The following is a 72,089-nucleotide window of genomic DNA, read 5'->3' as shown; positions in this document are numbered from 1 at the left end:
TGCTTTTTCTTAGCCAAAACAATATAATATTCTATCTTTCTATGGATTATGCGTGATATATATCTCAACTTGAATATCTTTTTAAGCGTTGCAGTCGTTGTTCCTACAACCTTTGTTCTCTTTCTTTATAGACAAGTCTTCAACTATCGTAGTATGTGTTTTTTGAATTTATAATTTGCTTTTAATTATTTTTCTTTCTAACACCTCACAGAAATGTCATAACAAGACTTGGAGAGTTCCAAAGAAGAAAAAATCTATTTATTACCCATCAGGTCAATTAGGATTCTCAAGTGGTTCTACACAAAGAAGTAGCCTTAGAAAATTCGGGACGACGTCTCATGTTAAAATGAATGTTACAAATCTACAACAACAACAATATGACCCAAAAACCCAAAGAGGTCAAGATATTCCATTTCTACCAAACAACAATGTTTTTGCTAGAGGAGAGAGTTCAACTTTGCAAAAAGTCTATCAACCACAACTTAATGTTTATCCCAAATACCTCAACCCATTCGTTACCCCATTTTTACCATCAGTCAAAACTAACAATGTTGCTGGGCAACAACGACAACAACAACAAGGGCCTTTTTTCTGAATTGTTGGGATCACAAGGATCAAATATTGGGAGCGCTTATTATAGACCTGGGATAGAGTTTAACAATGAGATCCATCATTATCAAAATGACTATGCCTTGGATGTAGAAACATATTCAATAATGCCAGATACAAATATTGGAAATGCGACAATTAATGAATTGGGAGTAGCAAATGTTAATTTTTAGAAATATAATGGTGAACCAGACATGTCTCAACCCAACAATATTGTCACTACATCACATGTGAGTGATACCCAAGGAAGTGATCCAAATGAGATGATAAATTGTAATGATTATTTTGTTCTCAGTAATATGGATTTTCTCTTTCAGAATTTTGAACTTCCAAACTTTAACCCATCCAATGAACATGACAGTGAGTTTGATCAAGTCTACTCTGTTGATATGGTTAGTGCTTCTATCTAAACTTTATTTATGTTGCAATGCTACTATTTATTTATCTACGTTTGTCATGATGAGAGTTTTTTATTAATAAATTATTTTTTGACGAATGACTTTTTCTGTTCAGATAGAATATTAATCTTGATATAAAATTTAGTATTATATTTATTCTGTGTTTGATTATTTATATTGGCATTCAATATAAGTTTTCCAATCAAAATATTTGTGTAATATATTTATATATTTATATGATGGGGATTATACTCTTTAATATCCTTGTTTTGAATCAAACGATCCCTTAACAAATTGGATAGTGTTTTGATGATTTTTTTTTAGAAACTGACTTTCGTCCAAAAGTGAAAATTGAGAGCATTGTGAAAGAAACTGACTTTCATCTAAAAGTGAAGAAAGTCATTTTTTAACTTATTTGATGAACAAAATTCTTTGTAAAAAAATGTTTTTACAACTGACTTATGTTTTAAGAATTTATCTTACCCAACACACTGTAATCTCTTATTGTTTTTACCTTGGACCTACATATGCAGGTGGCATCAAGTGTCCATTTTCCAGATATAACAAATTTTCCTGATGATTCTTCAATATGATCCAATGAAGACTCTTTGTAGAGACAAAGTTGTTTCCTCAAGTGGAAGTTGCATCTTTTTCTTTTTTCCTGAGACTATGTAGTATCATTTTAATTTTTTATAGTACTTTGGATGGCAAAATTTAGTTAAATTTAAATAACTAAAAGTTTTGGGCTATATTCAAAATATATTAATCCAAATAAATATTATTGAATATTGAACTAATCCAGTCAATTGTGCCACAAATGATGAGCTCACATTTCTAAAGGCACAGTTTGATGTCATTTGTCAAGCCATGCGACATGGCACGTCAAGCCATGCGACAGAGGCAATAGGATCTTTACCTATGTGAAGGAAATTAGACCTCTACTTAACCTCTTTCGATTCAACAATCCTTTGTGAAGGAAGATGGTTATATATAAAAGAGACATTCTTCAGTTACATCGTGTGATGTGATCCAGTCAAATATTAATTTATGTAATAATCTATGTTATTCTTCATCATCCACAACAATTATTTAAGCAACGTGAACCATTATATTGCTGGAAATTAGCATTTTATGTCAACCATTGTCATAAAATTATCTCTTTCATAAAACTCGTGAAAAAACAGAACTAAGTACAAACTTCTCTCATAATCTGGAGTCACTAATACAATCCTCTAATCATTTAGAATACAACTATAAGTCTCAAATATATCAAAGGAAGGAAGTTGACATTATACGAGGGATAGAAGAGATCCTTTAAGGTTGAGGATATTCAAGGTAGCTACCTTAGCATCTCGAGAAGAATACTCTAAACACAGCTACTGTGTAACCCACTCACCACCTGCAACACAAGATGCAAAAATAAACAAGCGTTAGTACATATCCATGTGTACTCAACAACATCACTTAGTGACCCAAATCCAAAGTGATGGAGAGGATCGATCCTAAGTTGCCTTGTTCTGATACTCAACAAAAATACTACCCACTTCATGTCACACTGACACAGACAATCAACTAATGTCAACAACAACAAATATAAATCAAGTCCAAGTAGCTCAAATCACTGTCAATTCAAAATAAGAGTAGTAGATTACTTTCTGAATCACAAAATTCAACTCTCATAACACCATAACACCCAAGATGCAATAAAAATATAATGCAATATACCAATCAAGATCTATATATACCCACTTCCATATATAGTATATCTTTATTGGAACCATAGGGGACTATTGAGGTCCATATACTATTCAAAAAATGACCTTAAATTATCTAAAAGTGACCTCGAACTGTCCAAAATGAGTTGAGACTCTTCCAAAAAGGACCCAATACACCCTGCCAAAAATAACCTCCGCACCACATTCATAATCAGCCTAGAAAAATAAACAATACATGATAATAGTCATGTCATGGTTCGATTTCTCAATTCATGAGGATACCTACTATAATCCAACCGTAGATAAGCTAATCCATAACCCAAACACGTAATGGATTCAAGTGTAGAAACTATATAACAATAAACAACTGCAGAAAATAATAGGATAATGAGTGGAAGCAAGCAAAATATATACATAAATCAAAAGATCCCTCCCAAAAACTTGGAAGTCACAAGTACAAAGCAAAGAAAAAATGAATACAAGTCCCAAAAGTGAATCACAAAAAATAGGCTTGTCTCAAAAAGAAAAAGACTAGTCACTATATATAGAAGGAGTCAGGTAAATCCAGGACTCCATCAGCTTACCCTCGCCTTCGGAACTGGACAACAACAGGCTTAAATCAGCGCTGGTAGATAGTGCTCGGACCTATATCATCAAAATATATGCAAAGTGTAGTATGAGTATGAAAACAATAGGTACTCAATAGGCATCATAGTCCAACTAATCTTGAAAAGTAAAAGCAATATTAAAAGTGGGAATAACACAAAAAGAAGGTCAAGGAGCAGAATTCTAAATAGAAATCCACAGGAATGTATAAAAGGACCAAACTTAAAGTAACTTTTACGACTTAGATTCGTGTGTGATGTCACTCGCCTATTCCACTAAGATGATTCATCCCAATTGTCTAAACAATTCAAAGTAATCAAAAATAAAAGTGGAAATGTAAAGTCTAACATGATATACAAAAGGATAAGTGAAAAGTAGATTCTAAACTACCCAAGACTTGTTGGCACATATACAAGCCGTTATTTCAACAGAAATAAAGACGATATAAGTATAAATGTCTCAGTTCCCAAATAAAACAAAACATAAAGTAATGGACGTCAAGAGTCTGTCGAAGAGATCAAGCTTCTACCTCTCAAGCATCTAGAAGCTTGGACCGATCAAAGAGTACCATGAGCAAGAGGTGCTAGGCTCAGATCCTACATAAATATAGAAGCAAGTAGTGAGCACCAATAATACGGTACTTAGTAAACTGAAAACTAAACCCTAAGTAAAGCAATGCGGAACACGGGTACTCCTGGTAACCCAACCACAATTCTCCACAACTATACCTGCACTCAGACAACCCAAACTATACAGTTTATATCACAATTGCACTAGAATAGTAGACAGTCAACAATAGAAGGCACAAATACATTCTCATCACTATACTCAAGAAAACACATATAATCATATATCATAATCAATCACAGGAATAAATGAATCCAAATGCAATGTCAAATATCGTGATGCATGTCTATTCTATGATACACATCCACTAATAACCTTAGATAAAAACTCATGGAGTCCTCACATAGAACATTTATCCACCAAAAATGACCTCGACCAATATCTGCTAGAAGAGACCTCATCCATAATATCCGCCAGAAGAGATCTCGACCGCCGGAAGAAACCTTGGCAAATTACCTCGATCGGTAGAAACCTCGGTTCCAATTTCCAGTACCTCACTCATATCATTTTTCATCTATCATAGATACAATATATGCATAAGTAATGAGTGAAGCAGGATAAATATTCACATAATATGTCATATAGTCTACAATCACACAATAGATCAATACCTCGCAAATCAAAACACTTAGACAATTACATTTATCTGAATTCCAGTATCACACTTCAACTCATGTTATTTAATTCAATCTAATGACCCAATATACCCTAATCCATTCACATGGGAAAATACAAGGTTCAACATACTTAACAAATGTTAGAATTCCACATGCCTCAGCCAAAAAGTCATGAACAATCTGAAATCACCACCTTTCCTCTCCAATGATACTCCAAATCACCACAATCTAATAAAATATAGGCTCGCAATCACATTCCAAATCTATTGACACTAAAATCAAGAAATTTGGGGTGACAAGGGTAAAAGGGTCAAAAATCTCATATCGGAAATTGAACTTGGAATCAGATTATTTTTAGGTTAAACTATTCACCAAGTAATGGTGAAATCCATTTTTAAAATGGAGTTAAAATGAGTTTAAAATCCCCATTTCTCCTTCAAAAGTTCAGGTTCAAGAAAACCCCAAAATCTTCAATTTAAAATCCACAATTTGAAGTTAAAATACGAAATTATTCAATGAACATTAAGGGGAAGTGTTAGAAATACATTGTCCAATAGTTTCCCACAAAAAGTCCCTTTGAAATTCCCCTCCACTGAGCTTAGAATGTCAAAAATGGAGGAAATTGGCCCTAATCCCGTCTTTAGGAAAAGACATTGTTCAGGGCTTTTTACCCCTTTGCGACCGTGACCCACTTACGTCGCGATCATAAAGTTCAAGCCCTCTCCTTCATCACAATCGCATCTCTAGACCTCAAAATCGTGAAGGTCAAAAGACAGGTGCCTCACTATCACGACAGGACTCCTTTAACACGATGAGTAATTAGAGGAACCAGGTGACAAAAACAAGTTTCACAAGGCTATGTCTCCATTCTATCGGAATCCCATGAACACAAACCAGATATGCAATCCCACTAATTTCAACATTCTGGACTCAATGGAATCATCAAAATTTGAATTCGAGACCTCTTTGACCCGAAATCTTATAAGTCGCAACTAAACTAGTTTCGACACTTGAAATATTAAAAATACCCTCGGGACTTCTAAAAATTATAAAAAGACATTTATAGAGTTAGAATCACCTCCCAAAACCATTGGAACCATCAGAAATGAAATCTGAGCACCCGACCCCCAAATGTTGACCAAAGAAAAACTTGGATCAAACTTTCATTCAATTTCCAAATTCAGACCTAAAATCCACGTTTCAACTTCAAATCTGATTCCGATAACCCTTCGAGCACAATTTCCACATTCTGGAGCTGATGGAATTGATGGAATATTATTCCGAGACTCGAAACTCCGAATGACTTGAAATTCAATTTTTGACAACTTAAGCCTTTAAAACCCGTCTTTCAAGCAAAACCTCAAATTTTCACATGATTTTCAAAAACTAACTTTCAAACCCAAACAAAGGTGACTCGAGGAAACTAATAGTAGGGGTAAAATGGAAATTTTATCTAATATGCCAAAAATGACCTTCAAGGTCATTACATCATCCACTACTAAAAACTATGTTCGTCCTCTAACATAAAGCAAGGGACATACCTGTAGGCTAAAAAAAATGGGTTTAATGGGCCCGCATGTCTAACTCTAATATTCAAGTAGCCCCCTCCATGGACCGATGCCACCACTAGACCTTCATCGAAGCTATCTTCTTAGTCCTCATCTTTCTGACCTGCCTGTCCAAAATAGCCACAGGTTTCTCCTCATATGTCAAATCTGGGCTTAACTCTACAGAGTCATGGGGAATCGTATGAGACTCATTCGCAATGTAGCACCGTAGTATAAAGACATAAAATACTGGATGAACAAAAGAGAGTCTAGGTGGTAAAGAACGTCTGTAGGCCACTTCACCCACTTAATCTAAGATCTCAAAAGGGCCAATAAATCTAGGGCTTAGTTTGCCCTTCTTCCCGAACCTCATGGCGCCCTTCAAGGGAGAGACCCTCAACCATACCTGGTCACCAACCAATGAACACCAAAGGTCTAATACACCTATTAGCATATCTCTTCTAGCGACTCTGGACTATCAATAACCTACCCTGAATCAGCCTAACCCATTTCATGGCATCTCAAAGAGAATCGGTGTCTAGGCTATGCACAACCACAAAATCAAACCATCCAATAAGTGATCTACATCTCCATCCATATAACTCCTCAAAAGGAGCCTTCTGAATGCTGGAATGGTAATTATTATTGTAAGAAAACTCTGCTAGAGGCAAGTGATGATCCCACCGAGCATCAAAATCAATCACACATGCCTATAGCATATACTTAAGCACCTGAATAGTCCTCTCAGATTGTCCATCCATCTGAGGGTGGAATGCGGTCCTCAGATCCAATCAGGTACCCAATCTACGCTGCACAACCACGAGAAGTGATATGTGAAAAATGAGTCCCGATCCGATATAATGGAAACAGAGACCCCATGAAGTCTAACAATCTAATTGATATAGAGCTAGGACAATATATCCACCATGAAACTAACCTTAACGAGAATGAAATTAGCTAATTTGGTCAATCGATCGACCACAACCCAAATGGAATCAAAACCTTCCACTATAGTAGGTAAACCCACCACGAAATCCATCATAATTCTCTCCCACTTTAGAGTAGGAATGGGCATCCTCTGAAACTCACCCTCGGGTCTCTAGTGCTTACACTTAATGTGCTAGCATGTCAAACACTTAGGCATAAATTTGACAATGTCCTTCTTCATACCACACCATCAATAGTGCTGACTCAAGTCATGGTATATATTTGCTTCTCCCGGATGGATAAAATATCGAGTGCAATATGCCTTCTCAAGTATCAATCCGACCAACTCACCCACCTTAGCCACATAAATGTGACTCCTAATCCTTAAAACACCCTCAGAATCAAGTACTAGTTCCTTAGCTTCACCTCTCGTCACCTTATCCTGAATGAGGCACAACTTCTTATCCTTAAACTGCCTCTTCCGGATATAATCCATCAAAGAAGAGCGAGCCTCTATGAAAACAAGCACTCAGACCTCATCAGAAAGCTGTAATCTCACCAACCCACTGGCCAATCACTGAACATCTCTATCCTAGGTCTCTCCTCAGCTCGTATAGCTGCAAGACTTCCCATATTAAAAGTCTTACTCTTCAATGCATTGGTCACCATATTGGCCTTCTTGAGGTTATACAGAATAGTCAAACCATAATCTTTTAGAAGCTCAACCCACCTCCTTTGCCTCAAATTCAAGTCCTGCTGGCTGAATATGTATTGTCGAATCTGGTGATCGATGAATATTTCATAATGAACCCTATACAAAATGCCGCCATAACTTCATAACAAAAGATAACCACTGCCACCTCTAAATCATATGTGGGATATTTATTTTCATAAATCTTTAATTTCCACGAAGCATAGAAAATTGCCTTTCCCTTTTTCATCAACACTCCACCTAAGCCTACTTCTGATGCATCACAATATATGGTAAAGTCAACACCTTCCTTAGGCAAAGTCAATACAAGTGTAGTAGTCAATAATACCTTGAGCTTTTTAAAGCTCTTCTCACACTCATCTGACTAATGAAATACCATATTTTTTTAAGTGAGCCTCGTCAATGGAGCTTCTATCATGGAGAAGCCCTGAATAAAATGGCGATAATACCTTGCCAAACCTACAAATTTATAAATCTCTATAGGTGAGGTGGGTCTAATCCATCCTCAGACCTCCTTGATCTTAGACAGATCTACTCTAATTCCCTCTTTGAACACTATATACCCTAGAAAAGCCACCGAACTCAACCAAAACTCACACTTGGAGAACTTGGAATAGAGTTTCTCCTCCCTAAGCCTTTAGAGGACAATCCTCAAGTGTTGCACATGATCTGCCTCAGTCTTGGAGTAAATCAAGATATCATCAATGAGGATAATCACAAATGAGTCCAGATACAGACGAAACACTCTATTTATGAACTCCATAATTGTTATTAAGGCGTTAGTCAGCCCGAAAGACATAACAAGAAACTCATAGTGGCTAAATTTTGCCCAAAAGGCTGTCTTCGAAATGTCTACAAGCTGAATCCTCAACTGATGGTACCCGAATCTCAAATCAATCTTAGAGAATAAGGTCGCTCCTTGGATCTAATCAAACAAATCATCGATAAGGGGAAGAGGGTACTTGTTATTGACAATCACCTTGTTCAACTATTTATAGTCACTACACATCCTCATAGACCCGTCTTTCTTCTTCACAAATAACACCGGGGCACCCCAAGGCAAAATACTAGGGTGAATAAACCTTTTACTCAACAGATCCTGAAGTTGGTCCCTTAGCTCCTTCAACTCAATTGGAGCAATACGATAAGGAGGAATAGATATGTTCTTCAAGCTAGGCTCGAGTTCAATGGGAAAGTCAATATCCCTGTTAGGTGGAACCCCCGAAATATCAGTAGGAAATACATTCATAAACGCTTGAACTACAGGAATAGACTCCATAGAAAAAGGCTCAACATTAGTATCATGAATAAAGGCCAAATACATCAAACAACCCCTATCGATCAATTTAGGCCCGAATACAAGAAATAACCCTACTAGGATAGGAACCACTCGAACCCTTCCACTCTATCCATGGTCTACTATGCATAAGTAATGTCACTGTCTTGGCATAGGGCAGCCCGGTACACTTAAGCTCCTGCTATGTGCAGGGTCCGGGGAAGGTCCCGACCACAAGGGTCTATTGGCTCGATACAGAGATAACTAACATATACCCAAAATGATATCAAATTTTGCCATATCAAGGATAATTATTTCCACCCATGTCTTATAACCCACTAAGGACACACGACAGGATCGATACACTCGATCTACTACTAAGGGCTCTTCTAATGCGTAGAAACATGCACAGGCAGAAATACACGATCACATAGCAAGTCAAACCCAGAATAAAATAACATATATACCTATGATGACTGCATTAGAGGCCTCAACCTTAGATCTACCTGGAAAAGCATAACAATGAGCTCTCCGTCTGCTACTTGTCTAGGAAACTTCTCTACCATCTTAGTGTGCTAAGCATCACCCGCTCCCCTACCTTCGGTACGACCTTATCTATTGGACTGAGCTCTACCATTACCCCAGGTAGGTGGGGCTGAACCTTTGGTTGGTAGTGTCGAACCTTTGACTGGCGCTGCTATATAAGTATGGTATGAACCTAAATAAGTCTAAATGGGGCACTATTAATCCATATGGTTTGGGGATCGACACCCAAAACACAATCTCAAAATAGATGGATAATTTGGAGAAATTGGAGGGATATTATAACCACCTCGACCAGCAGGCCTATGTTATGAACCGAATGAACCCTGACCCAAAATGTATGAACCACGATAACCCTATCCTCTTTCAAATGCTTGCATAGAGTCATGACTCATCCCTCTGCGTTTAAAGGAACCACCTTCTCTATAGGAACCTCTACCTCTAGATGAGGCACTCAAAAATTATCTCAAAGCATGGGCCCTCTTGGGGTCCCTAAACTCCTCCTTCTTCATCAACTCTGCCTACTTGGCGGCACTAACCACTGACTAAAATGAGTCTCTATCTTGAGATACCCAGAATACCAACTGCCTTATAGAATAAGTCAAACCTTGCACAAAGTGGAGAACCCTCTCAGTATCATCGATGATGATAGCGGTGGCATGTATGGCTAGATGATAAAAGCAAACTTTACACTTAGAAACAGACATCTCATCCTGCCTCAAGCTCTCAAATCTGAGGCGACTTTTCTATCTCACACTCCAAGGAATCAAATGATCATAAAAAGCACTGGTGAATGACTCCTAAGTCACTAAAGGAGATCTAACTAGTGACAATCCAGAATATTTCATCTACCACTCTCTATCCTGACCATAAAGCTGAAGAGTAATATACCGAACACCATGGGACTCAGCCAACCCAACTGTCTCAAGAAACTCTCTACAACTGGTCAAGAACTCATATACCTCCTTAGTTTTCTCACCCTAGAAGTGAGGTGGGTATATCTTCCTGAACTTCTCATAATGATGCTGCTCATCCTCAGTCGATGTAGCTACTAGAGCATCCTGAACCTCGACTACTGGAATTAGAGGAACCTCATCTATAGGGACTACTAGCGATTGTCCCTCCTATCTCTGAGCCTCAAGAGCCTGCTACTGATCTGGGACGTGGACCCTCACTTGTGTCTGTGATGTACTGGGTGTACCCGCTACACTGCCAGTCTAGGCCATAGTCTCAGGCACACCCATACCCGCAATAAACTTTCTTGTAGTAATGGTGCTACCGCATATTCAGGAGGAACTTTGTCTCTTCTAGTCTTTGTCGTGAGCTCAAGGGATATGCCCCTCTCATGATCTGTTATGACCCGTATTTTTAACATTAGAACATTTTGGGAATAACGGTAACAAGTCTAGGGAAAGACTATATTTGATTTTATTGGATAAAAAATAAATTATGACTAAATTAGGATGTGGAAATATTGGAAAAGTTAAAGGGTAAAATTGGAATTTCACATGTGGAAATAGCATAAAAGATTAAGGACAAAATTGGAATTTCACATGTGGAAATACTATAAAAGGCTAAGGGAAAAATGAGAATTTCAACTTGGAAATATTAGGAAAGGTGAGGGGAAAAATGGTAATTTCATAGGGGAGCCTTTAAATAATCTAACTCCTAGAGATTTCTAGACAATTTGAGAGAGTTGCAATCAAGAAAACTAAGGCAAAAACATAGAGGGAGTTCGGCCAAGAGGAGAAAAATTTCTCCTTGAAATTTTTTCCAAAAAAAAAAATTTTCTCCTAGTATTCTTATTAATTCAAAGGTTCTCTATAACAAGGTGGAGTTTTTTTGGAAGTTTGGAGGTTTGTTTCATTGATTTGGAAGTGAAGAAGTAGAAGGAAAAGGTAAGAATTAATTCAATTTCATTATGTTATGAAGTTTGTTTATGTTGTAGTAAGTAGAGATGTGTAGAATTCATGGAAATATGGAAGTTATATGGTTGGATTTTGACATATGAATAAGTTATGTGTATGTAAGATTGTTGGCAAGAAGACTTGAATTTTTGTGTAGTATTTTTATGTAGTATTTTTGGGTAGTAGTTGAGTAGTAGTTATGATAGTTATTTGATGTTGAAAATGAAAGTTGGATGAGATTAATTGAAGTTGGAAATAAGAGTTAGGTGATGAGAGGAAAAAATTAAGGTTGCATAGCTTGTTAGTTGTTGTTGCAATTTTTGGAATATAAGGAAACTTAAATGGGGTAAGTTGGTATTAAACTAGTTTGTAGGAATTATGTAATTTGAGTATGATATTATAAGAATATGGAGGTAAATTATTAAATGTATGGAGTGTTGTTGTTGGTTGTGAAGTTGAAGAAAGAAAATAAATTTTTATATTTTTGTTGTATTTATGGAATTTTTGAGTGAAGTATGGAGTTGATAAAAATTGGATAGCTTACTTGGAATATTTTTCACTTATGTTGGAATGAGTTGAAATTAATTATGGATATGAGATATTCATATTTATTTGGAAATGCAAAGTTTGGTTGAAAGTTGTTGCACTAATTGGAAAATTACACCAATTTATGTTATGGTGTGTTTAAATTGATTATTGATGGAATTGGTGTTGTTGTTGGCTTGGTTGTTGATATTGTGGCCGAGTTGTAATCTCGGGGTTGTCATATATATAGGGGAGATGCTGCCGAAATTTTTGTAGACAAGTATTGGAAAATTGAATTCTTAAAGTCTTATGAAATAGTAATTGGTAAATGTGACCAATTGTAGATTTTGGATTGAACTTGGACAACCGTAAAAGGCCAAAAAGGTATGTAAAGCTTTACATTTTCTTCTCTTGGCATGTCCTAGATGTAATAGGAGTAAATACGAACCTCGGGGATCACTCTACTCTTCGGAATCGACGTTCGAAAATTTCCCTTTTCTATTCAATAGAATTGAATTAGGTAATTATGAATAGGTTTGGAAAAATTGTCTAAACTTCTAGATTTTGCACAAATGAATTCCGAATACCTTGAAACTCTTCTAAATAATGTTATGAAGTCTAACGCACGTGATTTGTATACGCCACCTCATTTGACCGAGGTGGGCCCCACTATTCCGAATTTTTCTTCGTAATTCCGTTTGAATTACGGTAGGTAGAATTTGAAAGAAACTCTCTGCTATGCTTCCTAATATTATATGAATAATTATTCCATGAATTCCCATAATATATTTTGAAGGTACGGAGATGATTCGGAAAATACTATTTTTACGTAGACTATTGTGATATTGGAAGTACTTGTACTATTATTATTATTCAAATTTCCTTTTATGATTTGTTATCGAAACTATGCTATCGAGTCTGTATAAATGTTTTGTAATTTAAATTGCATTTAGTTTCTCACTACTCCACTCGTGGATGCCTCAATGCTTCTTTCACTTAGCCTGGGCCAGAATATGTTTTCGTGCGTATTTCTCTGCATTGTTCGCCGTGTCCCGACGTGAGGGGGTAGGTATGACATGTACATGGGGTGGTAAATATTATGCCACGGAGTTATGCTGTGCCATGTACATATATGTTTGTGATATGATATGATATGATTTGATATGGCCATCTGATATGATATGATTTGTTACGGAGATATTCCCTACTCTGGTGTTATGCTGTGCCGTGGTGCCGATGATGGGAGGGCAACCACACTTTGTTCACCAAGTCCCTAATGGGGCCGAATATGGCATATGTCTATGCATATATGGTTTGAGATTTTGATAAGCATTTTGAAATTCTAAACGTTGATTTCATGTTTTGCATATACTATTCAGATTATGATTTTATATAGTTCAGTTCATGCTTTACATATTCGGTACATTTTCCGTACTGACCCCCTTTTTTCGGGGGCTGCGTTACATGTCCACAGGTACTGAAGTTTGATTTGCCGATCCGCCGGTTTAGGACATCTGTTGTATTATTGACAGTGCTCCCTTGTTCGGAGCTTGTATTTTGGTACTGACTCTATCTCTGTATATTTGGATATGTTGGTCAGGGGTACGACGGGGCCCTGTCCCGTCTTATGACTATGCTACCATCTGTAGAGGTCTATAGACAGAGTTATGTTATGTTGTGGGTTTTGTATATATGGTTTGGATTTTGTGTGTTTTGTGACGGTCTATTAACCCTCGTGCCTATATCTACTTTTATGATATATTTAGCAATTTCTACTAATTACTATATTTGTTTATTCAAAAAAAAAAAAACTAATTTTTGATTAGGGTACGTTTGGGTGCCCAACTCGGGCACCAGTCGCGTCCTACGGGGTTGGGTCGTGACAAAAGTGGTATCAGAGCGGTTGGGTCCTCGGAATGTTTATAGACCGTGTCTAGTAGAGTCTTGTTTATCTGTGTGTTGTGCACCACATCTATAAGCAGGAGGCTACAGGGCATTTACGATATTACTTTTTCTTCTTGTCTTAGATCGTGCGATAGAGCTATATTATTAGGATGATTATTTCCTAACGAAATGATTGTCATTATTTTCAGTAATGCCTCCGAGGAAAACGACGGCTACCCAAAAGGGCAAATCAGTAGCACCCGGTGAGATTGGTCAGGCGCACAGAGTTACCATGGCCCGATCGATGCTTGAGAGGGAGACTGTGCCCCCGACAGCCAGCTCTGCTACACCGCCAGAAATTAGGGCGGCCCCAGGGGAAGATCAGAGGGCAGATTCACCTGTTTGTGGAGCCCCAGCACTCGAGCCTCTAGCTCCACAGTCAGGAGCAGAAGGCAGGGCTATACAGGATGTGGTGCAGTTGTTGACCAGGTTGGTGGCTAGACAAGAACACAGACGCGATTTAAGTGGAGATCCGGTACACAAGTCTGATAGTTCGAGGGCTCGTGAGTTTCTGACTTGTAACCCTCCAGAGTTTTTCGGGACAAAGCCCGAAGAGGACCCCCATGAGTTTGTTAGAGAGATGCAGTGCACTTTACGTCTGATTAAAGCTTCTGCAACCGAGTTGGTTGAGTTGGCTTCATATAGATTGAATGAGGTAGCGGCTAACTGGTTTGAATCCTAGGAGTTGTCCAGGGGTAAACTAGCTTCGCCAACGGTATGGGACGAGTTTACAGAGGCATTTATCAGCCATTTCCTGCCTCCTGAGATATGTAGAGCTAGAGTGGACAGATTTTTATAGTTAAGACAGCGAGGCCGCAGTGTTCGTGAGTATAGTTTGGAGTTCAACTCATTGGCTCGACATGCACCTGCTCTAGTAGCTGACATGACAGACAGAATGCACAAATATGTGATGGGCCTAGATCGTTACCTGGTGGATAGTTGTTTGGTGATGGCTGCTCAGCCAGGGATGGACATCGCCCGTATTCAGGCATATGCTCAGGGCATGGAGGACAGACATAGAGGACGCCAGCCCGACCGAGATTTTGGCAGAAGTCAGCCTAAGAGGGCCAGGTCAGCTGGATATTTTAGAGAGTTCCGAAGCAGGCCATTCCAGCAGCAAGGTAGCAGACAGCCCACTCAGCCAGCACGGAGTATGCCTTTACTATCCTCAGGCCGTAGATCAGGTGGCACAAGATATTCTGGAGCTGGTTTGAGCTCTAGGGCTTCCGGTTCGCAGTTAGACAGAGGTTCTAGTCAGATGCGGCCACCCAGGCCCCCGTGTTCTTATTGTGGTAGGTACCATCTGAGAGAGTGTTATCATGCTACAGGAGCTTGTTTTGTTTGTGGTTGTCAAGGCCATACGATGAAGGATTGCCCGAATAAGGGTGATTCAGGTGGAGCAGCTCGGACTACAGGATCATTTGCTGGGTCATCATCTTCTTTGGTAGCTATGCGCTCCACGTGGCAGGGTGTGTCTACACCAGCAGGCCATGGTAGAGGCCGGGGTGGAATTTCTGGTTCTAGCGGCCCTTTGAACCGCACCTATGCCTTGGCCACCCGACAGGATCAAGAGGCGTCTCCAGATATGATCACAGGTATATTATTGATCTTTTCCCAGATTGTATATGCATTAATAGATCCAGGCTCTACATTATCATATATTTCCCCGATGATTGCTGATAAGATTGGTGTAAATCCCAAACTGATAGAACCGTTTGAGGTAGCTACTCTTGTAGGAGATTTTATTATAGCAAGGCGAGTATATAAAAGTTGCTCAGTAATTATATGTGATCGTTGCACTAAAGAAGACCTAATAGAACTGGAGATGACTGAAATTGATGTGATTATGGGAATGGATTGGCTATCTTCCTGTTATGCTAATGTTGACTGTCAACGGAAGGTAGTTTATTTTCAATTTCCAGGAGAACTAGTGATAGAATGGGTAGGTAATACAACATCTCCGAGAGGGAAGTTTATTTCCTACCTTAAGGCGAGGAAAATGATCAGAAAAGGCTGTATTTATCACCTGGTTCGCGTACAGAATTTCCAGGCTGAAGTGCCAACTATTCAATCAGTTCCAGTTGTTAATAAATTTGCAGATGTATTCCCAGATGATATTCCAAGCCTTCCTCCCGAACGGGAGATAGACTTTACCATAGATGTGCTGCCAGATATCCATCCGATATCTATTCCCTCATATAGAATGGCACCTGCAAAATTAAAGGAACTGAAGGAGCAATTGAAAGACTTGCTAGAAAAAGGCTTCATCAGACCCAGTACTTCACCTTGGGGAGCTCTGGTATTATTTGTGAAGAAGAAAGATGGGTCACTATGGATGTGTATTGATTACAAACAGTTGAATAAGGTAACTATAAAGAATAAATACCCCCTCCCCAGGATTGATGATTTGTTTGATTAGTTGCAGGGTGCCAAGTGGTTTTCAAAAATAGACTTGCGATCGGGTTATCATCAGGTACGGGTAAGAGAAGTTGATATTCCAAAGACAGCATTCTGAACTCGATATGGCCATTACGAGTTCAGAGTGATGTCTTTTGGGTTGACAAATGCTCCAGCGGTATTTATGGACCTTATGAATCGGGTATTCAGACCATTCCTGGATATGTTTCTGATTGTTTTTATTGATGATATTCTAATTTATTCCCGATCAAAATAAGAGCATGCAGATCATCTGAGAGCAGTACTTACAGTACTCCGACACCAAAAATTATATGCTAAATTTTCTAAATGTGAATTTTGGTTGACTTCTGTAGCATTTTTGGGACATATTGTCAGCGTTGAAGGTATTTGGGTAGATACACAGAAGATTGAGGCTGTAAAGAACTAGACTAGGCCAACGACACCTACCAAGGTACGTAGTTTCTTGGGATTAGCAGGTTATTACAGGAGATTTGTAGAGAAATTTGCTTCTATGTCAGCACCATTGACAAGATTAACTCAGAAGGGAGCCAAATTCCAGTGGACTGAGGCCTGTGAACGAAGCTTTTAGTTATTGAAAGAGAAGTTAACTACAGCTCCTGTTCTAACTCTTCTAGAAGGACCGGATGGGTATGTTATTTATTGTGATGCTTCAACTGTGGGAATAGGTTGTGTATTGATGCAGCACGGAAAGGTTATAGCTTACGCTTCCCGACAGCTTAAAAAGCATGAAAGAAATTATCCTACTCATGATCTAGAACTAGCAGCAGTGATTCATGCTCTGAAGATATAGAGGCACTATTTATATGGAGTTCATGTTGATATCTATACAAATCACAAGAGTCTCCAGTATATTTTTAAACAGAAAGACTTGAATTTACGGTAGAGGAGATGGCTGGAGTTCTTAAAAGACTATGATGTTGATATTCTATATCATCCAGGAAAGGCCAACGTCGTAGCAGATGCACTCAGTTGTAAGTCCTTGGGTAGCTTGACAGATGTTCCAGCAGAAAAGAAGGAAATAGTTCGTGAAATTGGTCAATTGGCCAGTCTTGGAGTTCGCTTGGCTAAATCTGGAGATAATGGGGTTTCGGTTCGAGAGTTTGCTGAATCTTCCATTATAGAAGAAATAAAGCGACATCAATATGAAGATCATGTTTTGGCACGGTATCGAGATACAAGTATTGATAAAGAAAAGACATCTTTTGGTATTACATATGATGGAGTATTATTATACATTGGTAGGTTATGTGTACGTAATGTTGCTGGGCTACGGCGATAGGTTATGGGTGAGGCACATTATGCTCGATATTCTATTCATCCGGGGATGACAAAAATGTACCATGACCTTAGATGTTTATTCTGGTGGGATGGTATGAAAAGAGATGTTGCTGAGTTCGTGGCCCAATGTACAAACAGTCAGCAAGTCAAGATTCAACACTAGAAACCAGGTGGCTTATTACAGGAGATGGAAATTCCAACGTGGAAGTGGGAGATGATTAATATGGATTTTATTACAGGTTTACCTCGCACTCCACGGAAGTATGATTCGATATGGGTTGTTGTTGATAGGTTGACTAAGTCAGCCCATTTCCTTCCGGTTCGGATCACATATTCAGCTGAGGATTATGCCAGGTTATATATTAAGGAGATAGTAAAGCTCCACGGAGTTCCTGTGTCTATTATCACTGACAGAGGTGCCCAGTTTACAGCAAATTTCTGGAGATCTTTTCAGGTGGGATTAGGGACCCAGGTGAGCCTTATTACAACATTCCATCCTCAGTCTGACGAGTAAGCCGAGCGCACTATTCAGACGCTGGAAGATATGTTGCAGGCCTGTGTTATTGATTTCAGGGGTAGCTGGGATGACCATCTACCACTTGTTGAATTTTTTTATAATAATAGTTATCACTCTAGTATTCAAATGGCACCATATGAGGCACTGTATGGCAGAAAATACAGGTCACCTATATGCTGGTTCGATGTGGGTGAAACTAAGGTTATTGGCCCAGATCTAATTCAGCAGGCATTTGATAAGGTGAAGCTTATTCAGGAACGATTATTGGCAGCTCAAAGTTGACATAAAGCATATGCTGACAACCGGCGTCGACCTTTAGAGTTCCAAGTGGATGAATGGGTATTCTTGAAGGTGTCACCTATGAAGGGCGTCATGAGATTCGGCAGAAAAGGGAAACTTAGTTCGAGATACATCGGGCCTTATCACATTATCCGTAAAGTAGGCAAGGTTACCTACGAACTGGACCTACCAACCGATTTAGAATTAGTACATCTGGTGTTTTATGTGTCTATGCTTCGTAAATTCATTGGCGATCCTTCCAGAGTATTTCCCGTATAGGACATTCAGGTGACCGAAGAGCTGTCTTCTGAGGAACACCCGGTGGCTATTTTAGATCATCAGGTAAGGAGATTACGCACCAAAGATGTGGCATCTGTATTATGACGCAATAATCACCGAGAAGAAATGACGTGGGAGGCTGAGGAAGAAATAAAGAAGAAGTATCCTCAGTTATTTTCTACACCCACAGGTAACATAAGTTCATTATTTACCTATATTGGTTAGTTAGTAAAGTATGTGAAATAGTTGTATTCACAAACCTCATGGGATCAGTTTAATATTCGGGGACAAATGTTCAAAAGGGGGGAAGAATGTTATGACCCGTATTTTTAACATTAGAACATTTTGGGAATAACGGTAACAAGTCTAGGGAAGGACTATATTTGATTTTATTGGATACAAAAAAAATTATGACTAAATTAGGATGTGGAAATATTGGAAAAGTTAAAGGGTAAAATTGGAATTTCACATGTGGAAATACCATAAAAGATTAAGGACAAAATTGGAATTTCACATGTGGAAATACTATAAAAGGCTAAGGGCAAAATGAGAATTTCAACTTGGAAATATTAGGAAAGGTGAGGGGAAAAATGGTAATTTCATAGGGGAGCCTTTAAATAATCTAACTCCTAGAGATTTCTAGACAATTTGAGAGAGTTGGAAGCAAGAAAACTAATGCAAAAACATAGAGGGAGTTCGGCCAAGAGGAGAAAAATTTCTCCTTGAAATTTTATCCAAAAAAAAATATTTTCTCCTAGTATTCTTACTAATTCAAAGGTTCTCTATAACATGGTGGAGTATTTTTGGAAGTTTGGAGGTTTGTTTCATTGATTTGGAAGTGAAGAAGTAGAAGGAAAAGGTAAGAATTAATTCAATTTCATTATGTTATGAAGTTTGTTTATGTTGTAGTAAGTAGAGATGTGTAGAATTCATGGAAATATGGAAGTTATATGGTTGGATTTTGACATATGAATAAGTTATGTGTATGTAAGATTGTTGGCAAGAAGACTTGAATTTTTGTGTAGTATTTTTATGTAGTATTTTTGGGTAGTAGTTGAGTAGTAGTTATGATAGTTATTTAATGTTGAAAATGAATGTTGGATGAGATTAATTGAAGTTGGAAATAAAAGTTAGGTGATGAGAGGAAAAAATTAAGGTTGCATAGCTTGTTAGTTGTTGTTGCAATTTTTGGAATATAAGAAAACTTAAATGGGGTAAGTTGGTATTAAACTAGTTTGTAGGAATTATGTAATTTGAGTATGATATTATAAGAATATGGAGGTAAATTATTAAATGTATGGAGTGTTGTTGTTGGTTGTGAAGTTGAAGAAAGAAAATAATTTTTTATATTTTTGTTGTATTTATGGAATTTTTGAGTGAAGTATGAAGTTGATAAAAATTGGATAGCTTACTTGGCATATTTTTCACTTATGTTGGAATGAGTTGAAATTAATTATGGATATGAGATATTCATATTTATTTGGAAATGCAAAGTTTGGTTGAAAGTTGTTGCACTAATTGGAAAATTACACCAATTTATGTTATGGTGTGTTTAAATTGATTATTGATGGAATTGGTGTTGTTGTTGGCATGGTTGTTGATATTGTGGCCGAGTTGTAATCTCGGGGTTGTCATATATATAGGGGAGATGCTGCCGAAATCTTTGTAGACAAGTATTGGAAAATTGAATTCTTAAAGTCTTATGAAATAGTAATTGGTAAATGTCACCAATTGTAGATTTTGGAGGAAACGGGAATTGAACTTGGACAACCGTAAAAGGCCAAAAAGGTATGTAAAGCTTTACATTTTCTTCTCTTGGCATGTCCTAGATGTAATAGGAGTGAAGACGAACCTCGGGGATCAATCTACTCTTCGGAATCGACGTTCGATGATGGGAGGGCAACCACACTTTGTTCACCAAGTCCCTAATGGGGCCGGATATGGCATATGTCTATGCATATATGGTTTGAGATTTTGATAAGCATTTTGAAATTCTAAACGTTGATTTCATGTTTTGCATATACTATTCAGATTATGATTTTATATAGTTTAGTGCATGCTTTACATATTCGGTACATTTTCCATACTGACCCCCTTTTTTCGGGGGCTGCGTTACATGCCAGCAGGTACCGAAGTTTGATTTGCTGATCCACCGGTTTAGGACATCTGTTGTATTATTGACAGTGCTCCCTTGTTCGGAGCTTGTATTTTTGTACTGACTCTATCTCTGTATATTTGGATATGTTGGTCAGGGGTACGACGGGGCCCTGTCCCGTCTTATGACTATGCTACCATCTGTAGAGGTCTGTAGACAGAGTTATGTTGTGGGTTTTGTATATATGGTTTGGATTTTGTGTGTTTTGTGATGGTCTATTAACCCTCGTGCCTATATCTACTTTTATGATATATTTAGCAATTTCTACTAATCACTACATTTGTTTATTAAAAAAAAAAACTAATTTGGGATTAGGGTACGTTTGGGTGCCCAACTCAGGCACCAGTCGCGGCCTACGGGGTTGGGTCATGACATGATCCCTGACTGGAGCCGCTCCTCATCCCCTACTCCTACCTCGGCCTCTGCCCTTCCTCTACCTCTACCTCGAGTAAGGGTCTGAGTAACAACCTCGGGAGCTAGCTCCCCTCATACAGTAGAAGCTTATGCTTGAGTCGTAGGCATCTGCCAAAAAAACACGTGATAACTCATCAATTATACAAGAACCCACGCACAACGGGATTGAAGGAAATAAAAGAGAATTTCCTAACATTCTTCGTATCCCCTCAAAAATGGTAATGGACGTCTCCGCACCGATCCTCAAGACTCTATTAGACTGTCTTGTATACATGTGAGACCTATGAACTTGGGGATCTAATACCAATTGGTCATGATACAAATTCAGGTTTGGTGGCACTCGCCTATCCCACCATGATGAGTCGGCCTAAATGTCTAAACAATTTAAAGTAGACAAAAATAAAAGCAAAAATATAAAGTCTAACATTATATAAATAAGCATCAGCGAAAAGTAGATTCTAAGCCACCTAAGACTTGTTGTCACATGTACAAGCTGCAATTTCAACAGAAATGAAGAGGATACAAGTATAAATGTTTCAATTCCCAAGTAAAACAAAATATAAAGTAATGGACATACAGAGTCTGTCGAAGAGATCAAGCTACGACCTCTCAAGCGTCCAAAAGGTCAGACTGATCAAACAGTACTATGAGTAGGAGGTACCGAGCTCAGATCGTACATAAATGTAGAACCAAGTAGTGAGCATCAATAAAACAGTACTTAGAAAAATGGAAACTAAACCCTAAGTAAACCAATGTGGAACACGAGTACTCCTGACATCCTAACCACAATTCTCCACAACTACATACCTGCACTCAGAAAGCCCAAGATATACAGTTTATATCACAATTGAACTAGAATACTAGACAATCTATAATAGAAGACACAAATACATTTTCGCCACTATACTCAGGCAAACACATATATTCTCATATCATAATCAATCACATAAATAAATGAATGCAAATGCGATGTCAAATATCGTGATGCATGTATGTCCTAAGATTCACATCTGCTAATTACCTTAGACCGGAACCCAAGGAAGCCTCACATGGACCATGTAATGACCTCGGCCAATATCCGCCAAAAAAGACCTCAACTATAGCATCCTCCGAAAGAGACCTCGGCCGCCGAAAGTAACCTCGGCAAATTACCTCGACGGAGAGAAACGTTGGTCCCAATATCCAGTACCTCACTCATATCATTTCTCAGCTATCACATATATAATATATGCATAAGTAATGAGTGAAATAGGATAAATATTCTCATAATATTTCATATATCTATAATTTAATTCAATCTAATAACCCAATATACCCTAATCAAATCACACAGAAAAATACAAGGTTCAATATACCTAACAAAGGTTAGAATTCCACCTTCCATAGCCAAAAAGTCACGAACAATCCAAAATCACTGCCTTTGCTCTACAATGATACTCCAAATCACCACAACAATCAAATATAGAATCATAATCACATTTCCTATCTATTGACACTAAATTCAAGAAGTTTGGTGAAAAGGGTAAAAGGATCAAAAATCTCATATCACAAATTTAAACTCGAAATCAGATTATTTTTAGGTGAATAAATTCTATAAGTCATAAGGAGTCTAATGGTGAAATCCATTTCAAAAAATGGAGTTAAAATGATTTCAAAATACCCATTTCTCCTTCAGAAGTTTATGTTCAAGAAAACCCAAAATCTTCAATCTAAAATCAACAATTTGAAGTTAAAATATGAAATTATTCAATGAAAACTAAGGAAAAGTGTTAGAAATACATTAACTAATAGTTTTCCACGAAACTTTCCCTTGAAATTTTCCTCCACTGAGCATAGAAGTTCAAAATTGGAGAAAATTGGCCCTAATCCCGTCTTTTGGAAAAGACACTGTTCAGGGCTTTTTAACCCTTCAAGACCGCAACCAACTTATGTCATGATCGCAAAGGTCAGGCCCTCGCTTAATTGCGATCGCGTCCCTAGACCTCATAATCACGAAGGTCAAAAGACAGGTGCTTCTCGAGAGTGACAGGACTCCTCTGCAAACACGAAGAGTAATTATAGGCACTAGCTAATAGCAACAATTTTAATAAGTCTATATCTCTGAATGAACTGTCCAAATTCGATCGGTATCGGGGAAATTATTAGGAGGGGTAAAACAGAAATTATATTAAAAATGCCAAAAATGACCTTCAAGGTCATTATAGTAACTACATGCTTACTACACCTAATTGGACCCTCACAAATGCATAAGGTACACATATGTGATGGTTTAAATAAAAGTCTAAGACAATCCTTATAAGTTAAATGGGTGCACTTAATAGATATAACTATTGAGAACAACATATAGTGAATCCAGATCCAAACAATGCGTATCACAGACCTCAAACCATGAATAGGTGTAACGAACTATCCTATTTGTTAGGAATAGGCTAATGGGGAAGGATTTTGGGCTAGAAAACTCCCGGTAGTAACTTCAAAAAAACTTAACCTAGGCTAGATATGGACGAATTTCGAGTCAGGTGAAGTTTAGGGTGATTATGTAAATAATAGAAGATAAAATCCCTATTTTGATTAGATAGACTGATATTCAAGACAATACTGAGCGTTTAGGACCTTGCAGAATCGCATTCAGGCAAGTAAAACTCTCAAAATTGAATATAGTGTGAAGGGTATATTTTAATATACCTTGGAAATAGGGTATGTTGTGAAATAGAGGCTTGAAGATCAAACACTGAGCTCTCTATTTCTGTGAAACCCACCAGAGCAAGATTTCTCTCGCCAGAGAGGGATGGTCCTATCAAAGTAGAGAAGATGTGACTTAAGTCGGGAAAAAACCCAGAACGGTCTGTATTTTGTAAAAAAACAATTCCTAAGACTTTAGGAGGTGATCTAGGGAAATTTTATCAAATGTCCATTATTTCCAAGGTTAAGGTAAGAATTTTATGGTTGGTAATCATTGGGGGGGATTGAAATAACAACTAATGGTGGAAAATAGTCCTAGGGTGGGGTTAGATCATGAATTTGGCTGAGGATGAGAATTATGTTATTTTCATGATATTTAAGCCATTTTGTTGATCCTTTATATGTATTTACTATTTCTATACCAAGAATGAGAAGACCGAACCCAAAAAGGGAAGGCTCTTGCATCGTAAAGTTGTTAAAGCTTGAATTTGAGGTAGGTGATGATTTTTTTCATGTATGTGTTTCATATACTAGTTAAACTTCTTCATGATATGCATAAGTGTATATAAGTAAGGACACATGCTATGTTATGTGTGAAATGAATACTTGTTGGCCTGTTTTTGTCATGAACTTATTCTTTGTGATATAATGCTTTAAATACTAAATGTATTTGTAATTATGTTATGTTTGGATTGGGTGTCACATTCCAATTTATAATTAGATTAGGTGTCACATTTCAACATATAAATGGATCGGATGTTACATTTTAACACATAATTGGATCGAGTGTTATATTCTGACACAAAGTTGATTATTTGTAGGTCCCTTGAGAGGGACCTTGTGAGAAGTTATAGCATGTGAAAAATATTGAGTTGTCATATTACTGAATATGGTTTAACTTGAGATTAGTTGACTTATTCTGTATATGTGTATGCCTATTATGTTGAATTTACTTGTCTATAATCCACTTACGGTATAACCACGTGATCCTACCAGTACACTATTATTTTATGTACTGATACTACTATTGCTCTGCCTTTTGTTGAGTACAGGACATATTCAGCTAGCTATAAAGAAACCTCGTTTAGAAAAGTAGAAGCTTGTTCAAAGTCCAAGGATAAGTTATTCTGTCATGCTACCATGGACTTTCTCATTGTGTAAGTCCTTCGTTTGGAACTCAGATGTCCAGAATCTTGTTTAATATTATGACTTCTTTTGGTAGTGTTTCCCTTTTCTTATATTGTTATTTGGGTAGAGTTTTGGTGCGAACAACTTTCATTTCCTATGTTGTTTTTGCATTTTGTTTGATATTTAAATTGTTTTGCTGAGTTTATGGGAACTCAGTCTTATTCTGGTTTTATTCTTGCTTCCGCAAGCCTTTAACTATTTTATTTCATCAGTTGATAATTTGGGCTATTAAAATGGTTGTCCCATTTGAGGGTTAGTGTAGGTGCCAGTCACATGGGTTGGGGTCGTGACATATTGGTATAAGATCCTAGGTTCGTTGATCTCTTCATATCAAAATGAGTATAGCATAGTCTTATGGAATGGTACAGAGATATCTGTACTTTTTTTGAGAGGCTATATGATTTTAGGAAAACTTCCATTATCTTTTGTCTTTCATGCTATAACTTGATTTCAATTGGTATATGGTGATCCATATTGGTATTTAACCAATTTTACCCTCTTATCTACAGATGGTCAATACTCGTTATAATGGTGTAAGGCCTGTAGCTCCAGTGGAGCCCGAGGAAGAGCAAGTCGTTCAAGGGCATAGCAGAGGAAGAGGCAGATGAGGGAGATGATGCAGGGGTAGAAGGAGAGCAGCATCCGCTAGGGTGGAAGTTCCTAATGAGGAGGTGCTAGTACGTGAGGCCCCTCATGCTCCATAGAACAAGTTAGAGAAAGAGGTAGGCGTGATAAATAACAGGAGGACACCCAGGCTGGGGATGTTGGTGTTCCCCCTTTCAACCCTATAGTAGCCTAGTAGATCATGGCATTCTTGAGTGGGTTGGCTGACACTGGAGCTATTCCCACTATGCCCATAACCCCAGCTCCTGTTAGTCATCCTATTGCTACTGCAGCTCAGCTAGTAGATGAGGTGCTAGGCACTTATCTCTTCTTCAAACCATTCATGGGTCAAGTAATGACCAGTACTGAGCATGACATGCTCACCAAGTTCGTCAAACTCAAACCTCCAGTCTTACATGGTACTAAAAGTAAAGATACTTATGAGTTTATTCTTGATTGCTATAAGAGGTTGCACAAGTTAGGTATAATGTATCAACATAGAGTGGATTTTATGACATTTCAGCTATAGGGTTAGGCAAAATAGTAGTAGAGGGCTTATGTAGAATGTCATTCGTCAGTGTTTCCCCCATTCACTTGGGTTCAGTTTCATGCCCTGTTTTTGGAAAAGTATGTGCCTCATACTGTTAGGGACAGAAACAAGGATGCATTTACAACTCTTGAGCAGGAAGGGTTATCAGTGGCTGCTTATGAGGAAAAATTTCATATATTGTCCAGGTACGCTACTCAGCTGGTCAGTACAGAGAAGGAGAGTATAAGGTTATTTATGAAGGGGTTGAACCCCGAGTTACAGGTACTTTCTTTCCATATGTATTAATCTGGCAGGAGTTTCAATGAAGTCGCAAACTTTGTTAAGAAGGTTGAAGGTGTAAGAAAACATGGGCAAGCTAAATCTTTAGCTAAGAAGCCCAAGAGTATAGGTAACTTCCAGGCATCCTATTTTAGAGGGTCAGGTAGGTTGATGATTGCAGCCCGGCCAATTTAGTCAATGCTGCCTTCTTTTACTGGTAGTTTTTCAAGTACTCCAAAATAGCATCCGGCTCATGAGGGTCAACGAGCATCATTCCCAGATAGCCGCCCATCTTTTGATCCCGGCTATTTTAATTGTGAAGAGCTAAGCCATATAGGGAGGGAGTGTCATCACCCCTGCTGGACAGTTTTGGCACCTAGTAGGCTAGAGTAATGGTCCCAACGAATAGAGGGAGTAATGATAGAGGGCATCCATAAATTGGGCAAAGATGAAATTCTAGAGGCTTTGGAGGCCGAGGTAATGGTGATACAGGTCGAGGAGTACTATTTGTTTTGATCCAGGTTCAACTTATTCCTATGTGTCTGTAAAATATGCCTTGGGTTTTTATTCACTGTGCCATATATTAGATTCCCTTGTTCATATATCTACCCTTATTGGAGTGTTAGTCATAGTCACCCATGTGTATCGTGCTTGTTCTATTTTGTTTATAGGATACCATACTTGGATTGACATAGTGATCTTAGAAATGACAGATTGTGATGTGATCTTAGGCATGATTTAGTTGTCCCCCTACTTTGTTATACTTAATTACAATGCAAAATTTATGGCTCAAGAGATCTCTAGGAGGGAAACATTAGAGTGGAAAGGGGTGTACAAGCCTAAGCCAGCTAAAGTCATACCTTTTCTCTAGGCTAGAAAGATGGTGGGGTAGGGTTGTTTGGCCTATTTGGCCTATATTCGGAATGTAGAGGTAGAGTCACCTTCTATTGAGTCTATTCAAGAAGTATGTGAATTTTCAGAAGTATTCCCTTTAGACTTGCTTGGTATGCCTCCTAACCTAGGTATAGATTTCTACATTGATTTAAAGTTAAATACCTGTCCAATTTCAATTCTTTCCTACCGTATGGCTCCACTAGAGTTAAGAGATCTTAAGTGTTTATAGATGATATATTGGTATATTCCAAGAGTGAATGGGAACATGAAGATTATCTTTGAATTGTTTTAGTTGATTGGGGAAGAGAAAAGTTATATGCAACATTATCTAAGTGTGAATTCTGGCTGCCTTCAATTACCTTTTTAGGCCATGTTTAGTCAAAAGAAGGGGTAGTGGTGTACTCACAAAAGATTGAAGTAGTTAAGAACTGCGCTAGGCCTAGTTTTATGACCGAAGTTAGAAGCTCTATGGGGCTGGCAAGTTATTATTGCTGGTTTTTGAAAAACTTTGCTTTTATTGCTACTCACTTGACAAGAATTACTAAAAAGAAGGTTCCATTCGAGTAGACTGACAAACGTGAATAGATCTTCCAAAAGCTCAAGACTCTTCTGACCACAATACCAATTTTGAACCTTCCGATTGAAGGTAAAGACTTCATTATTTATTGTGATGCTTCACATTCCAGTTTGGGTGTTGTGTTGAAGTAAGATAAGAATGTGGTAGCATATTCTTTGTGGCAAATGAAGATGCATGAGAGGAACTACCTAACTCATTGATTGGAGTTGATAGTGTAGTGTTTGCACTAAAAATCTAGAGACATTATTTGTATAGCCTCAAGTGTGAGGTGTTACTGAGCACCGCAGATTACAACATGTTTTCACCTAGAAGGACTTGAATTTGAGACAACAAAGGTGGATAGAGTTGCTTAAAGACTATGATGTCACCATCTAGTACCATCCAAGTAAGGCTAATTCGGTAGTAAACTCATTAAGCTAGAAATTGGTGGGGCAGTCTAGCCTGTTTAGGAGCCCTTAAGTAGCCCTAAGCTAGATAAATTCAGGCCTTAGAGGCTAGGTTCATGAGGATAGGCATCTCACAGAAAGATGGGATATTGGTCGGAGTTGATCTAAGGCCCACTTTTATAGAAGAGATCAACACCAAGTAGTTTAAAGATGTTAACTTAAATGAAATTAGAGGAAAAGTGTTGATAAGCAAGGCTCTTGATTCAACACTTGATGCCGGTGGGGTGCTTCACTTTAGGGGAAGGATTTGTGTTCCTTGGGTAGATGGACTAATTTAGAAGATCTTATCTGAATCTCATAGTTCACGATACTCTATTCACCCAAGAGTGACTAATAAGTTTATGACATAAAATGGTTCTATTGGTGGTCTGGTATGAAGAAAGACATAGTTGAATATGTACCCATGTGTCAGAACTTCTAACAGGTGAAATATGAGCACCAAAGACCTGCAGAGTTGCTTCAAATAATGCCCATTCCTCAATGAAAGTGGGGAGAATAGCCATGGATTTCGTGGTGGAACTTTACAAGACTTTGGGGAAGTATGAATCCAATTTGGTGGTGGTTGACAGGTTAACAAAGTCAGCACACTTTATCCTAGTTAGAGTGGACTACAATGCACAACAGCTGGCCAGTATTTATGTGAAGGAGATAGTAAAGATACACATGGTGCCCCTTTCTATCATTTTAGACTGTGGTATGCAGTTCACTTCCAAATTTTGGTATAAGTTGCATGAAGAGTTGGTTACTCAACTCACTTTCAACACAACTTTCCATACATAAATAGATGGGCAGTCAAAAAGGACTTTCCAAGTGCTAAAAGATATGTTGAGGGCATGTGTGATAGACTTTGTGGGACACTGGGACAAGTTGTTTCCCTTGTGTGAGTTCTCCTACAAGAATAGCTACCACTCAATTATTGCATGGCACCATTCAAAGCCCTGTATGGGAGGGGATGTATATCTCCCATGGGGTGGTTTAAATCTAGGAAAGTGGAGCCATTGGGGCTAGACTTAGTGAAGGAAGCTCAAGATAAGGTAAGAAGTATCCAAGCTAAGATTCTAGTAGCCCAAAGTTGTTAGAAAGATTCTACTGACCGAAAACTAAGGGATATTACATTCGAGTCTAGTGAGCAAGTACTTCTAAAAGTGTCACCCATTAAAGAGGTAATGAGGTTTGGCAAGAAGGGCAAACTCACCCTCACTATATAGGCCCCTTTGAAATCCTTGAATGTGTAAGGCCAGTGGCGTACAAATTGGAATTACCACCTAGCTTATCTAGGGTACACTCGGTGTTCCATGTATCCATGCTAAAAAAGTACCAGTGGGAGTCATCCTATAAGGAGGAATGGAGATAGGTTGTTTATCAATAAAGACATCAATAACAAAGTCTATCTCTGTATTAGGAGGGATTCCAGATAGATCTTCAGGAAAGACTTCAGGAAACCCACTCACAACGGGAACTGACTTAGGAGATGGAGCCTGATCATTAATATTTTTGACTAAGACTATTTGATATATGCATCCCTTAGTGATTAACTTTCTGGCCTTACCCCTAGGCACTACAGAACTCTGTTTCCACTCCAAGATAGGCTCATTTAGAAATTGAAACTTGAAAATTCTGGTACTAAAATCAACTGAGGCATAACAAGCATAAAGCCAGTCCATGCCAAGAATCATATTCAAATCAACCATGTCCAACTCAACTAAGTCAGCCATGGTATCCCTGTGATAGGTTCACTAAGTACAATCTCTATAGGCCCTTTCAACTAAGATAGACTCACCAACAGGAGTAGACAAGCTAAAAGGCTCAAGAAGACACTCCGAAAGGATCACAAATTTACTAGCAAGGAGTGACAAAAGATAATGTATCACCCGAATCAACTAATACATAAACATCAAAATAAAGGACTCGGAGCATACTAGTAACAACATCGGGTGTATTCTCTTGGTCTTGGAGACTACCCATAGCATACAGATGGTTTGTTCCCCCTCCTTCCCTTGAAGCTACATCTCTCTAATTACCTCTATTCTGCTTAACTATAGAAGAAAACAGAGCTCTACTACTTCCATCTTCCTGTCTCTTTGAAGGACACTCATTTTGGAAATGACCTGTCTTTCCATATTCGTAGAAAGCATTGGTGCCCACATGACACTCTCCCAAATAGAGCTTCCCACATCTAGAAAATGATGTCTTTCCTCAAGAACCTTGAGTCACACTTAATTGGGACTGAGAACCCTAAGCTCGGAAGTTCTGGTGACTTAACATCCTCTGATTAGATGTAAAAGTACTTGTTGAAGAAGGTGCATAATTAGAAGACCCCTTTTGAAAGAAGGACTTGTTACCCTTTCCCTTGATTATGCTCATTCTCATGCCCAGCAGACTTCGCCTTCTTGCTTAAGTGTTCCTCTCAATCCTTTTTCTTGTCATCCTTAACTTGCTGAGCATACACTATCAATCTAGAAATATTCATGTAAGAAATCATTAATTGCCTTACATTCTCTCTTTACATATTTGCCTAGGCTATAGACAAACTTCCTTATCTTGGATCTCATATGGGGAATCATTTCTAGGGCATATTTGGACAACTGAATAAACTTCAAACTATACTCCTTTACAGTCATACTCTCCTGCTTGAGGTTTAGAAACTCCTCAACTTTTGCTTCCTGTAGTTCTTGGGGAAAGAAGTGGTCAAGAAAAATGCTTTCAAACTCCTCTCAAACTGCAGGTCTAGCATCCTCGCCGCAACTGTACTCCTACTGGTCATACCACGCGTTCTGCCTATCCTTGAGCTGGTAGGAAACCAACTCAACACGCTTAACCTTGGTAATATACATCGCTTTCAAGATGTTCCACATCTCATCAATGAAATTTTGAGGATCCTCCTTAACCTTAGACCCTGTGAAGACTGGTGGGTTCATCCTCAAAATATCTTTAATCCTTGTGGTAGAAAACGACTATTGAGAGCTAGAGCTAGGAGTTTGTAAACTATTGTTACCCATCTGGGCAGCTACCACTTGAGTGAGAATGGCAATAGCTCCTTTGAATTCTACCTCCAGAGTGGTATGAATAGTAGGTATTTGGGGTACCTCAGTAGACCTTATAGGTCGGCCCCTAGTTATTGGTGGAGGTATCCCTGAGTGTGGAACCTCAGTGCTGGCAGCGTTCCTCTGACTGGCTGTACGTTTAGGAGGCATGGCCTACAACGTATAAGCGCATGAATTAGAAAAAAAGTCTTATAGAGTTAAACCTATCGCACGAACTTAAATTATTAAAGAAGTTAAAAAATTCCAAATGTCCTATGGCCTCCTGATTAAAAGTTTGGTGCACAACACATCCATAAGTAAGACTCTACTAGACATGAATTCATACACACCCTAGGAATCTTGAACTTTGTGCTCTTATACCAAGTTAGTCATGCCCCGAGAGGGTACCCTAGGCGTGCCTGACACTCAAAAACCATCTCTGGCCTTCGAGAAAACCACTTGGTCTCATCACTCATTCATTCATCAGCAGAAGACTTAAGTGAAAATAAGAATACTTATGTGGGCTCGCTATCATCAATATCAAATAAAAAAAATAGTCCTTATAAGAAGTAGTTTTAAAGGAGAACTACTTCAATTACATCATCAAACTTTGTCTATGAATCCTCTAACACTATCAGATGGTGCCACTGATATGTTCATGGCTACCTCAAAAGAAACATAATTCTCAACAATAACAAAAGGATAAAGAGTTCCTCTAAATTCAAGAAGGAATCACCAAATAGCTGAAAAATAATGATCTTCAACGTTGCGCCTGTTGAGGATCTCTAATACCTGTATCTGCATCATAAAATGATGCAGGTTGAATGATGTTAGTATATGGAATGTAGAGTATGCAAAATGAAAAAAAAGAAAGGACAGATATCAAGAAACTCCTCTCAGAAAGACTCAGCTCATAACTCAACATCATCTCAACATCAATATACAATGCAAGTTTAATAATAATAATAATAATAAGCAATGCTTACTCAGTTGAAAGTTTTTCTAACCGATAACCATCACTTATGATCTAGTGATGATTCAATGGAATAATGTTGTTTCCATACCCATCCAATACCTTGCTAGGTTAAAGGACATCACCATCTTGGATCCAATCATTGAAGTCCTCTTTTTGGGACTTAAGAGGTATAGCCTCCATCCTATGCTGGCTACATAGTTCTGGGGTTGGAGTCCATTAAACTCTTACCCAACTCGGTGCTCCATACTACTCCCAAAATATGTGCTCATATTAACATCATCATCTAGTCTTATTGAAAAATCATCAAACTCATCTTATTACCTCTTCATCAATAATTACACTTCGAAACATTATTTATATCTCATCAAAATATCTTGCTCAAAACATCATTTACTCAAATTTATTTAAACTCAATTTTTTTTGCTCTTTCAAAACTCAATAAAATACATATATAGTATTAATTCATATAACTCTTTTTGTCAATAAATATTAAAGGCCAACATCTTTACTCAAAACACGTGTAAAAATATTTATGAAAATCAGATCAATTAGAGTTCATGGGAAAGTATCCATGAACAATAATTCTAATAATATGAGAAATAATAATAATAATAATAATAATAATAATAATAATCTCAATGCATAAATATATCTAACTCAATAGAAAAAGAATTAGCTCATTTGGAATTCAAGAAGTAGGGTAAAATTCAACTTTAACTCAATTATGATGAATTTAATTATTGGGCGCATGGACGAACTCAATTCAATGCTATGAGTAGCCTTACCTACTTGGAATTTGAAGCTTTACTCCAAATTAAAGAACTGAATGACCATTGTTGAACCCCTAGCCTTTTCTTCTCGCCAGAGCATTTTGTGTACTATCCAGAGTATAAGAATAACCAGAATAGTATTTTTACACTACTAAAAACTAAAACTATATTTGAGAATGAGAAAAGAAGTGTATAGAGAGAAGAGTTGCTTGAGAAAGCTTGATGAATAAAATGAGGAAATAAGGTGTGTATTTATAGATATGGAGGAGGTACCTAACAATAAATAAAAATAATTACAAAAGATGATCTTAAAAATTCATTGAAGGATTGTTATCTCATGGATCATGTCAAATAGAGGACTATTGATTTCATGGGTGATGTCAAATGGATTAAGATCTTTCCATGGTTGGTGAGATGGACCTTCTTTTAATGAAATAACCTTTTACCGAGCTGCATTTGAATAAGATAACTTCCTACTTAGGATGTGGTGTCTCATATGAATTGTAGATCTAGAATTATACTTTCATGTCGTTCAAGAATCAACCAATTTGGAGCATCCTACGGTGAGATATGATTTTTCTACTACAAACACATCATTTTGACACACTATCATGTCTTGCAAAAATTAATTTATTTGACCTATGTATCTTTTGAATCTTAAGATATGGTCTTCAAAGAAATTTAAGGTACTGTTGGGGTTATTGAAAAAATTTAAATCATCTAATTTGAACTATTCTATGAAAGATTATGCCCAAAATACATATGCAGTATCATTTTCGTCGACAATTGAAACACCACATACAATATTTTAGGGGGTTCTACATATTTCTCCCCTACCATCTTGATGAGGGGTTAAATTTAAAGTACCTCACATTAAAATACCACCTTAAATTGTAGAAAAATCTAAAAGACAGACATGACCACCTGAAGATGGTCATCCTTCCAGAGGCACATCATGATTGGCTCAGCTTGAGATTAATGGATTTTAAAAATTTATGTGGAGAATAAATCACTGAGCAAGACAAATTTAGAAAAATATACACCACATTTTCACCCACGAATATACTCCTATAGTAGCAATATCACGAAAAGAATTTTAAAAAATATTTTGTATTACTTTCTCACCTTCTTATTGCTGAATGTCATAATGAAAAATCATGATAATTGGCTCATTGGTTCTTTGTCACTCCCTGAAGTGAATCAGACAAAGTATGACCAACGAATATTGAACTTATGCATCTTTTCCACTCCCTAAAGTGAATCTGGTTTAGCTATATCATGCATCCTTAAAGAGAGCAGAAAATAATCTAGAGACAAACATTATGCTTGAAGATAATATTGTGCCTATGTATCTAAATAAAGCTAATTTCTTCAATTTCCTAGAAGGAAATATGAATATTGATAACTCTGATAATATTTAAATAATTTTCTTTTCATATGTATATACTAAATCATAGGTTTATATTTTTCTAATTCATGTAAATAAATAAAATTTGTATAATGAGTCGTGTTTTAATTATAATATTTACTTCATTTCTTTTTGAAGAAAAATATGGATATGCCTCAAATTTTGTTAAGATCAATGATCAATCATGAGAATATTTGTGTAATTGAAATAAAACGACTCATGATATTTTTTTAAAAAAAATATTTTTCATACTTGCTTAGAAGAAAATAAAATGTTACTACTATTTCGGGTAATTCAAAAATTATTGAAGGCTCTGGAAGAGCTATTATATTTCTTCCTTAGGGAAAAAAGATTGTTATAGAAGATGCACTATTCTATTCTAAATCAACAAGAAACTTGTTAAGTTTTAAAGATATTCATAGAAATAGATATCATGTTAAGATACTATATGAAATGAATATTGAATACCTTGGTATAACCAAGAGTGTCTCAGGCCAGAAATATATTTTGAAAAAATTACCAACTTTGTTGCCTGACCTATATTATTCAAAAATTAATGCAATTGAAGTACATTTGATCATAAACCAGAAGTTTACTTATCTAAATTCAATTTTGCTATGGAATGATCGAATAGGTCATCCTGGATCATTAGTAATGAGACAGATTCTTGAAAATTTAACTTGATATCCGTTAAAGAACCTAAAAATTCTCACAAATGATGAATTTTCATGTGTTGCTTGTTATCAAGGCAAATTAATTGCCAGACCATCAACCATAAAGGTTGACATCAAATCTCTTAAATTTTTAGAGCGTATACATGGAGATATATATGGACCTATTCATCCACCAAATGGGTTGTTTAGATATTTTATGGTCCTAATAGATTCATCATCAAGAGGGTCTCATGTGTGTCTCTTATCATCTCGCAACTTGGTGTTTTCAAAGTTATTGGCACAAATAATAAGATTAAGGGCGCAATTCCCAGATTATCTAATTAAGGCTATTCGCCTTGATAATGTTGGAGAATTTACATCCCAATCTTTTGATGATTATTGCTTATCAATTGAGATAAAAATTTGACATCCAGTTGCTCGTGTTCATATTCAAAATGGCCTTGCAGAGTCATTTATTAAGTGTCTACAATTGATAACAAGACCTCTACTAATGAAAACAAAATTATCGATTACTGTTTGAGGTCATTCTTTCTTACATGAAGCAACACTTGTACATCTCAGATCGACAAATTATAATAAATACTCTTTGTCACAATTAGTATTTGGTCATGAGTCAATTATAGCCCATCTACAAATTTTTGGTTGTGCGGTATACGTGCCTATAGCACCACCACAATGTACAAAGATGGGCCCTCAATGAAGGTTGGGCATATATGTTAGGTTGACTCACCCTCTATAATTTTCTACCTTGACCTGTTGATAGGAGACTTATTTACTACTCGATTTGAAGATTTTCAGTTTGATGAAACAACTTTCCCGCAATTAGGGGGAGAGAGAAAGGAACTCGAAAGAGAAATTTCATGGTGAAACTATCTCATTTTCATCCACATACATGTAATCAAGAGGTCCAGAAGATCATCCACTTATAGAAAATAGCAAATCAAATGCCAGATGCATTTACTGATTTGAAATGGATAACTAAGTCACATGTCTCTCTAGTGAATAAGCATGTCTGGATTGACGTCCCAAATGGGCCATCTACTAGTATCATAGCTTCTGAATCCCAAACACGCCTGAAACATGGTAGACCATTGGGTTCAAAGGTTAAAAATCCTAGAAATAGAAGTGTGAGAAATAAAAAAGATGATACCATAAAAGAACCTCCTAAAGAAGGTCAAGATTTCAGTAATCTTGATATTCCTAAAGAAATTAGTGAACCCGATACTCAAGTGAAAGAAGAACTTTCAATAAGTTCTATTGGTGATGAGATAAATTTTGATCGATAGAAAATCACCATTGATAATGTTTTTGCATATAATGTTGCACTTAACCTCATACAAGATAGTGAAAGTCTTGAGCCTAAATCCATAAAAGAATGTCAATGTAGATATGATTAGCCTGAATAATAAGAGGTAATTCAATCAAAATTAGACTCACTTGCTAAACGTGAGATTTTTGAACCTGTAGTCCAAACCCCAGAATGTGTAAAATCAGTTGGCTATAAATGAGTTTTTGTGTGAAAATGAAATGAGAGAAATGAAATTGTAAGACACAAGGCACGCCTTGTTGCACAAGGATTTTCTCAAAAACTCGGGGTCAACTATGAAGAAATATATTAACCTGTTATGGATGGAATAACTTTTCGATATCTCATCAGTCTAGCTGTACATAAAAAATTTAAAATACATCTAATGGATGTAGTTACAACTTATATGGTTTACTTGATAATGAAATTTACCTAAAAATCCTAGAATGATTAAAATTTCCTAAAGCATGTACTAAGTCTCGAGAGATATACTCAATCAAATTACAAAAAATATTATATGGTCTGAAATAATCAAGGCGTATGTGGTATACTCGCCATAGTGAGTTCTTGATAAATGAAGGTTATATAAATGAGGTAATTTGTCCATGTATTTTTATTAAGAAAACAAAATTTGCATTTTTTATGCTCACCATTTATGTTGATGACCTAGATCTCATTGGAACCCCTGAAGAGGTCCAAAAGTCAATTGAATATCTAAAGAAAGAATTTGAGATAAAATACCTTGGAAAGATAAATTTTTGTCTAAGTCTGCAAATTGAACTTTTAGCAGACGTGGTCTTTGTCCACCAATCTACCTATATTGAGAAAATCTTAAAATGATTTTACATGGACAAAGCACATTCATTAAGTACTCCAATGGTTGTTCGATCACTTGAAGTGGACAAAGATCCATTTTGACCTCCAAAAGAGAATGAAAATCTTCTTGGTCCTGAAGTACCATATCTCAGTATTATTGGTGCACTAATATATCTTGCTAACGAAATATATATCACCAAAATTATTGTTCATACATGATCTCCAGAAGAATGGTGATATTGATATACAACAAGTTTGTTCGAGTGATAATCTTGCAGATTTATTCACAAAGGCATTATCAACATCAACTTTTGAGAAACTAAAATATAAGATTGGAATGCGTTGTCTCAAAAATATTAAATGAAGTTTCATCGGGGGGGAGTAAAATACACGTTGTACTCTTTTTCCTTAACCAAGGTTTTGTCCCACTGACTTTTCCTGATAAGGTTTTTGATGAGATAACAATCAAGGCGTATTACCAAATGTGTGTACTCATTTTCCTTCACTAGGCTTTTTCCCACTAGGTTTTTTCTAGTAAGGTTTTCGAGGTACAATATCTATGGTGTTCAGGATAACTTTGTATATTGTTTCTTGTAAAAAATTTAATGAGGCACATTACACGTGGACATCTAAGGGGGACTATTATTCAAGTGGATGTCATTCTTTCCACTTTTCTCTCCACCAAATTTTTTCCCCCAACTTTATCCCTTCAACTTGTTACATTTCTTCATTTGTAATGGCTATTGTAAATACATATACAAATGCAGAATCCTCTCAACTCTCTTTTTCTCTTACCCTCTCTCCTTATTTTGCTAAATTTAGTTTATTTTATAACACAAAATAATTATTGATATTATTAACAATATTAATTATACTAGCCAGAGTAGGATTCTATATAAACAAGTTTCAAAGGAGAGATCAATTTAAATTCTAGCTACAACTAATAAGTACAAAAAGACTTATAGATATAGTCTGCGTTCTTTTTATTTATTGGATCTCATCTTTCAAAGTATCACCTCCTTGTTATTTTCGAAGAACAAGATCCTCAATCTAATCCCGAGGGATTAGATAATCCTATGGCTGCTCCTTATCTTGGTTTGACAAATGAAGTTTGTGTGTTGTTGATTGATCACGATAAAGAATTTGTAAGTGAGATGGTTGATTTGCTCAAATCCTACGAATATAAAGGTAAATATAGACATCTTTAAAAAATATACATAGAACTTAAGTTTGTTTTGATATATTTTATTTTTATATTAGATTTTATTGATATGATACTTGTTATCTCATTTGTTTCGTTTAGAATTGATCACTTTTTAGATTTTATTAATTTGTAGATCATGAATCTCTTTTCTTTGTAGTATAACACTAGTTTTGTAGTTGTTTATGTTTTTTTTGTAAGTTAATAAATGACTCTCTTTTTTTTTAATTCTTTTGCAAGCTTGCTGTAGAGATGTATATGATTTTTAAATACAGTGGTAGTTTTATATTAACCTTTTTGTCATTTCAGTTTTATCCAATATCCCCTTAAGAGACATAATTTATGCTGCTCATTTTATCTACTTAATCAACTTAGATATATATTTTATTCTTGGTATTTTTGTAGAAAAATGAAAAATAAAAATCTTTGTCAATTGACCTAGAGCGACAAAGAGTTGGAGGAGGGATTATTTAAATCCTTCAAATATAAGTTTTGATTAAAGTTTAGATCTTTGGATAGTGATGGTAGAATAGGGTCATGTTCTCGCTCAGGGACAGGGACGAGGGTAAGGAGGGGTAAGTTGGTTAAAGGAGCGTCTTGACTGAGAGTAGGTTTTTGGAACATTGGGACATTGAAGGGAAAATCCATAGAGCTAGTTAAGATTCTAAATAAGAGAAAGATTAATATAGCTTGTGTACAAGAGACTAAATGGGTAGGTTCTAAATCTAAGGAGGTAGGCAGTTATAAGATTTGGTTCTTTGGTAGATTGAAGTATAGGAATGGGGTAGGCATTTTAGTAGACGATAATTTAAGGGATCAGGTGGTGCAGGTTAGGAGAGTCACTAATAGGATGATGTCGATTATGGTGGTCGTTGAAGGGATCACGTTGAACATTATTAGTGCTTATGCGCCTCAAATGGGCTTAACAGAGGAGGATCAGAGGCACTTATGGGAGGATTTGGAAGAGTTAGTTGGAGGCATAGCGCCTACTGAGAAGCTTTTCATGGGAGGGGATTTCAACGGGTACATCGGGTCTATTTTGGGAGGGTATGATGATGTGTATGTAGGCTTTGGCTTCGGTGACAGAAATGGAGCAGGAATTTCAATTTTGGATTTCGCAATAGCTTTTGGGTTGGTGATAGCCAATTCGAGTTTCCCAAAGAAGGAGGACCACTTGGTAACCTTCCGGTGTGTGGTGGCTAAGACTCAAATAGATTTTTTACTCCTTAAGAAGGATGATAAAGGTATGTGCAAAGACTGTAAGGTCATATTGATCGACAATCTTACGACCCAACATAAGCTCTTGGTGATGAATTTAGGGATCAAGATGAAAAGGAAGAAGAGGGTCGGGGATAACTGACCTAGGATCGGATGGGGGAGTTTGACCACAGCTAGCACCCTGGAGATGGGAGAGAAATTGAAGTATATGGGGACTGGGATAGTAGTGGGGATGCGAACACTATGTGGGATAGGACTGAAAGTTGTATTAGGGTTGTAAAAAGGGAAGTGTTGGGAGTTTCAACAGGTTTCCATGGCCAGCATCGAGGGGACTGGTGGTGGAATGGAGAAGTGTAGGAATGTGAAAGCAAAGAAGATATCGTATACAAAGTTATTGAAAGCAAGGATGAGGTGGAGAAGTGGACGAATAGGGAAATTTATAAGATAGCAAGAAAGGAGGCGAACTCGATGATTTCGACGGCAAAAACGACAGCTTTTGAATCCCTTTATGGTGAACTAGAAGAGAAAGATAGTGATAAGAAATTGTTCAAGCTATCCAGGGTGCGAGAGCGAAGGGAACGCGATGTGGAGCAAGTCAAGTGCATTAAGGATGAGCATGGAAAAGTATTGGTATAGAAGACCCTCATTAAATAGAGATGGCAGTCGTACTTCCATAAACTATTAAATGAAAAAGGAGACAGAGAGATTGTGTTTAAGGAGTATTTCGGTCGAAGAGGTTAAGGGTGTTGTACGTAGGATGTGCTGGGGAAGAGCGATCAGACCTGACAAGATTTCTGGGGAATTTTGGAAGAGCGCAAGCTTGGTAGGTTTGGAGTGGCTGACTAGGTTATTTAATGTCATCTTTAAGACAACAATGATGCCCAAAGAATGGAGGGTGAGCATAATGATCCCTCTATACAAAAATAAGGGGGACATCTAGAGCTGCAACAACTATAAAGGTATCAAGCTACTAAGTCATACTATGAAAGTGTGGGAAAGAGTGGTAGAGATGATGGTTAGGAGAGACGTGTCTATTTTAGAGAACCAGTTCAGATTTATGCCAGGACGCTCAACTACAGAAGCCATCCATCTTATGAGGAGACTGGTGGAGAAATACAAGGAGAGGAAGAGGGACTTGCATATGGTATTCATCCATGTAGAAAAGACTTATGATAAAGTTCCACGAGAGATACTATGGAGATGTTTGGAGGCTAAAGGTGTACCTGTGTCGTACATTAGGGTGATGAAGGACATGTATGAGGGTGCCAAAACCAGGGTAAGGGCAGTAAAAGGGGACTCAAAGAGCTTTCCAATAGTGATATGGTTACATCAAGGATCGTCCCTTAGTCCATTTTTATTTGCCTTGGTTATGCATGGATTGACATGATAAATTCAAGGTGAGGTGCCATGGTGTATATTTTTTGTTGACGACATAGTCCTGATCGATGAGACTCATGATGGAGTTAATGCTAAGCTTGAGAATTAGAAACATACCTTGGAGTCTAAAGGGTTTAAGCTGAGTAGGACCAAGACAGAGTTCTTATAGTGCAAGTTCAGTGAGATAGCTCAAGAGATTGGCGCAGAAGTTAGGCTTGGTGATTGGGCCATCTAAAAGAAAAGTAGTTTCAAATACCTTGGGTCTATCATGCAAGGTAACGGGGAGATTAACGATGATGTCACACATCTTATTAGGACTGGGTGGATGAAATAGAGTCTTTCTTCCGGTGTGCTATATGACAAGAAGGTGCCACCACAACTTAAGGGCAAGTTCTACAAAGTGGTGGTTAGACCGGCTATGTTATATGGGGCAGAGTGTTGGCTAGTTAAGTTCTCTCACATTCAAAAGATGAAAGTAGACGAGATGAGAATGTTGAGATAGATGTGTGGGCATACAAGGAGCGATAGGATTAAAAATGAGGCTATTTAGGATAAGGTAGAAGTGGCCTCTATGGAAGACAAGATGCGGAAAATGCGACTGAGATGGTTTGGGCATGTGAACAGGAGAGACACAGATGTCCCAGTGCAGAGGTGTGAGAGGTTGGCCACTGATGGTTTCAAAAGAGGTAGGGATAGGCTGAAGAAATATTGGGGAGAGGTGATTAGACAGGACATGGTGTAGTTATAGCTTACCGAGGACATGACCTTAGATAGGAGGGTGTGGAGGACTAATATTAGGGTAGAAGGCTAGTACATAGTATCATTATTCCTCCGAACTAGTGGGCGCATTAGCGCACTATAATTTCTTATGCTCTGACTTTTATTATTATCTTTCTATTACTTTCTATATTTTGATTACTCTATTTGATCTATGTCACTTTCGTTATTTGCGTTATTCGTTATTTACTTTCCCATATCGCTTTGAACTTCTTAGCCTTATCTGACCTCTTTTTATGCTTCTTTTGAGACGAGAGTCTCTCGAAAACAGGTGTCCAACCTTGGTAGGAGTAAGTTCTGCATACACTTTATCCTCTCCATACCCCACGTTGTGGGATTTTACTGTATTGTTGTTGTTGGTGTTGTATATATAATTTAGAGAAAAAAATTATTTAAATCATAAAGGCACAAGATTAGGACAATGAGAAGGAAGAGAAAAAGAGGAACCGATAAAAGTCAATCTGACTATTATTATTATTATTGACCTTCGAGATAAAAAATTTGTTTGTCTTTAATTGGATGTAGACAAAAAATAAGAATACCTCAGTTTCAAGAAGAAGAAAAAAATCCTTTTTATATTTCTAAAATATTGTCGTCCGACCTTTTGAATTCATATCCATGGTGCAAATGTATCGAAATAACAATTTAAGCATATTCTAGGTACATTATTATTATATTTTTTTTATTTTCCAACTATTTCATTAGTATTCATTGATTTTTGGTATCCATTAATCATTTTGACTTGAATTGCTTTGTTAGCTACATTTAGTATGTATGATGTAGTATACACGCCTTCACAAAGTTAATTCTGCATATGCACAATCCTTCTCAAACCGCACTCGTAAAAGTTACTTTGGATATATTGTTATTGTTGTTGTTGTGTTCATACAATACACATGCATAGAACAAGTAAATAATTTAGTAATAAAAAAGTAATTATTTAACAGTAGAACATAAAAATTATGCATGACATGATAAAGAACATTTTTATAGTAAAATCTGACAGAAAAATAAAAGGAAGGTTTTTTTTTTAAAAAAAGATATAATAATTTGTCTTCTTATTTTAGAAACCTTATACAAAGTTAATGCTTAAATAATTACATAAGGGTTTTATTTTAGATACTCCAACTAGAAAATACACAAAATTGAAATTTTCCAGATATTTTTACAAACACTTATGATAATTTTTATGTATAATGTCTTTTTCTTATTTTTTTATTGTTTTTTAAAGTGTATTGATACAGTTACGACAGTTGATATGGCTTCATAAGGAATGTCAATGCTCTTCAAAGGAAAGGAAGAATTGATGCAATGATTATCAATATGAATTCACTTGACTTGCTTTCATTTCATCTTCTGGATCAAGCTGTGGCCTTAGATATAGTTCCACTTTATAAGTATTTAAGTTTACTCTTCACTTATGACATTTATACAGTACAAAAAATATTCATTATCATATCCGTCGTTAATTTATCTCTAAATAACCCTTAGCTATACAGATTTTGTTGATAATATGTCATCAAAAAGGATTAGCGATGAATTTTAATTTGTTATTTAGAGACATAAATTCTATGATGCTAATTCTCACTTTTAGTGATACGGTAATATTTATTTTGTAAGAATCTATTGTTATGATAGATAAAAACCGATTTAACCCTTACATAATGATTACAATATGATATTAATTTTAATGGCTAGCTTTCTGAAAATAACAACGCAGGTGTATGTGATAAACACGATGCACACTTAGCAAAGAAAGCTTTTGAAAGTGGAGCTTATCTTTACCTACAAAAGCTAGTTCACTAAGAAATTGTGAAGTGCTTGTGGCAATTTATATTTCGAAAAACAATACACAAGGAAAAAGTTAGAAAAGGACTAGAAAGAAATGGTGATCACAAGCATGTTGATGATACTGATAACAATAATAGTATTGGAGATAATGAAGAACAAGAGGTAGAGAAATATAATGTGCCTATTAACATTGATGAACATGGTAATAATTTCCATGAGACTTCAACTGATGTTGTATCTTATGAAAAGTGCAAACTGAGGATAAAAAGAGGTAGAAAACTGATTAATAGAGAAAAGATTCAGGTTGTTGTACCGAAGACGACTCACACTGAATGGACCAAGGATCTTCATAACAAATTTGTTGAAGTTGTGAACCAACTTGATGAAGGCAATACGTTCACTTTATAATTATGTATGGCTTCATACTTATAGTCGCTGTCTCACTTAATTGAGATTAAGACACTCAAACTAATTATTGTATTTAATTCATCTTTCTTATCTTAATTTAGGAATATATTGTTAAATTAAAATGATTTTACATTGTTATGATTTTTTTTGTAGGATGTTTTCCGTGTGACATTCTTGAGTTAATGAATGAGCTTTCTGACTAGGTATCAAATAGCTAGTCATCTCTAGGTACATCCCTTAAATTATTTAAGTGGTGAGTTACATATGTAATATTTGTGTGTATTTAATGAAGATATTTTCATGTAAAGGAATCATTTTCTTGTACGCAAAAGGCGTTTTTATGGGGAAAAAATTGGGAAGTCATTTTACATAAAATAAAATTTTATATCACTTTCACCAATGAACATTTAGAAATTAATATGAAGCATTAGTAGTTAAAATTTTTATCAAAAGAATATTGCAGTTAAAACTTTTATCAAAAGAATATTGCACTCAAAAATATTATCATCTATCTTTAGTTCATATTTTTCTAAGAGATATTTATCGTCTACCTTTTATAACAAACACCAAAAATATTTTATATTGAAAACAATTTCTTACTCAAAACACACTCAGCTCAAAATTAGTACAAATGATAAAAAAAAGGGTCAATTTTTCCATAAATATCATAGTTATATATCTACCACATGATTAGCCATATATCAAGAATATAGAAAGAAGTCCTTCTTATCTTTTTGAATAAACAAACTCTTGCAATTATGCAAATTAAAAATGCTTTTTCATAGCTAAAACAACATAAAATTCGATCAATTTATGTATCCCGTGTGATATATATCGCAACTTGGATATCCTTTTTAAGTGTAGCAGTTGTTCTCTCTACAACCTTTGTTACCTTTCTTTTTAGACGAGTCTTCAACTATCCTAGTATGTGGTTTTGAATTTATAATTTTTTTAAAATTATTTTCTTTCTAACACCTCACAAAAATGTCGTAATAATACTTGGAGAGTTCCAAAAGAGAAAAAATCTACTTGTCACCCATCAAGTCAATTAGGATTCTCAAGTGGTTCTATACAAAGAAGTAGCCTTAGAAAATTTGGGATGATGTCTCATGTTAAAATGAATGTTACCAATCTACAACAACAACAATATGACCCAACAACCCAAAGAGGCCCAGAAAGTGAGCCAAATGAGAGGATAAATTGTGATGACTTTTGATTTTAGTAATATGTATTTTCTCTTCCAGAATTTTGAATCTCCAAGCTTTAACCTACTCAATGAAGATGATAGTGAGTTTCATTAAGTCTACTCTGTTGATATGGTTAGTTCTTCTATCTAAACTTTATTTATGTTGCAATGCTACTATTTATTTATCTACTTTTATCTTGATGGGAGTTTTTTTATAAACAAATTATTTTTTGAAGAATGACTTTTTCTATAATTGATAGTAATATTAGGGGTTGTTCAAATAGAATTTTAATCTTGATATAAAATTTGGTATTATACTTACTATGTGTTTGGGTATTTATATTAGCTTTCAATACAGGTTTTTAAATCAAAATATTTGTGTAATATATTTATATCTTTATATTATGGGGGATTATACTCTCTTTAATATCCTTTTTTTTGAATCAAACGACCCCTTAGCAAATTAGATAGTGTTTTGATGATTATTTTTTTTAGAAATTGACTTTCGTCCAAAAGTGAAAATTGAGAGCATTGTGAAAGAAACTTTCATCTAAAAATGAAAGAAGTCATTTTCCAGATCCTTTGGTGAACAAAGTTCTTAGTAAAAAATAATGTTTTGACAACTGATTTGCTTTTTAAGAATTCGTGATACCTATGATTTGCCATGGTTCGTAGCCCTAGCATATCTCTTTTGTCCATGGTACAGGGTCTGGCATATCTCTTTTGTCACGCCCCGGGAGGGTACCTTAGGAGTTGCCGGTACTCGAAGGCCATTTCTGACCTCCGAGAGAACCACCTGGTCCAGTCACACATTCATTCAATCACATTCTCTTAGCGTAAAACTCAATTAATGAAATTCTGTTCATATATAGGGGCCGAAGGACCAACATTTACAACCCAACAAAACAATATAATAAGACTCCTCAAGACAACAATTCGACCTCCCCACACTCCAGTCTATGAAGCCTCTATTGAAGTCTAAGAGGTGCCAATGACAAGTCCATGGCTACCAACAATCAAAGTAAAATAAATGACAACAAAACTGTACAAGAAGGATCAACATCCTCCGGAAACTGAGAGGACTCACCAACTAGCTGGGAGTGTATGTGGATCTTCAACGGAGCGCCGGTTGATGATCTATACTACCTGTCTCTGCATCATAAAATGATGCAGGCCAAATGGCGTCAATACATAGAATGTACGAGTATGTAAAATGGCCGAATACAACGAACATCAAGGAAAAATCAATCAACTCAGAAGCTCAACTCAAGAGGAATAACAACTCAATCAAAAGTACTGAGTCTAAACAAGCGTATGATTTAGACGGGACCGATCACATACAATTCAACTCAATCTGACTCAGAGTACTATCAAGACCTATTTGGGAGTTTCTCTTAATCGACAACCATCACTTATGAGCCAGTGAAAGTACAACAAACCGACGTTGTTGCCGCATCCGTTCATACTTTGCCAGGGTATGAACGAATCAACCAATCATGGATCCAATCCAACCAGGTCCTATAGTGTCAGGACAAATCTCTCGGGGAAGCATCCGACTTAACGGGTCCATCCCCCTACGTTTGGTGATGCAGTTATTGGGTTCGAGTATGGACTATACACTTGCCTAATTCGGTGCCCGATACTCCTCCCAAGACTCAATGCTCATAAAACTCCATCCAATCAACTCAATCAAATCATATCAACAAGTCTCATTACAACCTTGTCAACTCATCGACTCTATCACAATCAAATCTCTTCCAATCACACTATCCGATCAATCTCAATCATATCTTCAAAGAAATTTAAATGCACATACATAGCAACATCTAGATATAATCAATCATTCCCTCCATCCATTTGAGAAATATTTGAGACTCATTATAATTTCAAGACTTTAAATTGACATTTTATAATAAGGAATATTTTTAAGAAAATAACATCCTTTATCAAAATCTACATAATTAAAAAGATCAACAAAACATATTTAACAACTCATCTTCATCAACTCATACTCACATAAGGGCTCATTTTAGGGACTTCTTAGCTCAACAACATCAACACATACAGAGTCAAATAAATAGGGAACAAAGCTCATTCAAACATAAACCATACCAAGAAACTCCATTTTCATGAACGTCTAACCTCAAAGCAAGAATAGGGCACATGGGTGGACTCAACCCATGTTTTGGATAGCCTTACATACCTTCGTGAGGACTTGAAGAAAACCTTGTGGTTGGGTCTTCAATGGAGAACTCAAACCTTGAAGCTCTTGGACTCTTTTTGGTTGGAAATGGAGAAGAAGAAGAAGAGAGAGAGAGAAGCTCCTAGGGCTTATAGAGAGAGAGTGAGGATGCACAAATATGATCCCAAAAGACCAAGGGTAATACATATATAATTTGGGTAAGTTACCAAATTGCCCCTACTCAAAGGTTCTGAAAAATAGGCAAAAATGCACCTGGCGCGATAGTGGCGTGTCGCGCCCGTATAGCGCCAAGGCCAAAGTTTCTGGGTTTTGGAATTTGGCTTGAAAAAACCTGCACAACTTTTAGTGGTGCGTCGCTCCAGGGCCAAACTACTGCGGCGCCAAGCCCAGATTTCCAGTAGTTGAACCTCAGGCCTGAAATTCCTGTCGTGCTAGTCCGTCTTAGGATCGTCATAACTTTCGACTCCGAGATCCAAAATTTACATTCTTGGTGCAATTGGAAAAAAGACTCGACGACCTTTGATTTAGTAGAATGTGGGCCACCTAGATTGCCGTCTCTCAAAATATAGGGTTGTTAGAAGTTGACCCCTCATACAAACTCATCCTAAAACTTAGCCACGACGAACCTTTTTGGACTTAGATTGGTCTTAGGGGTCCTTCATGACCCCACATCACCTCCAACACTTTTCAATTACTCGGGGACTCATCTTAATTCAAGCACACACTTCTAAATAATTGGGTTCAACCCTGCACGTATACAAGAAGGGTTCGAATCCTAGGGGAAAAATTTTGAGGGGTGTTACATTATCTCCCCCTTGGGATCATTCGTCCTCGAATGAAGAGAAATCAAGAATAGACTCGGGGTGCAAATCACAATCAAAACTCAGTCACTCAATCAATCAAATTTTCAACCAATTATCAATCAAGACTCAAAATGCACAAATGAATTCAATGTCAAGGAAATGGGCATTACCTTCAAAATTCTCCTCGGTAGGCATGAATAGATGTGGATATTTAGATTTCATGGCTTCCTACGCTTCCCATGTGGCTTCCTTAACAAATTGATTCCTCCACAGGATCTTGACTGAGGCGACCTCTTTGTTCCTCAATTTGTGAATTTGGCGATCAAGAATTTGGACCGGAACCTCTTCATAAGATAAGCTATCCTTAACTCCAATGCTATCAATAGGGACTACCAACGAGGGATCACCTAATCACTTCTTTAATATCGAAATGTGGAATACCGGATGAATAGAATCCAACTCCGAGGGTAACTCCAACTCATAAGCAACACTCTCAATCCGCCTCAAAATATGGTAAGGGCATATATATCGAGGACTAAGCTTCCCCTTCTTTCCAAACCTCATGACGCCCTTCATGGGTGACACTTTCAAGTATACCCAATCACCCACCTCAAACTCTAAGTCTCTCCTCCTCACATCAGTGTAAGATTTTTGCCGGCTTTGGCCTGTCTTTAGCCTCTCTCGAATGACTCGCACCTTCTCCATGGCTTGATGAAAAAAATCAGGCCCAAACAACTCGGCTTCACCAACTTCAAACCACCCAATGGGAGATCTACACCTCCTCCCATACAAGGCTTTATAAGGATCCATTTGAATACTTGCATGATAGCTATTGTTATATGCAAACTCTATGAGAGGTAAGTGATCATCCCAATTTCTTTTAAAGTCAAGCACATATGCCCTCAACATATCCTCCAATGTCTGAATGGTGTGCTTTTCTTGGCCATCTGTCTGGGGATGGAAGGTCGTACTCAAATTCACCTTCGAACCTAATCCCTTATGAAAGGATTTCCAAAATTGGAAAGTGAATTGAGCTCCTCTGTCTGAGATAATAGACAAAGGGAACCCATGCAATCTGACGATTTCCTGTATGTATAACTTTGCATAATCCTCTACGGTGTTAGTAGTCTTAACTGCCAAGAAGTGAGCTGCTTTCGTCATTCTATCCACAATCAACCAAATCGAATCATGTTGCTTTCTAGAATTTGGTAGACCTGTAATAAAGTCCATGTTGATCCTTTCCCACTTCTATTCCGGAATTTCTATATTTTGAGCTAAACCACATGGCCTTTGATGCTCAACCTTCACCTATTGACAATTCAGGCACTTGGATATGAATTCCACAGTATCTCTCTTCATTCCACTCCACCAATAGATTTCCTTTAAGTCATGGTACATTTTTGTGGAGCCCGGATGAATAGAGTATCTAGAACTATGCGCTTTGGCCATAATCCTCTGTCAAACATCATCGACATCCGACACATACAATCTTTTTTGGTACCTCAACACACCATCTCCCCCTTTGGTAAAAACCATTACCTCTTATTTATGAACAACTCCCTTTAATTAGAGAAAGACGGGATCTTGGTCTTGCTTCTCCTTTACCTCTGCCACAAGTGAGGATGTAGACCCATCCTGAACCGTAACTCCACCTTCATTGTTCTCTTCCATATGAACTCCCAATCGGGCTAATCTATGTACCACCTTCGCCAATTCTCTCTTTCCTTCCTCCACGTGGGCAGTGCTACCCATTGACAACCTGCTAAGAGCATCAACAACAACATTAGCTTTACCTGGATGGTAGAGGATGCTCATATCATAGTCCTTGAGTAGCTCAAGCCATTTTCTTTGCCTCAGGTTGAGTTCCTTCTGGCTAAAGATGTATTGCAAACTCTTGTGATCGGTGAATACATCAATATGCACTCTATACAAGTAGTGGTGCCAAATTTTAAGCGCAAACACCACAGCTGCCAGCTCAAGGTAATGAGTTGGATAATTCCTCTCATGAACCTTAAGCTGTCTTGAAGCATAGGCTATCACATTCCCCTTCTGCATCAACACACAGCCCAAACCAATCCTGGATGTATCATAATAGACCACAAAGCCCTCTGTTCCATCGGGGAAGGTCAGGACAAGAGTAGTGGTTAGCTTGGTCTTCAATTTCTAGAAACTCTCCTCACAAGTATCAGACCATTGGAACTTAGCCTTCTTTTGGGTCAGCTTAGTCAATGGTGATGATATGCATGAGAATCCCTCTACAAATCTTCTATAATAACCAACCAAACCCAAGAAGCTCCTTATCTCTGTTGGGGATGTGGGTCTGGGCCAATTATTCATTGCTTCAATCTTCTGAGCGTCAACCTGTATACCATCTCCAGATATAATGTGACCTAGAAAGGCCACCAATGCAAGACAAAATTCATATTTGGAGAACTTTGCATACAATACCTACTCTCGTAAAGTTTGTAAGATGATTCTAAGATGATGGGCGTGCTCCTCTTCATTCTTGGAGTAGACCAGAATATCATCTATGAATATAATCATAAACATATCAAGATATGGCTTAAACACTTTGTTCATGAGATCCATAAAAGCTGCGGGGGCATTAGTCAACCCAAAGGACATGACCAAAAATTCAAAGTGGCTATAACGAGTCCGAAAAATGGTCTTTGGAATATAACAATCCCTCACCTTCAACTGATGGTAGTCGGATCTCAGGTCTATCTTTGAAAAATAAGGGTCACCCTGAAGTTAGTCGAATAAGTCATCTATTCTAGGGAGAGGGTACTTATTCTTTATGGTGACCTTGTTCAGCTGCATGCAGTCAATACACATTCTCAGGGACCCTTCTTTCTTTCGAACAAATAGGACCGGAGCTTCCCATGGTGAGACACTTGGCCTAATAAATCCTTTATCTAACAAGTCCTTCAACTGCTCCTTCAACTCTTTCAACTTAGCTGGGGCCATTCTATATGGAGGGATTGAGATAGGTTGGGTATCAGGAAGAACATCAATCCCAAAGTCAATCTCCCTATCAGGAGGGACTCTAGGTAGATCTTCAGGAAAGACATCCGGATACTCATTGACAATCGGAACCGAGTCAAGGGATGGAGACTCAATATTGTCATCTTTCACTTGGACAAGGTGATAAATGCACCCTTTTGAGATTAGCTTTCTGGCCCTAAGGTATGAAATAAACTTACCCTTAGGCGCAATAGGACTACCCTTCCACTCTATGACAGCCTCATTTGAGAATTTGAATATGACAATCTGAGTTCTACAATCAATAGAGGCATAACAGACATAGAGCTAGTCCATTCCAAAGATCATATCAAAATCAACCATGTCTAACTCAACCAAGTTAGCCAAGGTATCTCTATGATAAATTGACACAGTGCAATCTCTATAGACTTTCTTAGCTAAGACAGAATCACCGACATGAGTAGCTATGTAGAAAGGCTCACGAAGACATTTAGGAATTTTATTGAATTTACTAGCCACATAAGGTGTTACAAAAGATAGCGTGGCACCTGGATCCATCAAAACATAACAGTCAAGAGAAGAGACTCGAATCATACCTGTCACGACGTTTGTAGAGTTCTCCTGATCTTGGCGACTACCCATGACATATAGGCAATTTATACCTCCACTCGTACCTGAAGTAGCACCCCTCTAATTACCCCTAGATGGCGGTGCGGTGGTGGAGAATTGAGCCCTGTTCCCCCATGTTGGACACTCCTTCTGGAAATGGTCTATTTGGCCGTATTTATAACAACCAACCTTCCCCGCTCTACACTCTCCCAAGTGGAGTTTTCCACACTTAACGCATGGTGGCTTCCCTTGCGAATCTTGACCCACGCTAGTTTGGGATTGAGAACCCTGGGGTCTGAAATTTTGGCGACTCTGCCGCTACCGATCATACCTGTTCTGCGGCATAGGTGGACTGGCGGTAGATGAGGCATAGTTGGAAGGCCTCTTCTGGTAGAAGGACCTGTTGCCCTTGTTTTGCCTCTGTTCACTTTCCTGCCCCACTGATCTTTCCTTCTTACTTAAATGCTCCTCTCTATCCTTTATCTTCTCATCCTCCACCTATTGGGCGTACACCATTAACCTTGAAATATCCATATCCGAGATCAACAATACTGCTTTTCATTCCCTCTTCACATGCTTCCCTAATACGGAGATGAACTTCCTCATTTTTGACCTCATATCTGGGATCATTTCTGGAGAATACCTGGATAACTGGATGAATTTCAGTCTATACTCCTTAACAGTCATGCCTTCTTGTTTCAGATTTACAAACTCCTCCACTTTCGCTTTCCTTAATTCTTGAGGAAAGAAGTGGTAAAGGAAGGCTTCCTCAAATTCATCCCACCTAGCAGGTTCAGCATCCTCACCTCTACTTTGTTCCCATTGGTTATACCAAATATTTGCCACGTCTTTGAGTTGATAAGACACCAACTTAACCCCCTCAATTTCCATAGCATGCATATCTTTCAGAATTTTCCACATCTCATCAATAAAATTTTGGGGATCTTCATCAATCTTAGAACCCGTGAATGCCGGCGGATTCATTCTCAAGAAGTCTCTAATTCTAGTGGTAGCAGATGGATCTTGGGAACTAGAGCTAAGAGTGGGCGAGCTCTGATTACCATTTCGGGCAACCATTAACTGCGTGAGCATTGCAATTGCCCCTCGAAATTTTGCCTCTGATGTGGGTGTAGGTGGAGTAGCAGGCACTTGAGGTGCCTCCGCATATCTCGTGGGTCGGCCTCTAGCCCTTGCTAAGCGTACCTCTGATTGTGGCATCCCTGCATTATCAATATTCATCTGGCTAGCGGTACATTTAGGAGGCATTATTTGTAATGTATAAACGCACGAATTAGAAAGGAGTTTTATAAAGTTTAACTCTATCGCACGAATTCAGAGTATGAAAGAAGTGAAACAATTTCCTAATGTCTTATAGCCTCCTGATTATAAGTGTGGTGCACAACACACCTATAAGCAAGACTCTACTAGACACGGCTTCATAGACTCCCTAGGACACTTGAACTCTATGCTCTGATACCATGTTTGTCATGCCCCGGGAGGGTACCCTAGGCGTGGCCGGCACTCGAAGGCCATTTCTAACTTCCGAGAGAACCACCTGGTCCAGTCACACATTTATTCAATCACATTCTCTTAGCAGAAAACTCAATTAATGAAATTCTGTTCATATATGGGTGCCGAAGGCCAAACATTTACAACCCAACAAAACAATATAATAAGACTCCTCAAGACAACAATTCGACCTCCCCACACTCCAGTCTATGAAGCCTCTATCGAAGTCTAAAAGGTGCCAATGACAAGTCCATGGCTACCAACAATCAAAGTAAAAGAAATGAAAACAAAACTGTACAAGAAGGCTCAACATCCTCAAGAAACTGGGAGGACTCACCAACTAGCTGGGAGTGTATGTGGATCTTCAACGGAGCACCGGTTGATGATCTCTAGTACTTGTCTCTTCTTAATAAAACGATGCAGGCCAAATGGCGTGAGTACATGGAATGTACGAGTATGTAAAATGGCTGAATTCAACAAACATCAAGAAAGAATCAATCAACTCGGAAGCTCAACTCAAGAAGAATAACAACTCAATCAAAAGTACTGAGTCTAAACAAGTGTATGATTTAGACGGGACCGATCACATACAATTCAACTCAATCTGACTCAGAGTACTATCAAGACCTATTTGGGAGTTTCTCTTAATCGACAACCATCACTTATGAGCCAGTGAAAGTACAACAAACCGACGTTGTTGCCGCATCCGTTCATACTTTGCCAGGGTATGAACGAATCAACCAATCATGGATCCAATCCAACCAGGTCCTATAGTGTCAGGACAAATCTCTCGGGGAAGCATCCGACTTAACGGGTCCATCCCCCTACGTTTGGTGATGCAGTTATTGGGTTCGAGTATGGACTATACACTTGCCTAATTCGGTGCCCGATACTCCTCCCAAGACTCAATGCTCATAAAACTCCATCCAATCAACTCAATCAAATCATATCAACAAGTCTCATTACAACCTTGTCAACTCATCGACTCTATCACAATCAAATCTCTTCCAATCACACTATCCGATCAATCTCAATCATATCTTCAAAGAAATTTAAATGCACATACATAGCAACATCTAGATATAATCAATCATTCCCTCCATCCATTTGAGAAATATTTGAGACTCATTATAATTTCAAGACTTTAAATTGACATTTTATAATAAGGAATATTTTTAAGAAAATAACATCCTTTATCAAAATCTACATAATTAAAAAGATCAACAAAACATATTTTAACAACTCATCTTCATCAACTCATACTCACATAAGGGCTCATTTTAGGGACTTCTTAGCTCAACAACATCAACACATACAGAGTCAAATAAATAGGGAACAAAGCTCATTCAAACATAAACCATACCAAGAAACTCCATTTTCATGAACGTCTAACCTCAAAGCAAGAATAGGGCACATGGGTGGACTCAATCCATGTTTTGGATAGCCTTACATACCTTAGTGAGGACTTGAAGAAAACCTTGTGGTTGGGTCTTCAATGGAGAACTCAAACCTTGAAGCTCTTGGACTCTTTTTGGTTGGAAATTAAGTAGAAGAAGAAGAAGAGAGAGAGAGAAGCTCCTAGGGCTTATAGAGAGAGAGTGAGGCTGCAAAAATATGATCCCAAAAGACCAAGGGTAATACATATATAATTTGGGTAAGTTACCAAATTGCCCCTCCTCAAAAGTTCTGAAAAATAGGCAAAAATGCACCTGGCGTGATAGTGGCGCATCGCGCCCGTATAGCGCCAAGGCCAAAGTTTCTGAGTTTTGGAATTTGGCTTGAAAAACCCTGCACAACTTTTAGTGGCGCGTCGCGCCAGGGGACGAACTACTGAGGTATGTTCCTGGTGCGATAGTGGCGCATCGCGCCACTGTGGCGCCAAGCCCAGATTTCCAGTAGTTGAACTTCAGGCCTGAAATTCCTGTCGTGCTAGTCCGTCTTAGGATCGTCATGTCTTTCGACTCCGAAATTCAAAATTTATATTCTTAGTGGCGTTGGAAATAAGACTCGACGACCTTTGATTTAATAGATCGTGGGCCACCTAGATTGTCGTCCCTCAAAATATAGGGTCATTAGAAGTCGACCCCTCATACAAACTTATCCTAAAACTTAGCCACGACAAACCTTTTTGGACTTAGCTTGGTCCTCGGGGTCCTTCGTGACCCCACATCACCTCCAAAACTTTTCAATTACTTGGGGACTCATCTTAATTCAAACACACACTTCTAAATAATTGGGTTTGACCCTGCACGTATACAAGAAGGGTTCGAATCCTAGGGGAAAAACTTTGACGGGTGTTACATCTTTTATCCATTGTTTGAGAACCTAGCTATTTTAGTCATGAGTCCATGATGCACATCTACTAGACGTGGTTCGAGGCCCTAGCACATTATCACCAGTCACGCTTCAAGTTTGGGCATGCTTTTACTCATTGGGTTTGAGTCCTAACTTTGGGGTATCATTGTGTTCGTCGAGGTGCTTTCACAGCGGTTCAAGTTCGGGTTTGGCTGTTTCAGTCCTAGAATATTTTAATCTTAGCTAATATTGTGTTTATTTCTTCAGTGTACTCATCGGGCTTATGGGGGGTCCGTTCAATTTACTTACTTTTAAATTGTGCACGAGTGTACTTTTTTCTCATGTGGAGTTCGAGTTAGGTTGTAGATAGCTACTTTACTTCATTACTTTTTTCTTTCTAGACTCGTGAGCTATATTATTAGAATTTTGTTATCGCCTCGTTCTTATTACCTCTTGTTATTTTTTACTTTCTCTCTTTTCATATTGTTTTTACTTCTCAAGTTCAATCGATCTATGATGTCTACTGGGTACGTGTTGGTTTGGTACTCATACTACATTTTGCATTTGTTTTCTTGATGCACAGGAATGATCCAAGCATTATTGCAACATTTCTTCGGAGATAGAGGAGGAGCTGATGGCGTCCTAGTTCAATTTATCTCCCTCATTATGTAGTTTTAACTAGTCTTTTGTACTTAAGAAAAGTCTATACTTTTTAATCTACTTTTGGAACTTGTCTTTTTATAGTAGCTTTGTACTTTCGACCACTACGTTGTGGGATTTGTTCGTATCTCATTTTACATATATATTGATGTTGTTACTGTTCTCCGTTGTGTTGTCTTTTAAATTGTTCTTATTTTCGATCTCGTTGGTTGATGAATCTACCCAATCTACATGTTATTGTGTTTTTGGGATATGGGTTGGCTGATCTACTAGTGTGTTACATGGGTGTCATCGTGACTCGAGTTTTTGGATTGTTATACTTTTACTCGACTTTAAATAAATAAGAAAATGAAATAATTAATAAAAATAAATAAAAAGTATGTGGCAATATCGTTGATCGAGGTCAACTTCTATTTCTTATTTCTTCAATTGTAATTAATTTTCATTTTCCATTGAAATTAATGACTATTGACGATGGAGATTCCGATGTCATGAAGAGAGTCAGTAATTAAAACAAAATCGTAACTGTTAAATTTGACTCTTTTTCGTTGTTCATTAATTAACAGTTTGTTTCTGTCTGTTTTAAACATGAATACTGTTTTAAATGTAACTTTTAAAAGTTCAGTTCATCAATTAATAATAATACAATGGGAAGGATATGATAGGAAAATAATAATTTTATGACACTTTTGAACATTAATTAATAATTAATAATAATAAATAAGTATCGATTGAAACAATTGAAATGAAGAATTAAAATATTTTTTAAAGGGAAATAACTTACTCACATTAGATTCCTTAAGTGACAGAAGCCTTTTTTTTATAATTGATGACATTTTTTAGAACATACATTTAAAGTAGAGAAAAGGATCAAATTATCCCTTATCTTTGCCTTAAGATTCAAAATAATCTTCATTCTTTCATATGAATCACTAATAGTCCTTCTTCTTTGTAAAAATGGTGCATTCTTAGTCTGCAAAATATTTTTCGTCAATCACTAACGAAAGTCGTTCACTTGCATGTCATCCAATAAATTAAATTAAAACATTTCTTCATTATTCATGATATCCATAATATTATGAGCAGATTTATTTATATAATTATATTGATGTTGTGTCCAATCTTTTGGTAGGGTTGTTTAAATTAAACACAATCAAAATCAATAACTCAAATTGATAAAATATTATTGATTTACCAATAATAAGCTATTAAATTTATGAATTCAGTAAAAATAATAACACACTCAGTATAGTCTCATTAGTGGGGTATGGAAAGGATAGAGTGTGCACACATCTTACCTTTACCTTCTCAGATATAAAGGTTGTTTTCGAAAGATCCACGGGCTCAAAGAACTTACAATTCGGAAAAGATTTAGATTATTATTTCTTTTGCGAATTATCGCTTTTATAACAATTTATGGTTTTTCTTAACGAATAATCCATAACCCGATAATAAATATTAAATTATAATTTTATGCTTAATCTATAGTAACGAGCTCTTATTTTTGACATGAAGTGTATTTCTAAAATTCTGAACAATTTACATGTTTTGCTTTGCTATATCAATAGTTACATATTGAATAACTTGGATATTGATATTTTAGATTTAGATTTCTCATAATCTTTTCTTCGAGATTTCTGGATACGCATATTTAACTTGGATATTTATAATATATTTAGATTTATAATATATAGTATTTTAGATGTTGCATACTCCGCAGATGTTATTTCACTTGATTGTGTTTTAATGTTTATTTTAATAAAAAAATAACAACTAAATTGATATTCGATAAATTGATAATCGATATCTTAATGTTCTATAATAATTTAGTATATCTATAAATTGATAAATCGAATCAATATCTGTGGCTCATATTAATTGCGAATACAGTGAATCCTACTGCTGAAAATTAATTCACTTGGTAACCTTAATAATTAACCTTCATTGTTGCTTAATGAATGGACAAAAGGAGCTAAATGTTGTAAATTTGGACGGAAGTTATTTGGAAGACTAAAACTTCACCATTTTTACAAAGAAGAAGGACTATTAGTGCTCCCTACAAAAAGATGAGGATCATTTTGAGTCTTAAAGCAAAGATAAGGGACAATTTTGGTCATTTTCTCCATTTAATTAACTAAGCATTAAATAATGATTTCATCAACAAAATATTTCCCTCCATATTAAATTCCTAAAAGGAAAAGTAGAAAAAAGATAAAAATATGACCTTGTCATGAGTCAAAAAATGGAAAAAAGACAAAAGTATAGTCTTGTCATGACTAAAAAAATGAAAAAAAGGTCAAAATAATTATTGATATTGTTAACAATAATATGCATACTAGCTAGAGAATGATGCTATATAAACAAGTTTCAAAGGGAGAGATCAATTCAAATCCGAGTTTCTACTAAAAAGTACAAAAGACTTATAAATATAGTCTGTGTTCCTTTTATTTCTTGAATCTCGTCCTTCAAAGTATCTCCTCCTTGTTACTTTCGAAGAACAAGATCCTCAATCTAATCCCGAAGGATTAGATAATGCCATGGCTCCTCCTTATCTTGGTATGACAAATGAAGTTTGTGTGTTGTTGATTGATCACGATAAAGAATTTGTAAGTGAGATGGTTGATTTGCTCAAGTCCTACGAATATAAAGGTAAATATAGATATATCCAAAAAATTTACATAGAACTTAACTTTGTTTTGATATATTTTATTTTTATATTAGATTTTGTTGATATGATGTTTGTTATCTCATTTTATTTTCATTTTGCATTGATCAGTTTTTAGATTTCATTAATCGTATAGATCTTGAATCTCTTTTCCTTGTTGTATAACACTAGTTTTGTACTTGTTTATGCTTTTTTTTACTAGTTCATAAATGATTCTCTTTTTTATAATTCTTTTGTATGCTTGTCACACACTCGATTAGCTTTCTCTGTAGATCTGTATATGATTTTTAAAGACGGTGATAGTTTTATATCAATTTTTTTGTCATTTAAATTTCATCCCGATATCCCCTTAAGAGGCGTAATTTATATTGATCATTTTATCTACTTAATTAACTTACATATGTGTTTTATTCTTGGTCTTTTTATAGAAAAAAGAAAAATAATTATTGTCTATTGACCTAGAGCGACCATGAGTTGGATAAAAAATTATATAAATCCTTCAAATATAAGTTTTGATTAAAGTTTAGATCTTTGATTTTTACAAATCTATGTATAATCTAGAGAAAAAAACTATTTAGATCCTAAAGACACAAGATTAGGACAACGAAAAGATAGAGAAAGAGAGGACCTGATAAGAGTCAATCGGGCTATTATTATTGTTGACCTTGAGATAAAAATTGTTTGTCTTTGACCTAATTTTCAAGAAGAAAAAAAAATCCTTTTTATTTTTCTGAAATATTGTCCTCCGTCCTTTTCAATTTATATCTATGGTGCCAATGTATCTAAATAACAATTTAAGCATATTTTAGGGGCATCAATATTTATTTTTGTTTGATTTTCCAACTACTTCGTTAGTATTCATTGATTGTTGATTCATTAATCATTTTTGACTTGAGTTGCTTTGTTAGCTACATTTTGTTTGTATCATATAGTATACATGACTTTACAAAGTTAGGGCTGCATACGCACAATCCTCTTCTGACTGCATTGGTAGAAGTTTCTTTGTATATGTTATTATTGTAGTTATTTTGTGTTCATACAATACACATGTATAGAACAAGTAATTATTTTAATAATAAACAAAGTAATTAATTAACATTAGAACATAAAAATTAATATGCGTGACATGAAAAAGAACATTTTTATAGTACAATCTAACAGAAAAATAAAAGGAAGTTTTTTCTAAAAAAATATAATCTTTTGTCTTCTTATTTTAGAAACCTTTTACAAAGTTAATGCTTAAATAGTTCCATAACGGTTTTCTTTGAGATACTCCGTCTAGAAAATACATCAAATTGACATTTTCCAAATATATTTACAAACTCATTTGATAATTTTTACGCATAATTTTTCTCGTTCTTTATTGACTTTTAAAGTTTATTGATACAGTTAGGACAACTGATATGGCTTCAAAAGGAATGTCAATGCTCTCCAAAGGAAAGGAAAAAATTGATGTGATGATTATCAATCTCAATTCACCTGACTTGCTTTCATTTCATCTTTTGGATCAAGCTGTGGCCTTAGATATAGTTCCACTTTGTAAGTATTTAAGTTTACTCTTCATTTATGACATTTCTACACTACAAAAATGATTTGTTATCAAATCTATCGTTAATTTATCTATAAATAAGCCTTAGCTAAATAGATTTTGTTGATACTATATCATCAAAAGGAATTAGCGATGAATTTTAATTTGTTATTTAGATATATAAATTTTACGGTGCTAATTCTTGCTTGTAGTGATAGGATAATATTTGTTTTGTAAGAATCTATTTTTTATAATAGATAAAAACTGATTTAATCCTAACATAATGTTTACAATATGATTTAATTTTAATGATTAGCATTTTGTAAATAACAATGCAGGTGTATGTGATAAACATAATACACACTTAGCAAAGAAAGCTTTTGAAAGTGGAGCTTATCTATACCTACAAAAGCCACTTCACCAAGAAGTTGCGAAGTACTTGTGGCAATTTGTGTTTCGAAAAAAAATACAAAAGGAAAAAGCTAGAGAAGGACTAGAAAAAAATGGTGATCACAAGCATGTTGATGATATTGATAGCAATAATATCCATGAGACTTCAACTGATGTTGTATCTAATGAAAAGTGCAAATTGAGGAGTAAAAAAGAGAGAAAACTGATTAATGAAGAAAAGAGTCAGGTTATTGTACCGAAGACTCGCATTGAATGGACTGAAGATCTTCATAAAAAATTTGTGGAAGCTGTGAACCAACTTGATGAAGGCAGTAAGTTCACTTTACAATTATGTATGACTTCATACTTATAGTCGTTGTCAACTTACTTGAGATTAATACGCTCAAACTAATTATTGTATTTAATCCATCTTTCTTATCTTAATTTAGGGATTTATGTTAAATTAAAATGATCTTACATTGTTATGAATTCTTTTGTAGGATGTTTTCCGACTGACATTCTTGACTTAATGTATGAGCCTGATCTTACTAGGTATCAAATAGCTAGTCATCTCCAGGTATATCCTTAAATTTTTTAAGTGGTGAATTATATATGTAATATTGGTGAGTATTTGGTACAAGGAAAAGTTATTTATTTGAGAAGATATTTTCATTTAAAGGAATCATTTTTTTGTACGCAAAAAATGTTTTTATGGGGAAAAATTGGGAAGTCATTTTTCGTAAAATAAGATTTTATATCAGTTTCGCCAATGAACATTTAGACATTAATATAAACCATTAGTAGTTAAAACTTTTATTAAAAGAATATTCCACTCAATAATATCATCATATATCTTTAGTTTATATCATTTTAAGAGAGATTTATCGTTCACTTATTATATCAAACATCAAAAATATTTTCAATTGAAAGTAATGACTTCTTTCTAAAAACACACTCAGCTCAAAATTAGTTCAAATGATAAAAATATCAATTTTTCCATAAATATCATAATTATATATCTACCACATGATTAGCCATATATCAAGGATGTTGAAATAAGTTTTTGTAATCTTTTTAAACTAAGAAACTTTTTGTGAACATGCAGTTTAAAAATGCTTTTTCTTAGATAAAACAATATATTATTCTATCTATCTATGGATTATGCGTGATATATATCTCAACTTGAATATCCTTTTTAAGCATTGCAGTTGTTCTTCCTACAACCTTTGTTCTTTTTATTTTTAGACAAGTCTTCAACTATCATAGTATGTGGTTTTTGAATTTATAATTTGCTTTTAATTATTTTTCTTTCTAACACCTCACAGAAATGTCGTAACAAGACTTGGAGAGTTCCAAAGAAGAAAAAATCTATTTGTCACCCATCAGGTCAATTAGGATTCTCAAGTGGTTCTACACAAAGAATTAGTCTTGGAAAATTTGGGACGATGTCTCATGTTAAAATGAATGTTACAAATCTACAACAACAACAATATGACCCAAAAACCCAAAGAGGCCCAGATATTCCATTTCTACCAAATAGCAATATTTTTGCTAGAGGAGAGAGTTCAACTTTGCAAAAGGTCTATCAACCACAACTTCAAGGTTATCCCAAATACCTCAACCCGTTCGATATTCCATTTTTACCATCAGTCGAAACTAACAATGTTGCTGGGCAACAACGACAACAACAACAGGTCCCTTTATCTGAATTGTTGGGATCACAAGGATCAAATATTGGGAGCTCTTATTATAGACCTGAGCTACAGTTTAACAATGAGATCCATCATTCTCAAAATGACTATGCCTTGGATGTAGCAACATATTCAATAATGCCGGATACAAATATTGGAAATGCGACAATTAATGGATTGGGAGTAGCGAATGTTAATTTCCAGCAATATAATGGTGAACCAAACATGTCTCAACCCAACAATATTGTCACTACATCACATGTGAGTGATACCCAAGGAAGTGAGCAAAATGAGATGATAAATTGTGATGATTATTTTGATTTTAGTAATATGGATTTTCACTTTCAGAATTTTGAATCTCCAAGCTTTAACCTATTCAATGAACATGACAGTGAGTTTGATCAAGTCTACTCTGATGATATGGTTAGTGCTTCTATCTTAACTTTATTTATGTTGCAATGCTACTATTTATTTATCTACGTTTGTCATGATGAGAGTTTTTTATAAACAAATTATTTTTTGACGAATGACTTTTTCTTTTCAGATAGAAAATTAATCTTTATATAAAATTTGATATTATATTTATTCTGTGTTTGATTATTTATATTGTCTTTCAATATAAGTTTTTCAATCAAAATATTTGTGTAATATATTTATATCTTTATATAATGGGGGATTATACTCTTTAATATTCTTGTTTTGAAACAAACGATCCCTTAGCAAATCGGATAGTGTTTTGATGATTTTTTTTTAGAAATTGACTTTCGTCCAAAAGGGAAAATTGAGGGCATTGTGAAAGAAACTAACTCATCTAAAAGTGAAAAAAAGTCATTTTCAACTTATTTGATGAACAAAATTCTTCGTAAAAAATAATGCTTTGACAACTAACTTATGTTTTAAGCTTTTATCTTACCTAACACACTGTAATATCTTAATTTTTTTACCTTGGACCTACATATGCAGGTGGCATCAAGTGTCCAATTTCCAGATATAATAAATTTTCCTGATGATTCTTCAATATGATCCAATGAAGGCTCTTTGTAGAGACAAAGTTGTTTCCTCAAGTGGAAGTTGCATCTTTTTCTTTTATCCTAAAACTATGTAGTATCATTTTAATTTTTTATAGTACTATGGATGACAAAATTTAGTTAAATTTAAATAACTAAAAGTTTTGAGCTATATTCAAGATATATTAATCCAAATAAATATAATTGAATATTGAACTAATTCATTCAATTGTGCCACAAATGATGAGCTCACATTTATAAAGGCACGGTTTGATGTCATTTATCAAGTGACATGGCACGTCAAGCCATGCGACAGAGGCAATAGGATCTTGACCTGTGTGAAGGAAATTAGACCTCTACTTAATCTCTTTGGATTCAACAACCCTCTGTGAAGGAAGATGGTTATACTTAAAAGAGACATATCTTCAATTACATCATGTGATGTGATTCAGTCAAAGATTAATATATGTAACAATCTATGTTATTCTTCATCATCCACAACAATTATTCAAGCAACATGAACCATTATATTGCTAGAAATTAGCATTTTATGTCAACCATTGTCATAAAATTATCTCTTTCATAAACCTCATGAAAAAACAGAACTAAGTACAAACTTCTCTCACAATCTGGAGTCACTAATACAATCCTCTAATCATTTAGAATACAACTATAAGTCTCAAATATATCAAAGGAAGGAAGTTGACATGATACGAGGATAGAAGAGATCCTTTAAGGTTGTGGATGTTCAAGGTAGATACCTTAGCATCTCGAGAAGAATACTCTGAACATAGCTACTGAGTAACCCACTCACCACCTGCAACACAAGGTGCAAAAATAAATAAGTGTTAGTACATATCCATGTGTACTCAACAACATCATTCAGTGACCCAAATCCAAAGTGATGGAGAGGATCGATCCTAAGTTGCCTTGTTGTGATACTCAACAAAAATACTACCCACTTCATGTAACACTGACACATACAAGCAACTAATGTCAACAACAAAAAATATAAATCAAGTCCAGGTAGCTCAAATCACTGTCAATTCAAAATAAGAGTAGTAGAGTTACTTTCTGAATCACAAAATTCAACTCTCATATCACCATAACACCCAAGATGCAATAAAAATATAATGCAATGCACCAACCAATATCTATATATACCCACTTCCAGATATAATATATCTTGATTGGAACCATAGGGTACTATTGAGGTCCATATACTATTCAAAAATGACCTTAAACTATCTAAAAGTGACCTCGAACTGTCCAAAATGAGCTGAGACTCTTCCAAAAAGGACCCAATACACCCTACCAAAAATAACCTCCGCACCACATTCATAATCAGCCTAGAAAAATCAACAATACAAGATAATAGTCATGTCATAGTTCGATTTCTCGAGTCATGAGGTTACCTACTATAATCCAATTGTAGATAAGCTAACCCATAACCCAAAATTACATGTAATAGATTAAAGAGTAAAAACTATATAAGAATAAAAAACTACAGAAAATAATAGGATAATGAGTGGAAGCAAGCAAAATATAGATACAAATCAAAAGATCCCTCCCAGAAACTGGAAGTCACAAGTATAGAGCAACGACAAAACGGATACAAGTCCAAAAGTGGACCACAAAAATGAGGCTTGTCTTAAAAAGAAAAAGACTAGTCACTATATATAGAAGGAGACAGGTAAATCCAGGACTCCATCAGCTCACCCTCGCCTTTAGAACTAGACTGCAACAGGCTTAAATCAGCGCTGGAAGATAGTGCTCAGACCTATATCATGAAAATATATGCAGAGTATAGTATGAGTACGAAAACAACAGTTACTCAATAGGCATCATAGGCCGACTAAGCTTGAAAAGTAAAGGCAATATGAAAAGTGGGAATAACACAAAAAGAAGGTCAAGGAGCAGAATTCTAAATAGAAATGCACAGGAATGTATAAAAGGACCAAACTTAAGTAAGTTTCACAACTTGGATTTGAGTGTGATGGCACTCGCCTATTCCACCAAGACGAGTCAGCCCAATTGTCTAAACAATTCAAAGTAATTAGAAATAAAAGTGGAAATGTAAAGTCTAACATGATATATATAAGGATAAGTGAAAAGTAGATTATAAACTACCCAAGACTTGGTACCATATATACAAGCTGCTATTTCAATAGAAATAAAGATGATACAAGTATAAATGTGTCAGTTCCCAAGTAGAACAAAACATAAAGTAATGGACGTCGAGAGTCTGCCGAAGAGATCAAACTGCTTCCTTTCGAGCATCCAAAAGCTCGGACCGATCAAAGAGTACCATGAGCAAGAGGTGCCGGGCTCAGATCCTACATAAATGTAGAAGCAAGGAGTGAGCACTAATAATATGGTACTCAACAAAATGAAAACTAAACCCTAAGTAAAGCACTGCGGAACAAGGGTACTCCTAGTATCCCAACCACAATTCTCCACTACTACACATGCACGTAGACAGCCCAAACTATATAATTTATATCACAATTGCACTAGAATACTAGACAGTTAATAATAAAAGGCACAAATACATTCTTATCACTATACTCAGGAAAACACATATAATCATATATCACAATCAATCACAGGAATAAATGAATCCAAATACAATGTCAAATATCGTGGTGCATGTCTATCCTACGATACACATCCACTAATCACCTCATATCAGAACCCATGGAGGCCTCACATAGACTATTTATCCACTGAAAATGACCTTGACCAATATCTGCTGGAAGAGACCTTAGTCATAATATCCACCGAAAGAGACCTCGGCCGCCGGAAGAAACCTCGGCAAATTACCTCGATTGGTAGAAACCTCCGTTCCAATTTTCAGTACCTAACTTATATCATTTATCAACTATCATAGATATAATATATGCATAAGAAATGAGTGAAACAGGATAAATATTCACATAAGATGTCATATAGTCTACAATCACACAATAGATCAATACCTCGGAAATCATAACACTTAGACAATTACCTCTATCTGAATTTGCTTATCACACTTCAACTCATGTAATTTAATTGAATCTAATGACCCAATATACCCTAATCCACTCACACAGGAAAATACAAGGTTCAACATACTTAACAAATATTACAATTCCACTTGCCATGGCCAAAAAGTCATGAACAATCTGAAATCACCATTTTCCCTCTCCAATGACACTCCAAATCACCACAATCTAATAAAATATAGACTCTCAATCACATTCCAAATCTATTGACACTAAAATCAAGAAATTTGGGGTGAAAATGGTAAAAGGGTCAAAATCTCATACCTGAAATGGAACTCAGGATTATTTTTAGGTGAAAACATTCTCCAAGTAATAAGGCGTCTAATGGTGAAATCCATTTTAAAAGTGGAGTTAAAATGAGTTTAAAATCCCCATTTCTCCTTCAAAAGTTCAGGTTCAAGAAAATCCCAAAATCTCAAATTTAAAATCCATAATTTGAAGTTAAAATACTAAAAATCCCCTTGAAATTCATCTCCACCGAGCTTAGAATGTCAAAAATGGAGGAAATTGTCCCTAATCCCGTCTTTCAGAAAAGACACTGTTCAGGGCTTTTTAACCCTTTGCGACCACGACCCACTTACTTCGTGATAGAAAAGGTCAAGACCTCGCCTTCATCGCGATCGCGTCTCTAGACCTCTCAATCGCGAAGGTCAAAAGATAGGTGCCTCACGATCACAATAGGACTCCTTCTTGAACATGATGAGTAATTGGAGGCACGAGCTGACAACAACAAGTTTCACAAGGCTAAGTCTCCATTCTATCATAATTCCGTGAACACAAACCAGATACGTAATCCCACTAATTTCAACGTTTTAGAGTCAATGGAATTATCAAAATTTAAATTCGAGGCCTCTTTGACCCAAAATTTGATAAGTCGCAACTAAACTGGTTTCGACACTTAAAATATATAAAATACCCTCGGGACTTCTAAAAATTATAACAGAGATATTTCTAGCATTAGAATCACCTCCTAAAACCATTGGAACCATCAAAAATTAAATCCGAGCATCCAAATCCCAAATGTTGACCAAAGAAAAACTTGGATAAAACTTTAACTGAATTTCCAAATTCAGACCTAAAATCCACGTTTCAACCTCAAATCTGATTCTGACAACTCTTTGAGCACAATTTCCACATTCTGGAACTGATGGAATCAACGGAATTCCATTTCGGGACTCGAAACTCCGAATGATTCTGAAACTCAAATTTTGACAACTTAAGCCTTTAGAACCCATCTTTCAAGAAAAACCTCAACTTCTCACAAGATTTTCAAAAACTAACTTTCAAACCCAAACAAAGGTGACTCGAGAAAAATAGTAGGGGTAACATGGAAATTTTATCTAAAATGCCAAAAATGACCTTCAAGGTCATTACATCATCCACTACTAAAAACTATGTTCGTCCTCGAACATAAAGCTAAGGGACATACCTGGGGTTTCAAAAAGATGGGTTCAATGGGCCCACATGTCTGACTCTAACTCCCAAGTAGCCTCCTCCAAGGACCGATACCGCCATACCTTCATCGAAGCTATCTCCTTAGTCCTCATCTTCCTGACTTGCCTGTCCAAAATAGCCACAGATTTCTCCTTATATGTCAAATATAGGCTCAACTTTACCGAGTCATGGGGAATAACATGAGACTTATTTGGAATCTAGCACCATAGCATCGAGACATAAAATGCTGGATGTACAAAAGAGAGTCTAGGTGGCAAAGCAAGTCAGTAGTCCACTTCTCCTACTCGATCTATGATCTCAAAAGGGCTAATAAACCTAGGGCTTAGTTTTCCCTTCTTCCCAAACCTCAAGGCACCCTTCAGAGGAGAGACCCTCAACCATAACTGGTCACCTACCATGAACACCAAAGGTCTAATACACCTATTAGCATATCTCTTCCAGCGGATCTAAGCTGTCAATAACCTACCCTGAATCAGCCTATCTCGTTCCATAAATACTCGAAGAAAATTAGTGTCTAGGCTATCCACAGCCACAAAATCAAACCATCCAATAAATGATCTACATCTCCGGCCATATAATGCCTCAAAATGAACCTTCTGGATGCTGGAATGGTAACTGTTATTGTAAGAAAACTCCGCCAGAGGCAAGTACTGATCCCACCGAGCATCAAATTCAATTACACATGCCCATAGCATATACTCAAACATCTGAATAGTCCTCTCAGACTGTTCATCCATCTGAGGGTGGAATGTGGTACTCAAATCCAATCAGGTACCCAATCTACGCTGCACAGCCTCCCAGAAGTGATATGCGAAAAATTAGCCCCGATCCGATATGATAGAAACAGAGACCCCATGGAGTCTAACAATCTAACTTATATAGAGTTGGGCCAATCTATCCACCGTGAAACTAACCTTAATGGGAATGAAATGATCCAATTTGGTCAATCGATCGACCACAACCCAAATGGAATCAAAACCTCCCACTATAATAGGTAAACCCACCATAAAATCCATCATGATCCTCTCCCACTTCCAAGTGGGAATGGGCATCTTCTGAACCTCACCCTCGGGTCTCTAGTGCTTACACTTAACCTGCTGGCATGTCAAACACTTAGACAAAAACTCGACAATGTCCTTCTTCATACCACTCTATCAATAGTGTTGACTTGAGTCATGATATATATTTTCTTCTCCCGGATGGATAAAATATTGAGTGCAATATGGATCCTCAAGTATCAATCTGACCAACTCACCCACCTTAGCCATATAAATGCGACTCCTAATCCTTAAAACACCCTCAGAATCAAGTACTAGTTCCTTACCTTCACCTCTCATTACCTTATCCTGAATTAGGCACAACTTCTCATTCTTAAACTGCCTCTTTCAGATCTGATCCATCAAAGAAGAGTGAGCCTCTTTGAAAGCAAGAACTCAAACCTCATCAGTAAGCTGCAATCTCATCAACCCATTGTCAATTCATTGAACATCTCTAGACAAGGGTCGCTCCTCATCTCGAATAGCTGCAAGACTTCCCATACTAAAAGTCTTCCTCCTCAATGCATTGGTTACCATATTGGCCTTCTCAAGGTTATACACAATAGTCAAACCATGATTCTTCAAAAGCTCAACCCACCTCGTTCGCCTGAAATTCAAGTCCAGCTAGTTAAAGATGTATTGTAGACTCCTGTGATCGGTTAATATCTCACAATGAACCCTATACAAATAATGTCTTCATAACTTCAAAAAAAGGATAACCACCGCCAACTCTAAATCATAGGTGGGATAGTTTTTTTCATGAGTCTTTAATTGCCTCGAAGCATAGGAAATCACCTTCCCCTTTTACATCAATACTCCACCTAAGCCTACTCCTGGTGCATCATAATATACGGTGAAATAAACACCCTCCACAAGTAAGGTGAATACGAGCGTAGTAGTCAATAATACCTAGATATTTTTAAAGCTCTTCTCACACTCATTCGACCAATGAAATACCATATTTTCCCGAGTGAGCCTAGTCAATGGAGTTGCTATCGTGGAGAAACCCTGAATAAAAAGACGATAATACCCTGCCAAACCTACAAATTTATGAATATCTGTAGCTGAGGTGGGTCTAATCCATCCTCAGACCTCCTTGATCTTAGAAGGATCTACTCTAATGCCCTTCTTAAACACCACATGACCTAGGAGCGCCACCGAACTCAACCAAAACTCACACTTGGAGAACTTGGAATAAAGCTTCTCCTTCCTAAGCCTCTAAAGCACAATCCTCAAGTGTTACACATGATTTTCCTTAGTCTTAGAGTAAAACAAGATATAATCAATGAGGACAATCACAAATGAGTCTAGATATGGATGAAACACGCTATTCATCAACTCTATAATTGTTGTTGGGGTATTAATCAGACCAAAATACATAACAAAAAACTCATAGTGGCCATATTTGGTCCAAAAGGCTATCTTTGTAATATCTGAAGGTCGAACCCTCAACTGAAGATACCCGAATCTCAAATTGATCTTAGAGAATAAGGTCACTTCTTGGAGCTAATCAAAAAAATCATCGACAAAGGGAAGAGGGTAGTTGTTCTTGACAGTCACCTTATTTAACACATATTTGGATCGAGTGTTATGTTCTGACACAAAGTTGATTATTTGTAGGACCCTTGAGAGGACCCTCATGTAAAGTTATAGCATGTGAATAATATTGAGTTTTCATATTACTGAATATGGTTTAACTTGAGATTAGTTGACTTATTTTTTATATGTGTATGCCTATTGTGTTGAATTTACTTGTCTATGATCCACCTGCTAGATAACTACGTGATCCTACCAGTATTCCATTATTTTATATACTGATACTACTATTGTTTTGCCTTTTGTTGATTATAAGACATATTTAGCCAGCTGTGGAGAAACCTCGTTTAGAAGAGTAGAAGCTTGTTCAAAGTCCAAGGGTAAGTTATTTTGTCATGCTATCATGGACTTTCTCATTGTCTAAGTCCTTCATCCGGAACTCAGATGTCCAGACAATCATTTAATATTATTACTTCTTTTTAGAGTGTTTCCCTTTTCTTATATTGATATTTGGTTAGAGTTTTGTTATGAACGACTTTCATTTCCTATGATATTTTTGCATTTCGTATGATATTTAAATTGTTTTTGCTGAGTTTATGGGAACTCGGTCTTATTCTAGTTTTATTCTTACTTTCGCAAGCCTTTAACTATTTTATTTCATTAGTTGATAATTTGGGCTATTAAAATAGTTGTCCCACAGGAAGGTTAGTGTAGGTGTCAGTCACATGGGTCGGGGTCATGATATATTGGTATAAGAGCGTAAGTTCATTGATCTCTTCATACCAAAATGAGTATAGTGTAGTCTTATCGAATGGTATAGAGATATTTGTACTTTTCTTCAAGAGGGTATAGGATTTTAGGAAAACTTCCATTATCTTCTATCCTTTGTGCTATAACTTGATTCCAATTGCTATATAGTGATCCAAATTGGTATTTAACCACTTTTACTCTCTTGTCTGCAGATGGTCAACACTTTCTATAATGGTGTAAGGCTCGTAGCTTTAGTGGAGCCCAAGGAAAAGCCAACTATTCAAGGGCATAGCAGAGGAAGAGGCAAACGAGGGAAACAATGCAGGGGAAGAAGAAGAGCCGCATCTGCTATGGCGGAAGTTCCTATTAAGGAGGTTCCAGTAGGTGAGGCGCCTCCTGCTCCTCATAACGAGTTAGATAGAGGGGGAGAGTTTGGAAAGGAAGAAGAGCATGCTAAATAGCAGGAGGACACCTAGACTGGG

The 72,089-nt window shown here is 36.5% G+C and overlaps 1 protein-coding gene and 1 long non-coding RNA gene across 2 annotated transcripts; both read left to right on the top strand.

The window, feature by feature from the left end:
- Positions 1-19,521: 19,521 nt before the first annotated feature.
- Positions 19,522-20,909, top strand: LOC129893477 (uncharacterized). The gene is made up of 3 exons (XR_008767466.1): positions 19,522-19,604; positions 20,483-20,533; positions 20,872-20,909. It is a non-coding gene; the product is annotated as an uncharacterized LOC129893477 (long non-coding RNA).
- Positions 20,910-25,989: 5,080 nt separating this feature from the next.
- Positions 25,990-63,801, top strand: LOC129892917 (two-component response regulator ARR11-like). The gene is made up of 9 exons (XM_055968432.1): positions 25,990-26,139; positions 26,392-26,522; positions 26,631-26,758; positions 60,559-60,708; positions 61,036-61,419; positions 61,588-61,664; positions 62,413-63,039; positions 63,127-63,201; positions 63,742-63,801. Exons 1-9 carry the CDS (start codon positions 25,990-25,992, stop codon positions 63,799-63,801), a joined length of 1,782 nt encoding a protein of 593 aa, XP_055824407.1.
- The last annotated feature ends 8,288 nt before the right edge of the window (positions 63,802-72,089 follow it).

Source organism: Solanum dulcamara, chromosome 6, assembly GCF_947179165.1.
Source record: "Solanum dulcamara chromosome 6, daSolDulc1.2, whole genome shotgun sequence".
Classification (NCBI taxonomy): Eukaryota; Viridiplantae; Streptophyta; class Magnoliopsida; order Solanales; family Solanaceae; genus Solanum; species Solanum dulcamara.
The sequence above is the reverse complement of the archived record's forward strand: the minus strand, read 5'-3'. Positions and strand labels throughout refer to the sequence as shown.

Coding starts and splice junctions, on each gene's coding strand:
- LOC129892917 (XM_055968432.1), top strand. CDS start 25,990: ATGGCATTCTTGAGTGGGTTGGCTGACACTGGAGCTATTCCCACTATG. Junction 26,759..60,558: donor ATCCTATTTTAGAGGGTCAG/GTAGGTTGATGA, acceptor TTATTGATACAG/TTAGGACAACTGATATGGCT. Junction 60,709..61,035: donor CTTAGATATAGTTCCACTTT/GTAAGTATTTAA, acceptor ATAACAATGCAG/GTGTATGTGATAAACATAAT.